Here is a 72,089-nt window from a genome sequence, read left to right on the forward strand (position 1 = left end):
CTCAAATATGCACAATGTCAACTCTTTAGAAAATGATATGGTAACTGCACGCGCAACATGCTGAACTAGAAGGCCTATAGCGCACCACGGGTCAAGGAGTGTCATTCAGGATCCCGATAGGCGATATAAGGGACTTTTTTTTTTTTTTAGAGCAAGCACTATAGTTTGGTTCCGCTGTTGTCTGGAGAGACAACCAGTCCCATGCCAGCGCCCCGCGTGCCAGGCTGCCCTAGGCTTCGGGGTTAGATGGTGCTGATCACGGACGACAGAGATGGAGGAGGCGTCTCGTCGGTCCGGGTTAAACAGCTCCATCAGCAGCACAAACTCGGGGGAAACATCACCCTGGTCCACCCGACTATAGTCGAGGAGCCGCTGTCCAACGCGGACGACGAGCACTATCTGGGCTCGTGCGAAGAGGACGACGACGACGACGAGGAGGAAGAAGAAGACGACAATGACTTCGAAGAAGTTGACTTTGAGGACTTGGAGGACTGTCGGAGTATCGCGTCGGACGACTCCTTCTACCCGCCGGATGATGTGTTCGCGGACTCGGAGCGCACTCCGTCTCCGGACAGCCCGCAGCCGCTGTCCTTTTTCCAGGCGTGCTGCACCAACAACGCCGCTATCGTCCGGATAATGATGCGGCATGGAGTGAAGGAGGAGGAGGTCACAGAGAAGGATAGGAATAACCGGGTATGGCACATATAGTCCGCTAGGATCACTTTGAGAACGCTAACTTCACACAAGTATGATTTAGCCACTGTAGTGGGCTACGTTTAGTCCGCTTCATCACTAAACAGACTGTGAGTTATTGTTGAAGTGTTTAGTTCAGTAAAGTTAGCTAAATTGGCTATGATTTAATGTAGTGGTTTTTTTTTTGGTTACATAATTTATGGACCAGTTATGCAGCAAGTAGGCGTATTAACTGGTCTTGCTCAGGGGCACTACATCTGTTTTGTCCAGTAGGATCAAACTGAAGCACATCTCCAGCAGGACAGCCTCCATCACCTTTAAGTCAACTTCAGTCAAAGAGCCTCAGATTCATTCAGGAGCCCTATTGCTGCAGTGTCTTAGGCATGCTCACTTCCCTGGGCCCATTCTGGCCTGTCTCACTGAACAATGATATTATGTATCCTAATTGCAACAATTAACTAACAATCATATGCATGAATCAAGCCGTTAACGATCAAATGTCCCTTCTGGCACTTCAAAAGAGAGGTGGGTTGAGTAGACTGTTTGTTACCAGGTTGCCCTTATTTTAAATTTTCCACATGTTTTCTTTATTTTCTTGGTTCGGTTCATTTTCACAAGCTCACAAGCTCACACCTTTATCCTGATTCACTTTTCATACCAAACTGGTACTTTCTGACAGGTCTTTGCATGTGTGTGTTGAGAGACCTGCAATTTTGCAAGAAGGCACAACCTCAAGCTCTATAGAAACAGTCTCACGCTTAGCAGAACACACAATCCTCTGTGTGAGAGAGAGAGAGAGAGAGAGAGAGAGAGAGAGAGAGAGAGAGAGAGAGAGTGTGTGTGTGTGTGGTCATGCAGGCCCATTCATATGTGTATGAGTGTGCATCTACATGTCTTACTCTGTAATTTGATTCCATTTGGGAGTCCGTTGGTAAACACAGTAGCTACCAGTGAGATGATGGCAACAACGTGTCTGAAAGCAATTCGAACCGTGTTAATATCACAGCCGAAGATGCATTTTAAAGCCACGATTTGCTCAATAAGAATAGTGCCTGTTCGTTGAATGATTTTGCAAACATTGATATCAATAGCAATGTGCAACCGTTTATGTGCAACTTCGATCCGTTGACTTTAAATTATATAAACTAATTAATATTTTTCACTAAAGGCAATTTATCAAAAGAGTTACTGCTTATTGGAAAATGATTGGACATCTTGTCTGCTGTGCAATCAAAGCATGTATCCCTTTATGTGTATCGCTCCACTCCTGCCAAAGCAGCCTAGGGCAAAGAGATGAATCCATAATAATGGAACGGCAGACTAGTTTTCATTCAACTGGACATTTTGCTAATAGTAATTGAATTAACTGGCAATAGACAATATGCTGAGGAGGGATCTTTGGCCTGTATTGTTGTGACTTAGAGTATTTGCTTTAATTTATTACCATTTTATTCAGAAAAGAGTTGACAACGCCCTTGTTCTCATTACCAGCAGTTTGTTTTATTCCTTCACATGTGGAGGATAACTGTAGTTTCCTCCCATTGACAACTAAAGAGCTCCAGCAGAGAAGTTCACAGTGCAATTAGTTGCTTAGGAGTCGTGCATGTTATTCACTTTCTCCTTCGAAAATGTCCCCACTCATCTGTGTATTCATATTACTGACCTTTCGACAATCGCTCACCATCTCGGCCCCTCCTTATTGCTCTGCATGTATGTAATAACCGATGAGGTCATGGGAAGGAAGAGTAGTTATGACCTCATTGGAATGTAACGATTTCTCTTCTCTTCTGTATCACATGCGCGATAGAGGGGATTCATTTGGTTGGCACACCAAAAATGCTTGGCTATAGCTTGTGTGTGTTTTGTGTGTGTGTGTGTGTGTGTGTGTGTGTGTGTGTGTGTGTGTGTGTGTGCGTGTGTGTGTGTGTGTGTGTGTGTGTGTGTGTGTGTAGCAGTGAGAACCAGTTATGTGTTTGCATACATAACCAGGATGTGCGCAAGCGCATTCACCATTTGCTTTGCGATGCCCCGTGACTTCAGGGATGTGCAAGAACCCAGACACAATGCAGTTTAGACAACCCTTCTATTAGAAACACGTGTTGGTATGAATCTGTTAAGCTCATTAGTGCTCGTGTGTATGTGTTCAACATCCTGACACAGACGTCAACATCCTAACACAGCAGAAAGCCGGACAATGTGATTTGAAGACAGAGGGGTGTTACATCCCAGACTTGAATTTGATATTTTGGAGAGCTAAAAAGGCTCTTGAGACACAGAAAAGGTCGTACATTTGCATGGTCCAGCCAAATTATTTGAGACACACATAATACTTTGTTGCCTCTGTTTTCCGTGGTTCTCTTCAACAAGGAAGTCAGAGGTCAGGTTCAGCTGCAGCATGGCAGCCGTGAACCCATATAAACTATACACTATAGTATGACTTTTTTGTGATATGTTTTATGACATATAATAATACCATGACTTTATTATGAGATCTTTATGACATAGATAAATCCACATTAAATGTTAATTTAAATGTATGACTATTACTTTTTTATCATACTATACTATGACTTTACTATGACATTTTATGTTACCTTTACCCATTTATTATGGCATACTATACATCATTTTTTGTGACATTTTAGAATACTATGTTATGACTTTGAAATCATTATTTTATGTCTTACTAAACAATGACTGTCAATGACATTTTTACTACACTTTGACTATATTATGACATTTGTATGCCTAACTACACAATTACTTTATTATGACATTTTTGAGTTACTTTCTTTTTCCGTCATAATTACTTTTTTAGGATATTTTATGGCATACTCTCTGTAAAGGCAGATCCTGGAGACATCTTCATTCTTTGTATCTAATATTGTCACATCGGACACATATAACATAATATAACATTTAATGGCACACTATGCTGCAACCTTTTACTATTTTTGATGTCATACTTTATTATGACTTCCTATGAAATTTTCATTAAAATACTTTGACTTTTTTATGCCACACTATACTATGATTTGTATGATGGCATACTAGTTTGCCCATAAGAGATTGACCTTTAGGCCGAGGTTAATGGTAGTATTACATTCACTGTCTGCTGCATAGAAAAACAAGTTAATGTTTAAGAGATGTGGGTAACATAAGATATGATATGTGTGTTTTGATATCACATGACAAACAGTAACGGTGGAATGTTTTTTCCAACGAAGCATTCGCAAAGGTCTGTTTGGCTCTTTGGTTTATAGCCAACACATAATTAAATCACATTAATATGATGTAACATGATGAAAAGTTAAGCGAACATCAACAATCCCTCCTGTTGACAAAATACCTGCATCATGGCAAGGATTAAGACAAGCTGACAGGGGTCAGATAGGCTCAAGCAACATTTTGCACAACGTGTGTCATAACAGAAAAGATAACAAATGTTTCAAAGGAATGCAAAGTCAATTTGATAACATGACCTATCGATCTACATTGAGCAGTACAACCCTACACTTTTTGTAAATGTTCCCTGGCAATTTAAGAATAAGTTTGAAATCTTATGAGAAGGCTTGTGCAGCTTAATATATATATATATATATATATGTATATACAAAATACTAAATAAATAAAACATTATTTCCACTGCCAAGCTTGCGTGGTGAAACTTGATTAACTGTAATCATGATCACAACATAATAAACCAGCAACAAACAAACAGTGTCCGTCCTCTGCACCCTCAGACGACTGAGAAACCATGTTTCAACTAACACAGCCTGAAGGCTAAATATAGCAAGGAACTTAATGCCATTATGTAGGTGATAAGTATGTGTGTTTGATTTTCATTCTATATGATTACGAGACAGTAATTATATGTTGTCAGTGTCAGAATCCCGAATCAGTGTTATGACTTTGATAGCGGATGTGTTGGATGACATTTACACAAACCATTGGTATTGTGTTTTCAAAAGTAAAAGATAAATGCAAGTCAGTAAACATCAGGATTATAGGTTAATATACGTATATTAATATATCAATATCATCAGGCAACTCTGACGTTGTTTAGGACAGTGTGTGTTGTCATGCTCGCATGAAAACTCAATAAATATGCAAGCACACACACACACACACACACACACACACACACACACACACACACACACACACACACACACACACACACACACACACACACACACACACACATAATTCAATCAATTTAAATGAGGCCACCCTGCTTGACTGTTATCCGCCCTCTCTCTCTCTCTCTCTCTCTCACACACACACACACACACACACACACACACACACACGCACACACACACTCACTCACATACTCCTCCTGTAGAACACAATCAAACTTTCCAAATAGGTTGAGATCTTTTGACAAACAAGGACAGATACACAGCAATTTAGGTGACAGGCAACAAAGTCAACCAAAGAGTGTTTCAGACAGGCAGACCAACACACATCAACTATCAGGGCAACAGAGAGAGAGAGAGGGAGAGGGAGAGAGAGAGAATTTGGCACTGCAGATGGTAGTGAGCATGATGCTGCTAGCAAATACAGATGAGTGGAAAAATCAAAGCGACAGTCATACACATCTGATTTGATACAGCCATGTGAACACAGTTAACAGGGAGGCTATTGACAGAAACAGGCCCAGTATGTCTGTGTAAGTGCTTCTGGTGTATGTGATTGAGTGCGGTCTAGAGTGTATTTGGCCGTGTGTGTGTGTTCTTGCAGACAAAAAATGGACTGTAAAATACCAAAAGAGTGTAGCGTTTTATCCTTGGTTTATGCCGGCTGCAGAGATATTGGTTGTCTGCCGGGTAGATGATTTGCAAAATTTAGCTTTGAGGCGTAGCTTCGAAAAAAATACAGTGTGGGTAAGTCCATTTTTAGCAAACAAGAAGGAAACAAGAAGGAAGTTTGATTAGGTTTATTGAAGACCCACAAGGGAAGCAGACTCTTGGTTGCTCTAGCGTGGAGGGCTAATCCTTGACATTATTAAACAGGTTTCTGCTTGGCGGTGGACACTATCCTCGTTGTTTCTGTGTTTGTGATAATGCTGCAACACTTTTCATGAAATGTTATTCGCCAATTTCCAGGGCATAAAGAGGCAGTTCATAATAAGGATAAGGACATAGCTAATATTGTATTAGTTACATCAATTTGAAAACCTACTCTAAGCAAAACATTGCAAATTGATTATTGGTTACAAACTACTTACAGTAAACAAAAACGTAATTATTCCGGATCCTCTTTTATTTCAGTGCCAGCTGAAGTCAATACATTCAACCATACTTTTCTGGAGATGCTATTGCAAACATGTACTTTGGTTACGCTTTACATGCTTTGATTAGGAAGTAATAACACAGTTGAGCTGGGAATAGCTGTAGGTATTGTGTCTATGAGGAACCTTAAGGGTTTCATTGGGTATCGTGTCATACTCACTGAAGCCAATTATTACAGCACTCTCACATCAACTGTAGATGCACAGTTACGACTCCCTCCCCCTCTCTCTGTGTCGCTGACTGATACGGCTAAGCCTTTCTATTCCAAGCTCTGGATATTCCCCAGATTACTTTGCGTGTGTGTGTGTGCGTGCATGCGTGTGCATGTTTGTTTGTGTTTGTGTGTGTGTGTGTGTGTGTGTGTGTGTGTGTGTGTGTGTGTGTGTGTGTGCGCGCTTGTGTCTTTGTCTGTGTATCTATATTGGCTAATAATAAGTTGACCAGGATTTGTGTGTCAGTGTTCAGACAGCATTAAAACCAACTGACCTTGATTGCAAATAGAAGCTTTTGTTAAATTCAACTCAACTTGGTTTGTTATGATATATGTACTTATTAGGACAAAATTGGCACTTGCAAAAATACATTTGAATTTTAAACTCAACAGAATGAAGAATCCTCCCAAATTGTTGAATGTTTTGAAGAGATAGACATCTTAAATTGCTAGTGTTTAGATAGCTATGTGAAAAAAGTATGCTTTGTGTCCACATACATGGCCCATATGAAGAAATGTCTACCATATATATATATATATATATATATATATATATATATATATATATATATATATATATATATATATATAATGTGTTAGTGTAAGTATCAAGAGATAAAATATCACTCAACACCACAGGCCATTTTGGCTTCAAACGTAACCTAATGCTACTTTGTACTTAACTTTACAAGCTATTCTAAAAGTAAATGTCAAGAAAAACTCCACTTTCATGAAAGGGAAGTTTTGGAGGTAAAAATAAACTCAATTTATTAGAGCAGCTACGATCCAGTGTAATGGGACAGAGGAGATTACAGTCAGGGAGGGCATATGTCTGCGTCCATCAGAATAAAGTAATGAAAGCTTTAACATTGCCATAGTGTGCATCTTCATTTGGCCTACATACAAAAGACATAATCCTCGCCAAAACCATCGGTGAGGATTTTGATCTCTGTCGTAATCAAAGGCTCACTTTACACTTTTCTGAATCTCACACACATGCATGCACTGCACACACACTCACCCATCCCTGGAAGTGCCTCTCTAGATTGTTTCAGGCTTGTTGAGCTCCCTGGTAGTGTTGTTATTTTTATCCCTTTAGCCTCACATTTAATCATTGAGTGGGTAATATTGTGTAGCACATGATTGCCTTTTCTCGATTCATGTGCATCTCTTCAATTGCATGTGTGTGTGTGTGTGTGTGTGTGTGTGTGTGTGTGTGTGTGTGTGTGTGTGTGTGTGTGTGTGTATATTTTGCTGGTGCTCTTCGCTCAAATCTTTCTGTCACCTACATTACCCGCAGCCTCTGGTTAAGTGCCTCAGAGCCCAATAGATGTAACCAATATTCCAGATAGGGATGTGTTGAGCAGAAAACTAAAGCCGGGGAGAAAAGGATGAAAAAAAAGAAGTTTAATGCTTATGTGTGATTGTGCGTGTTTGAGAAAAAGGTTCACAGAGAAAATAGGACATTGCCAGACAACTGAGATTGCTCCAGACATGCTGCAGGGTATGCTGCTAAAGTACAGCACAGCAAGGCATGAGGCTTGCCAAGAATGTGTGTGTGTGTGTGTGTGTGTGTGTGTGTGTGTGTGTGTGTGTGTGTGTGTGTGTGTGTGTGTGTGTGTGTGTGTGTGTGCGTGTGTGAGAGAGAGAGAGAGAGAGAGAGAGACAAGGTCAACATGCATGTGTCTAACCAGATAAAGCAATCTGGAGCTGTGCCAGTGTAAGGGAACTTCTTCCAGACAATCCATCAGTTACTCTGCAGGGCCTCTGTCCACCTCACCTCTCACTATACTACAGCACCAATCTGACTACATCTCCAGCCGGCTGACAGCCGGGCTTGTTTCAGCCAAAGGTGTAAATTCAGTTTGTCTTACAGGTGAAAAAAACATTTACTGCACAGCCTGTCCTGCAGACTAAACCTGTCTGATACAGATTAATGAAAATAAGGGCGGGAAATGTGACTGTTTGATTGGTCACATGTCAATGTGACATTAGCGACATAGTCTTGATCCTGGTTAATTAAGGATGATTGAAACATGCTGCAACTGGATCAAAAGATTGATGTAGGTGTTTTGCATGAGGTTTTTTATATTTTGACTTTGATGAGTGGCAATATTTCAGATCCAGTATGTGGAAATGCACATTTAACTCTATTGTACACCTTGTCAGTATAATGTCTGTGTGTTTATGTGTGTGTGTGTGTTTATGTGTGTGTGTTTATGTGTGTGTGTGTGTGTGTGTGTGTGTGTGTGTGTTGTAGGTACATATGGGGATGGTTGTCAATACACCTTCAGGCCCTCTCTGTACTAATCTTCAGTCATTATATGTATTCATTTCACGGTGACAGAACTTTTGATCACATTCACAGCAGAGTTTGAGAGAATAATTTGCGGGAGTAACACGGTGTGCTCGTGTCGAGAGGTGCAAGGCATCAAGTAGGTTTTATGAAGGGAACATCATGTCACAGAAGAAGGTTCACGAATTAAGTCTGCTCAAGGAATATCAAATGTGGAACAAATTGTAACAACTTACCTCAACATTATAATACTTGCCGCTTTCCAGCAAAGTTTAAATGGATTTACAAAGTCTGATTAATAACCCTTCATGGCAAAGGTGATAGTAGTTGCTGTAAAACTTTCACTATGCCACATGCTGTTATGTACAGTGTGACATGATACTTACTTTTATTTGAGCAAAGTTCATTAAATCTATAATTTACTGTTTTTAATGAAGATCTCATCAAATTCACAGTTTTTCAAGATGTCTAGAAACTGTTTTAACATCAAGAATATCATTTATTTTAGTTCCATTTGAAGGCACATTTAAATGTAGTACATGTGAGCTTCATGCCTTTGATGGAACAAAACAGAAGACACCTGGGATGACAAATATACAAATGTATGTCGCTACAGGTGTGTTTTCAAGATCTAAGTAATTTTCCTAGTCACATTTATCTCATCACATTCATCCTATCATTTACTGTGATCGACTTATCTGTGAATTCTGGCTTCCTGTATGAAAGCTTGGCATTTATCCACCTGTGCTGTGAGTGAACGTGAAAGACATCTCTTTCTAACAGAAATATTTGATGTATATATGTATAAACACACTGTGTGTACATGATATGTCAACTGAGCACTCTGTGTTCCAAAATGCAGCTTGCAGCTTCCCCTCTCCATGTCTCCTCTGGTGGTAAACGTGTTTGTCTTGGCTAGTGAAGTGTGCACCTTCCGGAAAGTACCAAAGTTTTCCAGGAGTTTTACAGAACTCCCGAAGACTCACACTCGCAGACTAACATTTACATAATATGTCCACACACATGAAAGGGTTCTTATTTCGGCATGAACGCACAAGAGCACACAACATCACGAGACGGGGAGTCAGCTTGTTTTTACACACAGTTCAAGACGGTTCAGTTCTCAAATTAAAAGACAACAGATGTCACATTTTGTTAAAGATATTAGTTTGGAAAGATGCACGGAGGTCTCCTGGTCTTGTGGGTTTCTACCAGTTAGCAACCTCCGGTTCTGAAAAGTGAAGCCAATGCAGAAATGCTTTAAACGTGCATTCTTTCTAATGGCCATGAAGGGGCGACTCCTCTGGTTACAAAGATAAGTCTGATTGTAGAAGTCAAAAAGAAAATTACTCTTATTTTTATTTCATATCAGTCTATACATTATTTTGCATATTATATATACCCTTAACTCCTCTCCTGTCACTTTTTGTCTCAGATAGGGCTGCTGGTCGCATGTTACCAAGGTTTTGTGGACGTCGTCATAGCGCTGTCTCAGTGTCCGTATCTGGATGTCAACTGGCAGGACAGCGAGGGAAACACAGCTCTCATCACAGCTGCTCAAGCAGGTAACACACACACACACACACACACACACACACACACACACACACACACACACACACACACAGAAGTAGTATATCAGTGAAATACACACAGGAGGCTCTGCAAGGCTGTTTCAGAGCACTGTTGTACACATGCGTGTACAGATACATGTTTTTTGAAACAGAAGCGATGAGCGTGTTGTGTGAGAGAACATCAGGACCAGCAGGTGGATCTCGCTTCTCCTAAATATGATAGACAAGTGCAAATGCTTTAGCAGCTCTCATCTACGTTGTGATTGCAGACTGTTATAATTTACGGTAACAACCTCTCTATTCTTCCAGGCCACATAACAATCACCAACTATCTGCTGAACTACTACTCTGGGTTGGACATCGAGAGGAGAAACTGCCACGGCTTCACCGCTCTGATGAAAGCTGCCATTCAGGGCCGGGTGGAATGTGTGCGCTCGCTCATGATGGCAGGTGAAGAGAAATGTGTCTGCTTACACTGCATTTACAAAACTCTTTAGCAATCAGAAAGGAGGCTATGTGTTGATGTCATACTCGCCTCTAGTTACAATTTCCAACATGTATTTCTTTGTCATTTGTTGCACTCATTACACATCTGTAAACAGGCTCTGTCTTTGGCATATTTAACCTTCTTTTTGTGTGTCACCCCCAGGAGCTACCCTGAATGCCAGGGACGTCGGCCGCCACTTCACTGCCAGGGAGTGGGCCTTCTTTACGGGCCGTTATGAAACTGCCTGGGTGATGACGCGCCTGATGGAACGGCCCTGCCCGCACCAGTACTGTGATACATATAGGTAAACTCATAGCTGGCTCACATTATTTCTCTGTATGCCTGTCGGTCACGGACAATATCATAAACCAATATCCGAAGAGGTGGTGTAGCGTTCTAGCTATACAGTTCCATAGTCATCTTTCACTTTCTTTTCTGACTAGATTATATTATATTACATTAGATATTCCTTTATTAGTCCTGCAGTGGGGACATTTGCAGGATTACAGCAGTAAATGTGTAAAGTGCACACAAGATATATAATAAAATAAAAATAAATTAAAAAAAGTAATATAAATAAACAGTAAAACAGTAATAAAAACAGTAAATAATGCACAATAACAATATTATATACAGAGACAGAATAAAATGTCCTTATATTGCAAAGTTGAGGTGGTTAAAGTGACCAAAGTGATTGAAGTGTTTACTTATCTGATGCAAGACACGGGTAACTTAGGAAAAAGGTCAACGGAAATAATTCTGTGTAAGATAGAAGGAGGCTCAGTGCAAGTGGCCAAAGTGGCAGGACTAACTGAATACAATACATACATACAATACTATACATCCAACAACTCAGACGTAGCCTTGAGAGAGTCTTTGACTTACTACATGATGGTCTTTGACTTATTTCATAATAGTCACTTCATGAGTAAACCCTACCTGCTGCTGTGCAGTGGATTTATATCCAATGTGTTCTCCCAGTCTAGAGTGGCCCCCACTGGCATCGCTGGCAGCCAAAGCCCAGGAGCCCCGCGGCTGTTTGAAGCGTCTGTCTGACACCGTGCGCAACATCTTCAACATCTCGAATGTCACCAACCCTGAGGACCAAGGGGTTATCGACCACATGGTTTCTATAACAACTGCCATGCGGAGCCCAGTCATTGCTGTGGCATGCCACACAGTAAGTCATTAGGCTCTAGATCATGTGTACTCTTCATTATCCAGGTATTCATTAATCAGCATTGAACAATCAGCATTGAACAGTGTCCCACCAGATCAATCAACCCCAACCCACATGTCCCTCACACCAACAAGCATTTTGCAAATGTAAGCAGAGATAAGGTTAGGCAGGAGACTACTCTTTGTGGTTAAGATTGTTTTTAAAGCCACTCTCCTCTGCATTGTTCCAGTGTTTGTACACACTCAGCATAGTTGGAGATAGCAGAGCTCCCTTTCTTATCTTCAGATGGAGCCAAATATTCTTGTACAAAGTGGAAATCACCTTCCACTGACTCAAACTGTGACTAAATAGTCAATATTTGTGTATTTCTTGTATCAGCAAACAAATTACTTCTCTTATTGTTCTTATTAAGTAGAAGAATAAAGTAGTAGTATCGCTGCTGTTTCATAGAATCAATGTGCAAATAAACTAAGGAAAATATTGTGGTAATGATGCTCTTAAAGGATAAATCTGGCGCTAATTTATCTTTGATTTAATCAACAGATTCTCTGCTTTTTCACGGGATTTGCACATAATAATTAAAGGATATAATTAACGGCAGCCTTATCAGATAAGCAGGTTATTCATGCAAGATTACCACAACTGCAACAGGGCAAACAAAAGAGAAACTGAGCACAGCATTTTGTTTTATAAAAAACAGAATTCCACAATTATCACTTCTACTATTGCTATGAATACTGATGTTATAATGAGTAATACGAGGCTGTTGATTTTTGCTTCAGGTGTGTCCAGACAGCCTCCCAAGTGTGGGGAAACGGCGTTACGCAGTCCCTGAGATCATCCGCCAGCAGCGCGCCAAGGAGCTCCGCTCCGTCAACCCCGACAGGGTGGACAGCCACCTCAAACTCTTCCAGAACTCCCGGGTCACTCTGGTGGCCAAGAACACAGCGGACCGCCGGGCCAGCCTTCAGCCCCAGAGCCTGGTGCCTCGACACAGGAGCTCCAGCCTGACCACGGTGGCTTATAACGAGGCCCTGGAGCTGCGGAGAACCAGCCTGTTGCCCGTGCACATGGTGCTGAGGAGGAGCAGCGTCAGGCCGGGGTTCAGCATTCCCAAAGTGAGGGTCTCCAAGGCCCCCGTGCCCACTTATGAACCAGAGAAGATACGGAGGAAGAGCAGCTGCAAAGATGGAGGGGGGCACCTGTTGCAGCTACCAAAGTGGCGGTACAAGGAGCTAAAAGAAGAAAGGAGGAAAGCGGAGGAGGCCGAGAGGAGGCGGCTGGAGGCTGTAACCAAGAGACACCTCGCTGGAAAGAGGAAATAATATTGCCTCAGAAAAATCCTACAAAAGACTATTACGTTTTAATATTTTTCTACAAGATGTGTTCCTAAAAGAGGACAAAAGACTGAAGGCTGCAAGGGGGATCCAAGTTGGACTAAATGTCTGCCGCAGCTTTGACAGCATTCAACGAAAAAATCAGGGGATTTGATACTTGAAATGTTTTTAATTAACTTATTTTTCATATTTATTGCTTTTTGATGGATGGCCTAGTTTATATTGGATCAAGCTTTGGATGTTCAAGAAAGCAGTGTTTGTTTTACAGTGAGTTTAACTGTGTTGGAGTAGAGGATACTTATTGACACCAATTCTCTCAAACTGTAACCACAGAAGAACTGTATTCATCTACCTGCCTAAACATTTCAAGCAAGTTATTAAAGATGTTATGGGATGTTTTTAAATTATTCAGTGGAGAATACCAATAGGTGTGTCATATTGATTTTGACTGAGAAAGCTAAACATAAGCTTCTATAAATGATAATGGCATTTGACAGCAATATTTAGATGTTTTTTGTTCTGCTTTATAATGACTAACCCATGAATGTATTTACATATACATTTTATATTTGAGATGTTCATGCTTTTTTGATGAGAAACCTTTTATTTTTTATTAAATATAGACATTTTCACATTCTGATATATAAAAATCTATGTTTTCTAGTCTTAACGCTCGAGACCAAGAATGAAATGTGAAGCACTAATGTGATGTGACACTTACATCTCAAATGTTTACATTGCAAAACCCCATTCATTACGCTGAATGCGACTCTGAGATTGAATTTGGTGTGTACAGAGTATGGATGACGTGTACAAAATAAATACTTCTGCTGACGATGGATGTAATTGTGATTGAGCCAAATATTGATGCTTTATTACAGTTATAATTTGAAATGCCTCCAATATGTTCTGTTGGAAAGTGAATAACAAAATGATGAGATTCATTTGTTTTACTCTCAAATATTTTAGCAACAGGTGCACGTGTTTAATCTATTAGCAATCGCAGAAGGGTGAGCCATGGCCAATGTGACAGTATAAGTAGGATTTGAATGATAATCCCAAACATATGGACCCATTATAGAGCCAGTTTTAACATTAGACCAGTGAAAATAATGGCTGAGTTTAAAACACACAGAGCCACGGGCACAGCAGAGATATTGTCAGGATTTTCAGAGCACAATTTCACGGCCCTAACTCCTCATGGCTATTCCACAAGTGTCATCCACAAGTGTGCGTCTAATATACATGGTGATGAGTTGCTAAGGGGTTACAAGGGCAGCAACATAATTTCTCCAAATAAACTTCATTGGCTTCAGCATGGCAAAGTGCTTAGATACTGCACAGAGGAAGTCATTTAAAGCTGACAAGCGATGACCAAACTGCAGTGAGTTATGCATTTAAACTGCAAGCGGTCGCTGGATTAACACATTAGCATCGACCTCAGAAAATGTTTCAGATGAAAATGGCTTTATGCTGGCAATGCAGTATCATGGCCAACAATGTCCACAGTTTTCAGTTTGTTATGAGGCCATGAATAAAAACTACATTAATTTGGAATGGACTTCTCTGTTAGTGCTTTGTGATTCGGCGTGGAGCATTTTCCCAAGGCTTCTGCAGGATTGCTGTAAACTGGAGATCATTTTCTGAAATGAGATACCTTCGAATGCATCACATACTTATATTTATGACAGGACATTGTATTCTGGCTTCTTTTTGTTTATGTTTTTATCATCTATCACAATTTCCCTCATACAGAGTGTGGAGGAATGCACATTAGTGGGTTGTGTGTGTGTGTGTGTGTGTGTGTGTGTGTGTGTGTGTGTGTGTGTGTGTGTGTGTGGGGGTGGGAGAGAGAGACAAAACCTATTAGCCCCGAATGCATCAGATAATATTTAGGTCATGGTTGTAGCTCAAACAGCTGTTGGCTTAGATTGTAACCTGAGATTATGAGGCGCTACAGGCTTGGTCAGCGATTCCCGTCCGGCCCTCCTCCCACACTCTGACCCACATCCCTCGTAGAAATTTAGCAGTGGTCAAATCAACAGGTCACTATCCACTAATAGTATGGCAGCTATTATGTCATGTCGGGATGCTACAGGCTGGGATTCAAACAGGATGTCCTGATTCCAGATCAGCGCTAAACAGTGCTTGTGTCAAACCCAAAAATTGTTGGGGGAATTCTTAGTTGGGGCCCTCTGCTGGTCGGTCTTAGTGAAACACTAAATAAACAATGATGTCATCATATCACATATAACTATTGCATTGTTATTAATTCATTACATGATTATTTTTTTATATGTCACCTTTATTGAACTAATAACTGGGTGCAATAATTGGGTGATTAAATTTGCAGGTGGCTTTTTAGATTATTATAATATTGCTGCCTCATAGGTTATGTGATCTGGGCGGTTATTACATTGTCACTACAGATAGTTGTCAAATCTTAAATATGATTATTTGAATAAAAATAAAAATAAAAAAAGATGTATAGATGTGCCATGAAATTATCAAGAAGTAGCATGAAGCAATCTGTGTGTAGCTGATTTTAAGTGCTACTAGGCAGCTGAAAAGAAAATTATAATTGATTTAATTATTTAATTTCTCTCAAGAAAATGTGATGCTATTCGTAAACAATGCATGCTCAAACATATTATCCTTCTGGTCACAATGACTTTGACTCTTATATTTTCTCAGGCTTAGCAAGAGTGTAATCTTCCCCGTGCTCAAGGTATGAGAGCCAGATCATTTGAATTTCTTTTTTTTAAGTATTCTGTGAAATGATACTCTGATGCAATCAAGGATAAAGTAGGCCCCTCTTAATGAATTCCATTTCTGAAAAGCTGAAAAAGTATGAATAAATGAAAATGTCTCACAATTAAATCAGCATCAAAATGATCTCCAATGTGTGAACTAAAAATGAACCGCAAGTGGCGGTGCGATCACTGATAACAAGTGAGGAAAACTTGGCAGAGAGCAGCTCTCTTACAGGAAAAAAAAATCTTCTCCCAAGAGTTTTGATGACACCAAACCTAATAAAAAGTACTGCATTTTTCTGTTAGACATGTCCAGGAACGACACTACAGAAAATAGGTTAGTTTTACATAAAATCCTGTCAATGCTGTTTGAAAAGTAACACCCATAGTATAATTTGATGCTTGGAATATAAAAAAGAAAGAAAATTGGAAGAGAAAGTAGTTTGGTTTTGGTGAATTTGTGCATTTGTAATTTCAATCTTGTTGCCTTACCAAAACGGTCCTGACCTAAATGACTGAAATACCCCTTTCTCCCACTGCTGCCTGTTGACTGATAAACCGTAGCATTGGTGAAAGGCTTTCAGGTGGCTTCGTCAGAGAAAGGACCCGTCTCAACTAGCTGAAGCCAGTTTTAATGTTCCTCAGGACCTCGGGCTAACAGCTGGTGGTGTGTACTCAGGGATAATAAAGTGGTTTGAAATGAGGACTTGGTGCTGAGGGTAAAGTGCCTTAAACTATAACCGTGGCTGGAAGAAAACAAACTATAAAAGCATGATTCTCTCCTAAATATATCCACAGAGAAGGCTGTGCCTTGCTCATGGGTAATTGTTTGCTGTTACTTGCCACCAGTACCAACCAGAACAGACCTCTTCAATGAGACGATCTACCTGCTTAACAAAGACTTTGTGTGAAAAGCTGAACCTACATTCCCATTATTTAGTATTTAATAGACGTCAATTAATAAGGTAAATTTAAATAGACAATTTAATTAAACTAAATGCGTACTCTAAAGCACTTTTGCAGTACCTTGATAGACAGCTTAGTTTCTACGGGTTTTACAGGTAAAGAATTCTTTACAGTGTCACTAATACCGACTTAATGTTAACTAGCTATACTAGCAATGACATGCTATACTTTTAAAATGCATTTTCTGAGTATTTAGGAATACATATTGATCCAATGTACCTTTGTCATATACTCATACAACCAGAGATGCCTGAGCACGGCAGTATAATAGTATAATGCATTTTTAGCAGTGAGTCGCTCCCGTTCTGTTCTCCCAGTCAGTCTAATGCGGCATGGCAGGGGATGAGAGTTATGCCACATTGAGAGAACTATATAAAACCATGGAGAGTCAAGGAGATTGTGTCTGCTTTAATGGGGTGTTACAGCCTGCTGACAGAGGCTCGTACCAACTAAGCCTGCACTGGCTGGTTTATTGGGCTAACATAAACTGACAGAACACCTGGTTGCAGATGCTTGTGTAAAGATGGATTACACGCACTAACACCTGGTGCACGCCGTCTGAGAGAGAGAGAGAGAGAGAGAGAGAGAGAGAGAGAGAGAGAGAGAGAGAGAGAGAGAGAGAGAGAGAGAGCTCTTGGAGAGATGCTTCTGTTTCATTTCAAAACACCACCTGAGCCTTAATCCCTCAGCGCTAATTTACCACGGGATGCTCAAACACTCTCTCTAAGGTACAGGACACAATCAGTCAAGTAGGACTACTTTGAACCCGAGAGCTCTGTCGGTCGCCTTCTCCAGCACTGATCTGGAAAATCATTTATACGTGACAAATTCTACAGATCCAGCCTCGAGACGAGTTTTCGTCAAGTCATTCCTCATTTTCATTCAAATAAAAAGGCAGGTTTTTTTTTTTGCAAGATAGTCTGTATCTTTATTTACTATGACAACCACACCTAATACCTAAGTCCACTCAATGGCTAAATATTTATACAATTTACTCAAAAAAAATTAAAATAAAATAAAACTCTTTTAAATTTTATTTCATTAATATAGGAAATATTTCCTTCTTGGCAAGATACATTTCTTTCTTTCTTTCCTGGAAACTTGAACATTAGTGTTGCAACAAATGACACTTGAGTGTAAGGGGACTGGTGATTAAGGATAAGGGTGGTGTGTGTCTGTGTGTATTGATATTTTGGATAGCTGATACAGATTTCTACACCTGCGGATATCTTGGCAAGTAGAAATCAATGTAAGATCCGTGAACACTGACAAACGGTCAAAGTCAACATATCTGTTCAAACACTTTTATCTGGAATGTTTTTGCCCAGCCTCCCTATCTTCTGAGCCGCTGCAATGCTTTGATCGGCATTGTGAGGTTCAGGCTCATGTTAATGCAAACACAAAGCATCCTGCAGCTGCTTCACAGTATCTTAAAATTTCATTACATTTTCATTCCAGTTGACACTGCGTGCGAAGCAAATAAAATGTAAATCCATGCGAGTCAAATGAGACAGAAAAATAATCCTGAGCAATGAGGCACTGATGGGATACTTTTACCGTGAAGCAGGTTGAGTTTGCATTTTAACATTGCCTGGGAAGGATAGCCATTATTACAGCTCCAACAAGGCAGGGCAAAATAGAGAGTAGATCAGTAAGACTCCTCTCTATTAAATAAAAAGGTAAGAACAATGACATAGGAGGAAACTGTAGCAAAGGCTGAACAGACTTTACTAAAGCCCAAAAGATATACAAGCGTTTGCTATGAGCGTTGCCTTCTTGAGTCACGACACTAACAGCATGCATCAAGTAGCTACTTAGGTAAGGACAACCAGCATAACAGAGAAGTGGGCAGTTTGCATTGCCGCTCATTGGTTCTCTCTATTGGGCATCTACAATATTGAAATGGCTAAACGAAATGCTTGTCAAGCTAGCCAGTGACCTCAGCGTTAGGGCTGATGATTGGTTAATGCTGTCATGTAATTAGCTTCTTTACCTCTCTGGTCCATGCTGTACAGTGCAATTTGGCAACAGTCTCAGTGATCCGCACATGGAACTGCATTTTGCATTTGAGAAGCTGTATCTTGTGTTCCTTTTGGTTTGTGTTGCGAATGTTAACCTCCGTTTGAATGGTTCTTTTGGTGTGTGATTATCATAGGTAGAAGGCTGGAGCATAGGCTGAGGCGATTGGTCGGCTAGTTGTTGTGAATGGCTGTTTGCTGTGATGTGGTAATGGTCGGCACGTCGCTGGGGTGAAAGTCTCCCCCCATCCCCCCCACACAGACTCAGATCTGATATTTCTTCATTAACGTTTAATCCTAGAATGCTAGCAATTATAGAAGACCACCCGCCCATGCATACCACCTTATGACTGCACAGCTGTCAAGACAATTTCTCTTAAGGAGAACTAATAGTGCAAAGCAGCAGGGGTGTAAAGATTGGGACTTCTACGATGGCTGGTGTCTGTCGCTGATAAATTTCTCATATATGTAATGCAAGAGGCTTACAAAAAAACCCACTCTGATTAATTAGAGGAGATCTGTGCCTGCTGGGGAAACATCTTCATCCTATCCGTTCCATGGAGAAGGCCGGCTGGTGGAGGAAGCGTAGCCATTGTAGCTTGCTGCCTCGTTCACTTGCGGGGCTGGTGGATGTGCTGGTTGATTTGCTGAGAGGCGGGCAGCTTGGGGACACCAGGCTGGGGCTTCTGATGAGCCACCTGGGCGGCTGCCGGGGTGAAGTCCTTATCGCCCTGAACAAAACACAGTCAGTCAGTCAAAAGTCTTTAAGTGCATAAGCACGAGCTGCATCGTACACAGCCTCAAGCTAAAACTTTCAGACGATACCGCGCATAAGACCTGTTGCACACATACAGTACAGCAAATATCCATAAAACGAAAGATGGCTATTAAACAGTCGGATCGGTATCGTTACCAGTAAGAGGCTCATGATCAAACACTGCAGACAAAATAAGTATTGCATCTAGTTGCGTAGTAGAATTTACAATAATTAGGAGGGAAGAAAGCAAAGGACACACCAGAAAACACAACAGGAATGCGTACAATAAGTGTGTGAAAGTATGTAATACAAAGTTTTGCAGTTTGTTTCCGAGCCCTTCATGCCCCATTTTTAAATCCTTTCCCTCTGATAATCATAACAATGAGGAAATCCCTAACAGTGAGGGGTAAAGTATGGCGCACTCATCTGTCCCCGCTCATGTGCTCTGCAACCTCAATCTCCTATTGCAGGAAAAGTACCATAAACAGACACTCGCTTCTAAATCGGGTCATAGCAGGAATTTGATCATTCACATGGGAATGCTGAATATTAATCAGAGACTTACTACAACCACGACTCCATTCCTCCCTTCTTTCTTGTTATCTTTACCTCGCAGCGCTCTTATCCGTCTTTCTCAAAGTTTCATTTTCTTTCCTTTCTTACACCTGTTCGGGACTGTGCTGGTTTCTACTGGTTATTTTCCTCACCTTAGTTTACCTGTATTTCTCATGCTGCACTTCTCTCTAACCCAACCCTCATTTATGAGAGAAAAACATTAGTTCAAGTGGGTAGATGAGATTCATAGGAAATGCATTGCACATTCACGTACAACACATAACATCCATTACACTGCAGCTTGCATGATTAAGTGGATTAACATTGAAGGTTTTACATTTTATAAGCAATTTAATCAAATTCTATAAAACACAAACACTGCCTGAACCACTAGCTGAACTTTTGTACCACACCATCCTTGCTTGATCCTCTGTGTGTTGGTTTTGTACTGTATGCGAGGCTGTGCACTAGTTCTCCTGCATGTATGCTAGTGTGTGTGTGTTTAGGTGGACACAAAACATTTACAGTGTGTGTGTGTGTGTGTGTGTGTGTGTGTGCACTTGTGTGCTTCTTTCATTTAAAGCCAATTCCACAGCTAACTGGATGAGATGTGGATGGATTTGACCTTCAATTGCCCTTCTTCTCTCTTTTGAAGCTCAAAGCTTCTCTTCCCTCTATCTCTGTCCTACTGCAGAGGGATGGGAGGGAATGCAACTAATTAACTGTATTATTGCGCCGAACTGTGAACAGAAGTCATGATGATTGGCACGCCATGCTTCCTACCTCCTTGTTTTTTTTAGTACACAGCTTAAATACCCATTTCTGTGGTGATCTTTACAACTTTGTTGCTTGAATCAAATACTAAAAAGAACACAAAACAGGCTCCAAAGGAAGAACTCGTAGAAAATGGAAGAATTAAACTAATTATTTTTACATCCATATATTGCTACCTTTGTTGAGTTGTTAACATTAACATAATGTTGCGAACCTACATTTTAAGACGTGCAGAAGAAAGTGGAAAAAAGACGTTGGAATATCATTCATTTATTTCCATGCATTTTAAGAGTGTGGTTGGAGCCAATATGTTTTTTTTAAATTAAACTGCCTCGTGCAACATGCATTTAGCATATACCTAATATGCTGACCAGCTAAAATGTACTCCTCAACAATGGATTTCTAGGTGGATTTTATTAATATAACCGTCAGTGTAAAAAAACAGCATTAACAAATGTTTCTCTTCTTGAGATATCCTGTCCCTGGTTTTTTGTTGAGGTATGATGCCTTGATTTGACACTAGGAAGATATCTGATCCCAGCAAGCAGGAGGACATGTGGTCTGAACCACAAAATCCAACTCTGGACAGGAGGATGGAATACATCTATTGACTCTAATAACTGTCTAGCATTAGATGCCCACCTTTGAGGCCTTTGGTGGAATACTTTTAACACCAACAGACTTCAGAGTCTGATTATGTCCTTCAAAGAGACAGAAAATATACAGCAGGGGAAGAAACGTCTTGTTTTCCCCCATAAAAAAATAAAATAAAAAAAGTCTCAGCAGGCCACAAACTCCACACACACTGAAGTGTTTCACTTAGCTCCTAAAAGGCTTTTCTGAGGCTTTGTGCAGTGCCAGCCTCAGGGTTTGATGGCAGTGATAGCGGGCGAATGGAAAGGCTAGAGGAGGATCGGGGGATAAATGGAATGCCTGCCACCTTGCTGATATCGCTGCAATCTTCCGCAAACAATCTGCCTGGTGTGACACACACACACACACACACACGCACACACTTTTCAAAGTGTCAGGTCAAGCCGACACAAACAGTCACATTTAAAGCAACACCTGTACTGTAATCTGACCCCTTTGAAGCTTAACTTAATACATGTTTTAATGAGACTGTGTCAGAGAGGTGTTGATTCAAAGTTTTAGTTTCAACACTTTCTCCACCTCCTCCTGTTGTGCCTTGAGATTCATTTTCTCTCTTGTTCAGTCTCTGCACTAAGCCTCCACCTCTCTCTGCAGAGCTCATGTCCCAGATATCAACCACCTTATCATGCTTATTTCAACACTACTGGTGGTCTTCGTGTGTGTGTGTGTGTGTGTGTGTGTGTGTGTGTGTGTGTGTCTCTCTCTCTTACCTTTGTCACCACTCCAGACACAATCACAGGGACCTTTGGTGGACTAAAAAGGAGAACAAAAGAAAAAGGAGAGAGAATATAAGATTGAAAATTATTTGGAGAATTCATAATATACAATTCAGTAAGCAGAGTGTGTGTCCAGTGCTTTATTCTGTGCCGATTGTTTTTGTAATTGAATCGTATTTTGAGCCGGCCAAGGGTGCATCTTGCTGTTTGGCCGCGTTTACAAGAAGTTGACCACTTCAAAACCTCCAAAGGTGACACTGTGTGCAAAAATGGGAAACCCAAGTTGTCAAAACACATAAAATCCTCAGTCTTACTCTCTCTGGCAACACACACACATGCGCACGCACGCACGCACACACACACACACACAACACACACAACACACACAACACACACAACACACACAACACACACAACACACACACACACACACACACACACACACACCGGATGGACCTGCCAGCAGCCTAAATAGCCCCCATTCATCCTGGCCAAACACTGGGGCTCAGAGCTTCTGGATGGAGGCTATGACAGGAGAAGAGAGTTAAAGGGGAGGATGATGATAAAGAAAAGGATTTGGAAAGGTAGAGATGAAAAAGAAGAAGAGGAGGAGGAACAAGGGGTGAAGGCAGGTTAGGGCAGACGGAGGGGAGTGGAAGAGGCGAGAGGGCAGGGAGGACAGGGGAACGAAATACCTATATAATAACAGACTGTTAGAGGAGAGGAGAAAAAGACGGAGGGGAGAGGGAGGCCAGCGCTCACTCAGACATAGACAAACGGAATGGATGGAGGCAGAGAAAAAAGATGAGGAGGAGGAATGCGGAACCCGAGGAAAGTATCGACCTTGACATGACAAACGAGCGCCGTCTAATTTTACGGCGTCGTCACCCCCCCGGCAAAAAAAAAAAAAAGTACAGTTGTGGTAGCCACCTTCAAAACTCCACTCAAAGACATTAGCTGTAGCGGCGAGCATGCCCAACTTAGGGCCTACCTCATTAACAGCATAAATATGTTGAAAAGATGAAAAGTTCCTCACATAGACTACAAACTGCAGCCTCAGCAGACAGAATCCAAGCACTTGGGAAACAATTTCAAACATCTGCTACTTCCTTATTTATTTTATGATCCATGCACAACTTTTTTTATTCGCCATCAATTAACAGTTATGGATTTTCAACACATCTGGCTAACCTCTCTCTCTGCAATCAACATCTTGGCATGGTATAGCCTTCTGCTACTTATCTTAATGAGAGCGTATACACCTTGCTATTACATTAATGCTTGGGTATGTCGAATTTCACTGATCATTTCCTCACTAGCTACTTGTCATAATAACATGGAGAGGTTCTCGATTAGCAAGTCAATTAACTAAAAAGGCATATTAGCGCCGCGAGTGTTCCACCTTCAAATTTATGCTTTTGCTAGCTTGCTGCTTAGTTCGGCTTGGCAGTAGAGTTTTAAACATTTTAAGGTTATCTGAGGAACAAGTGGGGGAATAAATGTGCAATATTGAAAGTGCCAGATGAAGAAGAAAATAAACTCAAGTATGTAAAATGCTAACAAGAGATTACGTACATGTGCGAGAATCTGTCGGCAAAATGTATGTTTCATCTTAAACACAACTGACGAAATGCCAGAGCAGTTTTATCTACTTTCATTACACACATTATAGTCAACTGGAAAATGGCATGCGAGCAATACAGGAGACCAGATTTCCCTCATGTATTCAAACAGGCATGTTTAGCGCTAAGCTGCTACAGCCTCGTAAAGCCGTTTTTTTTCTTCTGAAACGCGAATGTAGAAACTTGCATTGAATGACATCTTCTCGCTACTTTTTAATGCTCCAAATATTAATTTATACTTGGCGTTTTACACTGTGCCGCAGGGACATGTGGCTTCATTTTTTTCAATTCCAGTTGAAGCTACAGAGAGGTGAGAGTGGAGTGGATATATGTTGACATGCTGAGAGAGCGTGGGCCGATATTCCCCTCATGCCTGGTTGTCACATGTCTGTGTTCTATTGAGTGTTGATCTCCACTGTGCAATCTGAAGATGAATCCTGAAAACTGACTTCAAAGGGCGGTGTGGTATGTAGGAAACCAAGCATTTTGAAGCACGTTAGCAGTAAACTTAGCATGAAGGCTAGAGAGACAGAGGGCAGATATCAGAGACAAGACTAGGGAGACGGACAGTGAGGAGTGTAACTGTCAGAGGAACAGGCAGCTATAACAAGCATCGTTTAAAATAAAAATAATGTAATCACACAATGAGCAAGATGAGAGTATTAGCTTTTTACCAGATTGCTAGTTAGAGGATACGACACAAATTATATGCTACTGACACCTATTTTTCATCCGTTTTGAACGGAAAATGAAAAAAGAAACCAAGAGAAGCAGAGAAAGAAACCACAAGTGAGGGTATGGAGAGACAGAAGGAGCCTGTAGGGGGCAGTAGAGAGCTGCAAGGAATCTTTGGGAGGAGTCGCTTTGTGCCAGCCGAGTTAGAGTCAGAGAGATGGAGCGAAAGAGAAAAAGGGAGCGGTAGATCCAGAATGTAAATTCTAGCTAATAATTCAAAGAGTGAAATGCACATTAATGATAGAGTGTTTTCTTCCCCGTCTTTAGTTCCAAAGCCACACCTCACCACCTCACCGCCACTACCCCACCCATCTCTTTTTGCTTCAGCAGAGCAGGAAGTTTGTTGCCGTGGGCGAGGTGGTGGTTGCCATAGAGACTGATGCCTGTTGCCTGTCTCCTCCTCCTCTTCTTCTTTCCTACCCTGGCTCTCTTTCTTTCCTCTCAACTTTTTCACCATGAGCTGTCAGTTTACTGCACATTTCACGACAGTCCCCACATTCCTTATATGTGTGCAAGCGATTTAGTCAAGCGTGCACACGGCGCCGCCCGCTCCTTTTTCCTAGGCTCTGGAACATATCCAAACCAAAACATGTCGGCGAGGTGACAGTGCAACCGACATGAGGCCTATGATCGCCCTTTTAATGTTTTTATGTGAAGCAATTTGAATCGCCTCGTTGAAATGTGCTACACAAATAAACTTGCCTTGCCTTCTATGCAGTGTTGTTTTTTTTTGTACAAATGAAGCCAACACTCGACGTTGGAGCGGTTCATAAGCGTTGTGTTGACTTTTAAAAAGAACGCAGCAATATGTTAAGTGATGAAAAGAACATTTGTTCATCTGTCCACCTCCTTTTCTACGCATCCCTCTCTCCTGCTTCTCTCACAGCGACATCCCATTTTTTACACAACGGATGAAACACACGTTCCTCTGGATGTTGGGTAGATTTATTCCTTATGCGTTTAAAACCTCATTCAGCAGAGAGTCCGTGGGCAGAGAGCCTCTGCTGGGTCACCAGCTTGCTCCGGCTCACGCTCCTTTCTTTTCCCTGCAGCTCACCCCTACCGACTTGTCCAGCCACTACTCCCACCGAGTAAAAACCTTTCCTCTTTCGTATCTTCATAACTCCACGGATGGCATCCCCCGCTTTCCATACCATAATAATTCTACCCTCTCATCCTCCCCATAATCCCGGTCACCTATCTCTCCCCCTTTGCCCCATCTGTCCATCTCGGCTAGATTGGGTACGGCAGGTGTTCCCCTGACTACAACGCTTCACTGGATGCTGCTAATGCGAAATTTACCCAGTAGCCACCTGCTAGACGTCCATCAGCGTGACACGGACAGGGACGGACAGCATGTGTGTGTGTGTGTGTGTGAGAGTTTCACGGACTGCATTCACTGATTGAGTGCAGTTACTCAGCCTCTATTTTAGGATGGGCTGACAGGTCATTTTTTTAGTTAAAGATAAACATTTCACAGGCGAACGGTAAACCTGCATTTACACGGCCAGGCCAAGAGGAGTTTATCAAGCTAAAAAGGACTGAAATTGTTTTCCTCAGTGATTAAATGCCCTATTTGTCTAATATATTTCCACAGCCCAAGGAATGATTCCTCTTCTTTGACTGCAAGCACTACAAGGAAACATTTGGAGGAATAAATAATCTGGCAACTATTAAACCCTCTATGGCTCTGGTGAGACAACTGGTCAGTTTACACACGGGGGAAAGTATCAGAGATATTAAAACCCACAAAAATCCTATATTGGATTTTAAAAGCAGTCTTCCTCTACCAGATCGCAAAAATAGTAGAAAGCCATTTCTTTGCAGACTCTTTGGTAATATCGTTACTGCCCTCAGGATGATTACCTTTTATAATTAAACAAAGAATAAAGTATTTATTGCATTTAGAGCTGAATCAAGTAGGTTGATCGACTGAAAATGTGATCATAAATTATTTAGTATTTAAAACAAAAATACAAGCGTGAGGCTTTTGTGTTCCATAATATAGTCAACTAAATATCTTTTTGGGGGTTTTGGACTGTCAAACAATAGTCTCTATAAATGTATAGTCAAGCACCAATCACCGAGCTAAACTCCTTGAATGAGTAACTTGAATTTGAGTGTAAAACGGTGAACATTAAACAGGCTGGACCAGTGGACACACCCTGACTAGTGTCTGCAACAGCCGGAGTGTTCCTCTTATTGGCTGGAAGATTAGCGGCCGCTAAGGCGCCAGCTAAAGGGGATCCAGTTACTAAACTAAACAAACTTTACCCATGAGAAGTAGAAGCCAAGCTTGCATCATTTAATCGTATTTTGAGCCGGCCAAGGGTGCAGCCTCCTGTATGGCCACGTTTACAAAAAGTTGACCAATCCACTTCAAAACCTCCAAAAGTGACACTGTGCAAAAATGGGAAACCCCCAAGTTGTGACCACACACACACACACGAACGAGAGAGAGAGAAGACGTATGTGGGTATAGAAGCGGACACACACACGCACACTATTACACTGAAAATAAGCAACAATTTGCACCACCTTGCAGAACAGAGTGACCTCAGTAGAAATGACGCATTCAAGCAGTGAAAACAAAAACATGCTTGTATGGAAACGCAATTGTCGCTCGGAAATAGAGCCGAGGTGATATAAAACACGCAAACCCAGGTTGCTTAGAGCAAACAATAGCGACTGCTGAATGGGCGGCTCAAGTTAATGCTGTAATTATGCAGTAATTATGTTGTTTACCAAATTAGCTGGCAACAGCACCCAACAAGTCTGCTGCAAAACGGCCCACAGCAGAGCCTTATAGAAAAGGGGAAGTGGCGAAATTGCAGAGTTGACAAAATGCAGGGTGCGTGTTTGTGTGCGACTGTAATTTACAACATACAAATCACCACACAATCAGACTCAGTCTAACTGCAGAGACTACTGAACCAGTTTTACCTTCGCAGTAAATGCATGTGGCTGCTTTGTGGTCATGTTGTCTCTCTTTGTGGTCATTTTGCTTATCTTTATGGTCCTTCTGTACCTCTTTGTAGTCATTTTGTGTCTCTTCGTAATCTTTGTGTGACTCTTTTCAGTCATTTGATTGACTCTCTCCAACCAGAAGTGGTACGGCCACTCCTCCCCCCGGGCCCCTGCATCATAGGCCTTTGCATTAATCGTTCCGTGACTGTGGCGGTGCGCTACCTGCTGCTGGCGTACTCCTCCTCGTCCTCCTCGTCCTCCTCATCTTTCTGTGGTGGGTCTGGAGCAGCAGCTGCCGGCTGGTGCTTCTGCACTATCCTCATACCTCCTGCTTTTACTGCAACACACACCGAGGGACACACATGCACACTGTTTACCAGATGAACTGAAACAATTAGTAGAGTGCACAAATAATCAATGTATAAAACAGCTTCTCAAAATAGTGCAACTAAGTTACATTGATATGAAACAAAACACTTCAAGCCATAATGTGGTTGGATAGTTAATACTTTGCACTTTAGTGGTCATAGAACCGTTAAGGACTTCCTCTTCCTAATGAACTTCAAGGTACATTGTTTACAGACCTATCAAACATTAAGTAGCATGGTTAACATAGTGAATTTGAAGTCTGTCTCTCAACTGAAAGATCAAGGTGAGAGAGTCTGTGAGGTGGCAAGCAGCCAACCGGCCAAAGTGTCCTTGAGCAAGGCCTGGAATTGTGAGCAGCTGCAGGACAGCTGTTCTGCTGCTGGCCGTGACCTCTGACCTCAATGCAGAGGGGCTGGTTATATGATCGATATTATCAATGCAGTGGTCTTCCACCTACATCGATACACCTGCAGGCCGAGTCACGTGCGCTAGGGACCTCCCACGTATCGCAGGTCGGGTGCAAAGGGGCAGTTGTTATCTCACTGCGCCAACACAGTCCTGCAGGCGCGAAGGCCCCGTGGCTCCGTCCTGCTCATGTCCACGTACACCTTAACTGCTGCTCCTCAGCCCACGTCCACAGACCGGAGCCTACGACCCACGCGCCTGTCTCCAAACAACACTAAACCCCTTTACGGTAGTAGAGCACGGCGAACCGATTGCCGATCGCTACAATAACACCAGGTTTGATGATGTTGCAAGATCCAACCAGGAAGTAGGGAAACGTGAAGAAATTGAGAAATATGGCAGATTAGACTGCGTGCTAATCACGTTGTCAATTCGCTGGCATCTGCGAGTGCAGTGATTGCGATGAGTATTCATTATCATTATGTGCGTTTTGGTATGAGACGCTGCAGAAACAGAGGCCTGTAGGTTAAAAGTAAGCTTTTCAAAAGGAACACATCAGCAGCACAACAAGCTATACCTGCAGGGAGATGTCCTCCTTTGGTTTTCACTTCGTCCTTCGGCGGCGATGACATGTCTGCACTGATGTGGGGTCTGCAGCGAGAAGAATCCGCAGCGTCTGACTAACACAATTCCTGCTTTATTCTTCCTCAGAATGTGGACTACACTTCACTGTGTAACGTCAACGTGGCTTTTTTTCTTTTTCCCCCGAATCATTGTTTAGAAACGATGCGTGATGACGTGCAGATTCGTCAGAAGCGGAAGGACGTAAGGGGCGTGCTGACGTCTGCAGTAGCCAGCGTGTATGTGTATTGCGATTGTCTTTTTGAATTGATGAAAAATGACAATAACACACAGCAGTCGAGTAATTCAGATAGTAGCTGGAAAAAAAAGGAAAATCTTCTGATTTGAAATTGTATTATTATTATTATTACTATGATTATTGTTGTTATTTTTTATCCTCATCATTATTGTAATTACGATTGCTATCTTGTGAACATTTTATTATTGTATTTAGTTATGTCTCGTCTCCATGTATGTAGACGCACACACACACACACACACACACACACACATATATATATATATATATATATATATATATATATATATATATATATATATATATGTGTGTGTGTGTGTGTGTGTGTGTGTGTGTGTGTGTGTGTGTGTGTGTGTGTGTGTGTGTGTGTGTGTCCACAAAGGAGCTGTCAACAAAGTCTGTTTCAGGGCATTAAGTGCTTTGTGACAGAAAATGACACATTTAGTTGAGCTCACAAAGTAATGCCTGATCAGATATTATGCAAATTATGTTAATTGTGGGAATAAATACTGTTGTGCTCCTATTGATGAATTATTTAAATAAAAGCAGAATTACAAAAGTTGAAAGACACAATTTGAAGTGCCTATAGCTGTCCACCTAAACAGCATCAAAGACTAAAGCACATACAGCCGAGACCTCTTCTAATGAAGCAGCTAGTTTCCCTCTCTCACCTTTAAGCCCACTGCCGTGCCAAAGCAGCTGCAGCAGAAGCATCAGCAGAATGAGTAATAAAAGGCAAAAACGACAATCCAAGAGAGAGAAAAAGAAAACTGCACTGTGTGTGACAGTGGTGACCTCTCTGACCACCCACCGTGGTTCATTAGCTGGCTAACGTGACACTGTCCTTGGTCGGAGCTGAGCATTGCAGCAAAAGAGCCACAGGCAACTGAGAAAAGAAAAAAAATAAGGATAGTAGTTTCAAATTATGCATCTGCATCTGACTATTTATACATTAGAAGATTAAGAGCATATACGGCCCGTGCAGACTAAAATATGGCCAAATATATGTGTTTGTGGTGGTGGAGCAGCCTTAATGTATCGTTGTTTATACTGCACTGTACATTATGTGATAGGATTTAGGAATAAGTGTGCATACATCAACATCTAAGCTCATGTGATTGTGTGAGTGTGTAGTTAAAGTGGCAGCTGCGTGCTTCACTTGGACCATCAGCAGAAGCGATGTTCGATGCACTTACAGTCCACACACACATAGACATCCCCCCACACACACACTCAGATACCCACAAAGTAATTTGGGCTGCACAAACACCATTTTTAATTGACGATATTAACATTTTTTATTGACATATATACAAGAAAAATATGAAGAATACAGATGCATTCACACACACACACACACACACACACACACACACACACACACACACACACACACACACACACACACACACACACACACACACACACACACACACTGCTGATGAACAATTGGATTTGGGAGAGGAGAGGTGGTCCGTGCATCACATTTGGTCGTCAAAGTGCAGAAATCTGTTACCAGGGCATTAGTGTCCCCGAGGAGAGTGTTGACAACCAATCAAAAAGGCCAGGAGTTCACTCCCAGGTCAGGCAGCAGTCTGCTGATAAAAGGATGAATTGTGATGTCTAATTAAAATGTTTGGGCTTTGTTAACTCTTATTTAACAAGACAAGTCGAGATGCCATTATTTCTGACAACAGTAGCCTAGGGGGAGTATTTCTGGCACAGAGGGACATCTGTCACAATTACACAGACAGAGTTTCTTTATTAATTTTGTGTTTTATTGGCACTAAGCCTCAGTGGCCACTGCTGTGGCAGCCTGGGCTTCAGTCTTGTCTGAAATGTACCACAAATGTCACAGAAGACCTGGATTACTCTTCATATTTTTTTTTTTTAATCCCGTTAAAAACTCCCATCTGCACATGAAGCAGGTATTACAAATGAAAGCATTTTGTAGTTTTACTTACCTGTTTGCAATACATTTTGCAAGAGGCCATTTATAACTTTGGATGCAATGTACTTCAATTGTTGAACTTGTGATAGAGACTTAAAAAAATAAAAAATAAATGAAAGCAGCAGAGGCAAAGTTATTCAGACTTTTAGTCTGTATATGGTCATGATCCTACATTTCCCATGATGCATCTCGACAGAATCTTTTGTTAAACTCCCCATGTCTGTTAAATGCTCACATCTTTCAAACTCTATACCTCAAGTTTGTAACTCTGGCTTTGTATGAGACGTGTGGGTGCTCCAATCCCACACTGGGATAACCCTGATGGTATTACAGTTGTATGTTATTGTATTTCATATTATGATATTGATTACTAGAATATCAACCAGCCCTTGAAGTGCAACCCTGTCACCATTGGGTATGTGCTTTTGTGGATCTGCTTAAAAAATGCATACATCTATGAATGCGTGCACGCGAGTGTGTGTGCACATGTGGCCACTAGATGGGAGAATGCAGCTTTACTCCACCAGAGAAGCATCTCCAGTTGTGTAAGTGCAGGAGTTTGTGTCCTGCAGGACATCACTGTCTCTCCAACAAAGCTTGGCTATGATGTCCCAGAGAAGCTGAAGAGTCACTGATAGAAACTGCACAACTCAAAACCAAAAGATACAGAGCTCCACATTCAGCTCATATTTTCCTCCCTCTAACACTATCTTTCTTTTTTTCTGTCACTCTCCTTCCACCCTTTTTTCCTATTCCTCGCTTTTTGCTCTCTCTGATATACACACACATGCAAGACTGAGAGAGAGAGGGAGAGCATTCATTACTCAGGGTGAAAATACATGGCACACATTCAAACTGCCATAGGTGAAATCCTCTTCAGAAGTCAGTGATCTCAACACCTGCCCGTGGCTGATATGAATGTGCATGTGTGTGTGTGTGTGTGTGTGATGCCTGGGCCTTTGAGAGGAGCACTCTCAATGACGGCTTACAGGGAGACAGAATGAGGACGTCACAGGTGAGTGAATTTGCTCAAACTGACAGGTGTGTGTGTGTACACGCACATGCACACACATTTGTTCTCACACACACATGCGATCATGCCTATGACATAAACACACTCTCTCTTTCTCTTTCTCTCTCTCTCACACACACACACACACACAGCTCTGTGGGAGCCAGCTGGGTCCTCTGCAGCAGCACTATCACACATGAATAACCAGGGCTTCTTCTCTGCTCTGCAGCATTGACTATTCAATACCTGACAGGACGCCTTATGGTGCGTTAGTGTGTGCACGTGTGTGCATGTGACAGAGAACCATCCACATGAGCGTACACTTAGTTGCATGTGTCCATGTCAATCACTGTGAAACTGAAACAGGGTGCAAAGTGAGGACAGGAAAGAGAGAGGAAGCGGTGCAACAAGCAGATTGATTAGCAATGAGGCAAGGCATTATTGATCACCATAAGTTTACTACCTTTGCTCCAGTTCTCCTCCACAAGGAGGCCGAGGTCAAGTTCAGTAAGGAAACACTAAATCTAGAGCGGATTTTTTACACAAGCACTTAGAAAAGCCGGATACTTACCGTGAGGGCAGTCTTCCAGCTGCCTCTAGACAGGGTGCACCCGAGGTAGCCATCATTTTAATGGCAGCAGAGAGACATCGGAGTGCAAAATACACACTCATCTCTGTATGGTTGTGGTGTTATTGATGCAGTCTGCCACGTGGTAGAATTCTTGGTAAGGCTCAAATTGAAATATCCTCAATTTTTTCCCGCAAGGTGTAAATGAACCATGACAACACTCATGTCAAAGAGCAGTGAACATCTCGCTGTGGGCAGGCTCCCTGGCATTTTTTTTTCTTCTTTTGTTGCTTAGCCCGTAAATGCAGCAGAAATTATGACAGCAGAGGAAATGAGAAATGATCGTAACATAGAGGCTGCTACTGCTCTGGAGTCCTGTATGTCTGCAATAGCCTGCTTTTATTCCTTCTCCATTCTTCTACGTTAACTCTCCAATCATCTCTCGTCGTCTGTAATTGTGCAACCATAATCACACCCCATCCTTCTCCTTACCTCCTTACCACAGTTCCTCAGTCATCTCTATAATGAGTTAAAGCTCAGCACACACCTATAAACCAGTAAAACACAAACCCAACATTTCAATTTTAGCAGTCCAACCACACGTGCACTTCGTATTTAACAGAGAATGCAATATGCAATAGGTTGATTGTAAAAACATAATTCATCAGTGCTTTTCCACTCTGCTTTGGAATTGTAATTTATGAACCCACAGTTGTTTCTGACACAGCCAGTAGTAGTTTGCTAAAAAATCCACTGTGTGCAACCTGTCCAGCACTGACAACAGACAGTCAGAGACAGTTAGCCATTAGCTGGTGCATGTGAAGCATTTAGCAGCAATAGCACCACATAATTTTTACTGTGGATTGTCCCTGAACAGGGCCTTCATTTCAGCTGCCAGCTGTTGCAGGCCCATTTGACATACTCCTTTTCTTCATTATTCTTTCTTATTGTATTACAATTTAATAAACTAATCCAAAGTTTTCTAATTTCTTAGTTTCCAAGTCCTGGACTTCTTTTGCTCATGATACTCACATTGTTTACTATATTATAAGAGATACGATAAGATAATCCTTTATTAGTCCCGCAGTGGGGAAATTGCAGGATTACAGCAGCAGTGCACATAAAAGAACTTGAAGAGAACTTGAAAGTTCTTCATCTTATCAAAGTCTCCTGTCTTCTCTAACCTTCATTTCCACCCTTTCCATCTTATTTTCCCTCATTCATGCTACTTTTCCTCCTTCTACCTTCGTTCACCTTCAGGCTCCGCCCTTCCCTTTCAGATGAGAGCATTAATTTCCCAAGGTCTATCAGTGGCACGCAGTGGCTCCATGGAGCCTCACTTCTTCTTAAACACAAATTGATTTTACGCTCAAATCTTCAGAGTATAAATCACAGACCCTCCACCTGCTCCCCACTACATCCCTGTCTCCCTTTTCCCCTACATCTCACTGTGACCCCCCCCCCCCCCCCCCCCCATTTCACAGCCTCCCCGACTTTCTGCTGACATGCACCTGCGCGCACATACATATGTACACACACATCCACACACCTTTGAGTCTCGCCTGCGGTGTGTGACGGCTGAATGGGCAGGGAGGCTATGAGACTTAAAGGGCGAGAAAGCTGTGAGAGAGGGAGTGAAACAGTGAAGGCCGGAGGCATCTGCAGGGTGGAACAAGGCAGTTTCTAGAGAGGTTGTGCGTAGGAAAAGTGAGGATTTATATTTTCATGCCACATTAAGTTACACCAGCCTTCCACTATGGGACTGTGCTCAGACAGAGGATAAATGCCTCTATTGTGAAGGCTAATAATCAACGCAATGGTGTTATTACGGAACACTGCGTTTCACAGGCCTAACCTAGACAGCATCAAACAAGAAAAGAGGAGGGGGAGATAAGGGGGAGACATGAATTCCAATGGATTGTAACAAATGCTGCTCCGCCTCATTCATATAACATGTTTCAAGTTCAGTTCAATTTCAGGATGAAATATCTGGATGAATAGAATGAAAGTCAGAAGGGGCGACATTAAAAGGGAACAAAACGATGGGAAAAATACAAAATTGGACTTTCCATTACTGCATCTTTGATGTCTGCCCACTGTCAATAACGTGACAATAGAGGCTGGTGGATGGATGAGCCCTTGAATTGGCTTTACATCTCTGTATTATACTACTAACACCACTCTAACCTCACCTCTCTCAGGCAACATCACAGCCCTGTCATGTTTATATCTGCTTATCACTGCTGCACTGTGCAAGGTATAAGTTCATTACCTGTGCGGCATCAGGAAGGGCTCACTCTTGGTAGAAGTGTGAATAGGAACAATATAAAAAGCATTATCTTACAACATGTTCCCAGACGCCTGTCAGTCAAGATGTTAACAGCGCTCCTTGTCAGCCAGAGGAGACAACAGTGTTAAATTGTCTACCTTAAAACAGAATTGTTTGACATTGGGTTCCATCTCTGATGTGCACAATACACAATACTACTGTATATATTGTAGGCCTATATTATTATTATTATTATTATTATATCAAATGTGACGGTATTTTTTATGATATTAGTATTGTATGTTCTCCAGCTCATACCTGGAGTGCATACAGTCAAATGTGTCAAATCTGTGCCCCTTAGAATTATTGTGGTGTTTCATTAGACTTTAGAAAAAAAAAGACTGAAAAAGCGAGCACCAATGTGAATTCATCTAAAACTCATCAAAGTGTGATTAATCCAAATGATGATTTTTTCTTTGTGAGAAAAACACTCAACGTACATGTGAAGAAAACATCTGACAGCCTCTAATTAAGGAAAGAACTGGACATCCCTGTCTAAAACAGCAGTGGAGACCATGGTGTTTGATTGCAAAGAGTCTTTTTTATTTTTCCTCGTGTTCAAGTACGGTACGGTCCTCTCTCAGCAGGGTCATCTAAGAAGCATGGACACACAATAAACACACAACTCGCACCAGAGCCTGAGCATCTTCAGGTGGGATTTCTCTTTTGTCTCGATTGGGGGGGGGGCCGATCAGCAGCTTCCATGTTTAGGTCAAGTGAACAAGAGTCCTGTTGTACACCACATAATCATTTTTTCTCTGCGAACATATGTTGCATTTAGTGACACTGACATCTGCACATAAAAATTATATATATTTATATTTATATTTATATTCATATATTCATAGATTTGTCATTCTATATCAACAATTCATTCTAGTGATTTTTACCTTTTCATGTTGTAAAACTGGACAAACTGTCGGTAGGAATGCCTTGTTTGGACATTGATTTATACAGGAACGCACACGCACATACACGCAACAGAGGCACACGCACACACTACTACACACATGCATGCATAGATACGCTCGCTCAGGTTTACGTGTACGCACACGGGCCACACATTCGGTCACATACATGCACACGTACACAAACGCACGCACACAGATGTTCCAACACACGCACGCCCACACATGCTCAGCCAACACAGAGAGGCAGGTCTGTACATCTATGGGAGGGAGATGTTACCCATGATCCCCAGCAATAAGTACGGCTTTACCTGATCAAAACACAAGAAAAGTTACGAACAGCAGAGGGAGTCGCCCATCCATCGTCGGAAAACTTCGACAGAATGTCCCTTTAAAGTCCTTGAAGACTGGTCCATGAGGTGTCAAAGTTTGGCACAATGTCATGTCGCTCTCTTACTCTATCTCTACTGTACACGGAAATGTACAATAGCCACGGTGGCTCATGTCAGACGGACCAGTTTTTATGCACGAGTGATGATGAGAAGCCACGGAAAGTTGACATGGTCAAACATATCAGCTCCCCAAAAGGAAAAGACAACCCTTTCCCAAAGACAGAGAGTGTGTGCTTTATACATACACATGTATTCTTTAGGCAGTGAAAAAGCACTTTTGTTGACAGGGGCTCGGGAGCGATACTGCTCTGCCAATCTGATGCTCTGGCAGCCTTGAACTGCTGCTCCTGCCGTTTGAGCATGTCCACAATGAAATCCATTTGATGGAGGGAGAAAAACACGAACACCGCAGGGTTTCCTCTCCGGCTTGGAAAAGGGCAAAACAAAGGTGTCCACTGACATCCATCATGACAGTGTCTGTCCTTTATGCTTATTGTGTTCGCATTTCACGTATTTTTGTTGCTTTTGTTGTTTCAGTCAGTATGTCAGTCACGAGAAGAAAAACTAAAAATCACATTTTCACAAGTGGCCCCATCAAAAACATGTGTAATATACACACTTTATCACCTTTAAACTGTACACAAAATAAAAATGCTTTTGTGAAAGTGAAAATTTAGAAAAGTACAAATAAAAAAAGCTGCGAAAGAATGATGACAAAAAAGAAGTCTATTGAAGATGACATTCCTTGAAAACAAATTCAGAAGCCTCCGTAGCCGGCGGCAAAGCCATAGAAACAAAAAAAGGAAAAGGGGGAGGGGGATAAAGCAGTGCTACGTTTGTCACACATCCACTTCTCGCCTTGTGCCTGATGTGATTTCTTTTTTTTCTGTGCTTTTATTCCTCTTGACCTCCTTAAGGACCCTCATACCTCTCCTCTCTGTTTTCAACAAAAGGTCAGGTCACTTCCTGCTCCGACAGAGTAAGAGCTCACCCTCGTCTGTTCCCCATTATGTCTTGATCCCATCTCTCTCCACTTCTCTAGGTCTCTGCGTACTCTCTCCACTTGGTCATTTTCTCTCTTGCTATATATTCTCCTGCCCACTTCTCTCTGAACCCCTTTTGAAACACACTTCTTCATATCTACTCCCCTTATCCACTCAAGGGTGCAATGGAGCTGGAGAAATAAAGTTGTCTGGGAAAAAAAAAAAGGCCCGGAAAATGTCTGCATGCACATGCACAGTGTCTCTTTGTCACTTGACCTGACTTACTTTCTTAACCCTTGACACACTCTAGCTCTGTCTTCCCCCTTATTTTAGAGAACACACATTTACTGCCACTGGCCACAAGATCTCGTTTCAACATGCCACTTACTGTCATCTTGTGTTAATCTGCTTTTGATCGCTTGCAAAAAATAATTCCTTTCACACTCGCACACACAGACTCCCCCCCCCCCATCATCATAGTCTAACTATCTAGACCCAGGAGTCAGGCGAGGCCGGGTAGTGGCTGGTCTCGTAGTTCAGTTCACTGTACGGCCGAGAGGCCGAGTAGAAGTCTACGTAGTTGCCGGTGGATTTGAGGCCCAGATGCATGCGCAGGTCCTCCCGTGGGTCACGGGGCGGTCCGGTGGCGCTTGGAGGCTGCTGGGGTTGGGCCTGAGGCTGGGCCTGCGCCTGGACTTGAGGCTGTGGCTGGGATGGAGGAGGTGGAGGTCCCTGGTCCTCGTAGTAGACCTCACTGAAGCTCCGGCTCTGGCTGTGGGGTGGAGGCTGCGGCGGCTGAGGCTGGGGGAAGGACGGAGGGGGAGGGTAGGGGTCGTAGTCCTTTAGCACGGCTGCTGACGGGCTGTCCTGCTGGGGCATGGGGGGCATGACGCAGGGCTGGGCCGGAGCCTGGTGGGGGAGCAGTGAAAGTAGGGTAAAAGTGGTAGGTGGTGGTTAGGTGCAGCAAGCAAGAATGAAGAGTCGTCAGGGTGGGAGATAAAGGTGGGGAGATAGAGAGGAGGGTGGTAGGTAGAGAGTTCATGGGGGAGAAGGTTTTGAAAAGGTGGGTAGTACGGTTAAAAAAGCTGAGATAGGAATCAATTGGGAAGGGACTCATGCTGTGAATTCTCTATTACATGCTGGTACTGAAGGAGGCAATTCTTTTTGAACACTGTAACTCTCACAGGCTAGTCGTTTGTGCGTTTGTGCGTTTGTGAGTGTGTGTGTGTGTGTGTGAGTGTGTGTGTGTGTGTGTGTGCGCGTGTATATATACGTATAAAAATGAAGTCCTACTTCCACCCATTTTGTTTATTTAGTAGAGTTTAACTGCCAGGTGAGTTTCTTTCCCGACAAGGGGACGGTAACTATACTTTACATTTTGTAATACATTCATCAATACATATTCATAAAAACAACAAACTCCCCTCCTCCTAGTCAAAGACTATGCTGCTTTCTGTTACTACTCCCCCTTCACCAGCACAGTAATTAAACAGAGGCAAATAATTTGCGCAATCAACCGAACTAAGCATTTTAATTGGAGGTCGGGTGTGGTTTTAGGTTGCAGTGGTTTGACGCCGAATTCGCTGAGGGCGTGTCGCCGTAGCGCGCTCTGCCAGCGCGTCTCTTATCCCAGCGAGACACCTTCTGTGTGCATGTGTCTGTGTGGTCTGTGTGTGTGTCTGTGTGCACCTCTTCCATCCTGCTGCCTAATAACCAGCTTGTCATGGCAGCATATGCCCATTTATGAGACCCGTGACGACAGGCACGCATTGCTAGAACCTGCTGTGCTGATGTGTACGTATAAACGTGTAAGAGTGTCATACATTTATAGACTTATTACTCACCTGGTTTTGCTTGATGTCGTCACTGGCGGTCAGGTAAGAGTTCCGGAACAATGTAGATGTTCCACAGGATACTTGAACTGGAAAGAAAGGAAGATAGAAAGACAACACCATATGTGAAAGATAACTAGCTCCACTACTACTGCTAATAATAATAATAATTAATAGACCAACACATTTGTGGGAAACTGCACAGTTGGCTTTGTCAAAAATCAGCTAATTAGAGCCCAAAACTTCCTACAGTTTGTCTAAAAGTCTGACAATTAGTCTGTCCCTCGTGCCCTCAAGAGAACATTGTGAGAGAAAGACAAAAGAACCGAGCATGAAAGAATAGAGAAGAGACCAATAGATAGAGGGGAAGCAATGGAAGGGAGAGAGGAAGAAAAAGACAGAAAAAGTGAGTGGAGAGATGGTAAGAAAGCAGTGCAGAAAGATACTGGAAAGAAAGACTGGCAAAGACAAAGAACAATCTAAGTGTGTGAGTTGGAGAAGAGAAATAGTGCGGGGTCAAAAAAAAGAGACAGATAAGTGGAGAAAGCAAGAGATGAAATAGGGAATGAAAATGGACGAGAATAAAAGATAAAGAGGGGGGGTAAAATACAATTATTTAATTCTTCTGTGTCTCTATCACACACACGCACCTGCCATGCCGTCTTTCCGGGATGTGTGCTCTCCTTTGTTGCTATGGAAACCAGCGTTGGTTGCCGTGGAATCATAGTCCATCTTGCGTTCCTTCAGACTCATCATCTCTCTGGGGGAGGCTGGAGCGCTCGCTAGACACACACACACACACACACACACACACACACACACACACACACACACACACACAGAGAAGAATAATGAGCAATAAACCCTGAACAGCATGTACCTTCACACTCTGCGTGCTTGTATTCATGTGTGTGCGTCTCAGTCTTTCAAAGGTGCACAGTCATTATTCCTCATTTAGCTTGTCAGCGTAAAGGGTCACCTCCAGCATGTTAAAGGACTCCTGGGAATTCACACATACACACATTATTTGAAAATCAAATTATTTCAATCTGTGATGCGTTTTTTCTCAATTCAGACAGTGTGTTCCCTTTTTTTGTACCATCACACAAACAGACCTTATTTCCTTGTCCAAAAAGATGACTGGCAACATAATCCCCAATTCTTGCATGGAGGCAGGCCATCGTGATGCTGTAAATTCTATGCCATGTTAAAAATAATTGAGATGGTGATCATATTCCAAAGATTCAGGTTCTTTACCTGACAGAACATTCAGTACAAAAGTATAGTCCAGTTTACAGCAGTGGTTCCAATCCTTTTCTGTCAGACTCATGCCGATCACTCTATCAAATAAATCCAACGCGTCATCAACGCCACGCATCATGTTCCCAATGTGCTCTTTTGAATAGAAACTGGATGTATCATTTTGTATTCCTCCGCTTGTTTGCTGACTAGTTTTAATGCAATCTCAATCTCAGCAGGCAGAGGCAGAACTGAGGTGTGCAGTTGGCCCACACACACACACACACACACACACACACACACACACACACACACACACACACACACACAGGCAGCACGTCACAATGTAATCCTGCCTACGTGTGCATCAGCTTCTAAACATCCATGTAACTACCCATCAGACTTACTATATATATATATATATATATATATGAAACATCAACATAGGCTCTTTGGACCTACTCAACCTAATTTTGAGAATTGCAGATGATTGTAGGACTGTAGCTACTAGAGACAAACATGTGCCTCACTACTCATACAATTTATGTGTGAATACTCTACAGAAACATTTCCAACATTTCTGGAGAAAAAAAGCCACAAATCTATATAAAAAAGCCTTTGTTATTTGGCTGTTCTCCTATACCCTGATAGTAGCAGCTAAGCAAAACACATTTTTTCCAATTTGACTAGCCATAGAAAAAAGGCTTTTAAAGGGATTTTCAAGAGTGTTGGAATCTCACTTTATCTATTAAAATACAGATAATTTGAATCCATCTCTTCAATACTTGACATTGACAGCAAGGACACATTCTGACCTCCTATCGGTTCCGCTTTCATGCGTCTGACTAAGATATTTGGTCACGCGCACACGGAAATGCCGATAAAGAAAGGCACACACACATGATTGTCGACTACCTGGTTGTGGTGAATTAAATTACAAACATTTAGTAGAGCAAGATAAACAGGAGGAGACAGGAGCTACAGGCTATTATAATGTTTTGACACATTTGATGTTTAATTTTTAGAATTGTCACCTCCGCAGGTGTATGCTCCAACCCGTCACAGGCTCCCTCAGAGGCAGTGCCATCACTACTGGTTACGGGTACCGTGGGGACCTGGCTTTTAACTGCTGGATATGAGCGGCTGAGAAACTCGTTCTATCAGCGCAAGACACAGCAGGACCCTGTGGGGGCCATGACGGATGCAAAGGTATGTACCTCCCTTTGTCTCCCTCTGTCATTCTTGAAGCCTGCATCCTCCCCTACTCCTCTCTATCTCTTTCACAGCTTTTTTTTTTAACTCTCTCCTCACACTAACTCTTTCACTCCTCTCCCAGTGTGCCTGCACGCCATCATTACTCCTTCTGCTTTGATCCATCTCTAAGGGCCGGATTGCGATCTGGAGCGCATGCAATGAGGAGATACAGATGCATGTGGGTGTGTGTGTATGTGAGAGAGAGAGAGAGAGAGTGTGTGTGTGTGTGTGTGTGTGTGTGCGCAATGAGGCAGCCTGTAAAGAGTGAGAGATCAGAGAGGTGAGAAGAAAGTCGGATTACTGCAGAGGAGGAGGAGAAGAATGAAACGGGTGAACGAGAAGGGGCGGAAGACTGGAAAGGCAAATGGGGAGACGAGGAGTGCATAGAGGGGTGGAGCGGGAGAGAAGATGGGACTCATTTCCTGCCGTTTCACATTTCTCCCCACCCCCTCCAATATATAGACATCCACAAATTTCTCTACGCACTATGATCTCAAAACTGCTTATTTTCAATGTCGCTGGCCAAAGTCAAATCCTCATCCTTCACTTCCTCCTCACTGCATTAACCATCCCTCAATCCCTAATTCTTCTTGCCTCCTTGCTTTTTCTCTTTATCTCCCTCTCTGTTTATCTCACCCCTCCCTCTTTCTCTGTCTCGCTCACACACACACACACACACACACACACACACACACACACACACACACACACACACACACACACACACACACACACACACACACACACACACACAAATAAACACTTTTTCTCCCCTTCCCTCTCCCTCTCTCTCTCTCTCTCTCTCTCTCTCTCTCTCTCTCTCTCTCTCAGCTGGGTCCTTGAAGACCTCTCTAAGCCGAGAGGAAGGAAAAGTACTTTTCTGCCTCATCAGCTTGCTAAGCCCAGTGTGGAGAAAGCACAGCTAAAGGCTCTTCAACTACTGATGCTAACAGCTAATGCTAATGCACCCTTTGCTAAGCATGAAGGCCATTGGGCTCAAGCTAAAGGCTAATGATAATCATACTTTACAGCACTGACGCTAACAGCCACTTAGCCCCGATGTAAAGACTGATGGACTGGTAAATGTTGATGCTAATCTTTAATGTCTAAATTATAGCGCATTAGAATCCATGTGTGACCTGTACCTTCTGGTCGTACTCATGTCCCACATACATGTGCACATAAAGTACAGTTAGTTCTATCCTCGTGCTTTCTGCTGGACTAAATCCATTCCCTAACATGAGAACAATAATTTATAACTGAACCAAATCTAGAATGAAATACAACCTTAAACCTTAGATGTATTTTGAATACCGGCTTTGACAAGTTCAATTTGGTCCTGTTTTGATAATCATCCTAACACTTGCAGGAACAGTTTAACATCTTGGTAAATACACTAATATGCTTTCTCACCGAGAGTTTGTTGAACACGATACAACTCTCTTTTCATGGCAGTACGATAAACATGAAGCGATAGGATCAACAGGTGATTGGTTAAGTTTAGCATAAATACTCACCAAATCTCCTGCTTGAGTCTTGCATCTTATCAACAGCAATGACACGACCTTGAAACTCTCAAGGAGGCAGCTGATTGGCTGTGAGAAAACATCTGGCATGGAAACGGGCTTTGACTACTTATCTGTTTGAGTAGAAAAAGCTCTGGTCTCATTTCTTCCTGGTGTTTGTGTTCCAATATGTTTCTGCCCCCTTTTAACCAACTTTTGCATTTTAACTTCTGAAGCCTAAATTTAGGCACAATTTAGACTCAACATTTTGAAACACTTCTTGAAATCTCACTTTGCAAAACCGTCCTTAGTTGGAAGGCGTTAAACTGAAAGTGTTTTTTTACGAGAGCCAAGGTACAAGAAGGATTTCTCACACACACACACACACACACACACGCACACACGCACACACACGCACACACACACACACACACACACACACACACACACACACAATCTCTATATTGTAAGTGTCATGTTCCTCACCAGAGCGGTTATTTGGGGACGTCCTAACAGGGGAGACGGAGGGAGTTCGTGAGGAGGAGTAGGGCCTCTGTCTGTCTCTCTCTATCGTTGAGGCAGAGCCCACAAAGTGATACTGGGAGTAACCATCCTGCAAAGAGAACACAGAAAAATAAAGTTGAATTACTGCACAAACTCAAAATCCAATATTCACTTGGTGAATTTTTTCTGTGACATTGTTTTACTGTAAAGAAAATCAACCATTATACAGAGATGTGTACAGAGGTCCACAGAAGCATACACATTTCTGCACTGAGTCAGCATTGATGCAGCACATAACTAAGGAGCATTTGGGAGCTGAATCTTACTTAACACACGCAAGTTCAACATACACCCACACAAATGTGTACAAAAGGATGAATGAAATGTTTGGAATTTAGTTTGACGTCAGTGAAAGAAGTTTCCCAACTCAAAAATGTATTCTGGACAGTGAAGGACACTGACAAACACCCACACATGTACTTTCAAATGTCCACATTCTTCAAGCCTGAGCATCGTCAATATCCCACTGTCCTTGTAGAGAATGAAAATGAATACAACTAACAACTCCACAAGAATAATTACTGCCAAACCAATCTGCATTAGTATAGCAGTGATTGGAGCAAAGCCCTTTTCATAAAAATGGATTATGAAAGCCAACAACAATCACAGAGCTGGAACCAAATTCAATTTAGCATTAAGATAATTGGGTACCTCTGAAAGCAAAGCATAAGCATGTGATAAAAGCTAATGCAGACATGTTTCATCATGGGTTTACTGCCCGAGGGCCTCGGCTCAGGAGTAGGGAAACTGGTTGGACTGCGAGGAGAGGTGAAGCACTTCGGTACAGTTAGACAGGAGAGGAGGAGACGGAGGGGAGGAGAACGAGACGACTGAGAGATGGAGGAGATGAGGCAGAGAGGGTAGACAGGGTAGAAGCTGAGGGAGACAAAAGATGACGGAAAGTAATGAGAGCGAGGAGGAGCAGGGAGATGGAGGGAGAGTAATGACGGGAGAGTACGGATAGCAGGAGGAGGAGAGAGGTAACGAGAAGGAGAGGCGCAGGTGGAGAGCCAGGGAGAGAGAGAGAGAGAAGAGAGAGAGAGGCTGGACTGAGCAAAGTCCCATTTCCTACCCCTGACTCCTATTTCCTGGCACAGTACTGATGACTAATAGAAAGCTGGATCCTCTGACACACAGGGGTTCAACTATGTAGCTCACTTCTAGTCTCTGCCATGCCTTCTTTCCTCCTTTCCCCCTCATCTATTTATCCCCCACTCCTTCAGTCTTCTGTCTCACCTTGTTTTACACCCCCGCCCCCCACCAACACATCTCATTATAAACCATGTAACCTCCTTATGGAACACCGGGCCGCTGTGCAATTGGACACTGTCAAACTGTCATGCTTCTCAAATGAACACAGTTACTGAATATTGAATGATGAATGTATTTTGCAGAGCGATGTGTGCAGTCTGCTGTCTATACATGTGACTCACAAATGGGGTCCAAGAAGGATTTTAAGCCCCCACCCCACCAAGCTAAAAGAGGACTACGGTAAACTTTACAATAATTTAATTCGCAAGAATGGTCATAATCAGAGAAGAACGCATAGAAGAGAATATATAAAAATATATTCAAATGTCTGTCATAACCATATATTTCACACTTATTTTCTCTCCACATATATTAATGAACCTTACACCTTAATCTTAATGTGGTAAGTAGCATTAAGATTGGAAACATCATCATATTCCACACCATCTGACAGTATGCTGTATATTCTTCATCAGCTTGCAAGACTCTGAAATATAGAGAAACAAATAACAGGTGGAGAGTGACTTTCAAAATAAAACAGGAAAATACTAACAAAATCCCAAGTATCCTGACACTGACTAGTTTCTTTTGCATCATTTTGCACCATATCCAAGATGCAATGCTTGTTCAGAGGAAGTGTGTACATTGCAGGTAAGTGTGTACGTTGTAAGCTAACAATATGTCTCCACCTCTAACCTCATCAGCTCCATCATCTGCTCGCTCTGATTCTCACCTATTGCCTTGTCTTAACATTTCTTTCCTTCTCTTTCCACCCACCTCCTCTATCTCTCTCACACTTAGTCTCTCACACTCCTTTTAGCCCCAACTGTAAAAATGAGAGAGAGAGAGAGAGAAAAAAAAAGAGATTGGGTTGCTAGGCAACTCACCATCACTAGTTGAAGGTCGTGGGACTGCGAGGTAAAAAGCGATTACTGCCCCAACAAATGAGCTGTGTGTGTGAGAGAGTCTGTCAGCTCATGCCAGACAGCAATTATGGCAAAAATTGTAAAAGGTTACCTGTGATGAGTGGTGGCTCCCCGCTGGGCCTTCACCACTGAACATTGTCATTTCTTACAGTCCTTCAATCTGTTTCTCTCTCTCACTCATTTCACACACATTTTCTGATTTACAGTAGCGTGCCGTAAATGATCCATTTATCCTCACTGGAATAATGTGCGTCTGACCTTTGCATTCTTTATTTAGGCTGCTTGTGGTTCTGCGGATTAAGGACTTGCCCTTTATTCCACTGTTGCATTACTGTAAGAGCCTCGGTCTTCCTGAAATACTGTTATTAGCCTCTATACTGAGACAGGCCATCTCTACACACCCCATCTCTCTCTCTCTCTCTCTCTCTTACAGGTGAACATCAGAGGGAAACCAGGCTGAACACAGAAGCAGCTTCAGAGGCCTGAGGTTGGTTTGATGTCTACTGAAGTTTTTCAAACACTCATCTTCTGCTCGCTGACTTTTCCTGTTTACGCTGTGTGGCAGTGGAGGATGGATTCATTTTAGCTGTCTGTCTAGATGAAGAGTATCTCATCGTTTCATTCTTGCAATGCATCTTTGAAAGCATTGTGTGTTTAAGCTATTTTCAGAAACGCTTACATCTATGAGAATAAATAATAAGACGCTCGGACTCAAATTGACAATCACCTTTTAATAGACCAATTTAAACCAAATATTGGAAAGAATATATATATATATATATATATGCATATATATATATATATATATATATATATATATATATATATATAATTATATCTAACTAAGCATTTCATAATTCACTTGGAGCTCTATTTAACAATATTTGTTTTGTTACATTGTTTCAGTCACACAACAGTTTTACTAACTTAATCAGTAGCAAATTAGGTCGCTGTTTATTGTAAATATTAATTATATTTTACAGGAACAGCCTGAGCTTTTTGTGTGCAACGATCTAGGTTGTGCAATCAGTGACCTCGCACACAAATGTCTCACTGAGTCACATCACGCATATGGAATTACACATCCCTGGAACATATTGTAAATCTGTCACACGTGACAAACACAGCATCTCTCTGACCCTGAACCCCATCTGTCATACGTGTGTGTGTGTGTGTGTGTGTGTGTGTGTCTGTTTTTGTGATTTGTGTGATCCAAGTGTGTGATATGAGGATGATTCGTGTGTGTGTGTGTGTGTGTGTGTGTGTGTGTGTGTGTGTGTGTGTGTGTGTGTGTGTGTGTGTGTGTGTGTGTGTGTGCGTGCGTTAGAGAGAGTGTGTCTGATCAAGTCCCCAAGCAAGATCATTTGTCAAGAAATGAGGCACGGCAGCCCAAGATAAATTACGCATTGAACAGGTTTAGGACGAAGTGTAATTGTGTGAATATACAGTATGAAATTCAGTGTGTAGCTGGTGTGTGAGTGAGAGAGAGAGAGCATATGTTTGTGTGAGTGAGAGAGAGAGCATATGTTTGTGTGAGTGAGAGAGAGAGAGCATATGTTTGTGTAAGTGAGACAGAGAATTTGGTCCTTCTGGTCTTATTAAGAATAGGTTTATTTAAAAAGTGACCATGTTTCAAGTCCTTGTTTTCTCTAGAAATCCCCCGTTGAACAGTACGGCACATTTGTTGTTTACTTAAAAGATGACCTGTGGCTTCTCTCACAGGAACTGTAGATGAAACACTATACGGACGCACACACGCACACGCACACACACACACACACACACACACACACACACACACACACACACACACACAGAACATCTTGTCAAATAATCCAAGCAAACTTGGGTAAAAGTTCTACTGCACCCTGGATACTATTATAAATGATGTATCCTAAAGTCAGTGCTAGTGTTGCTACAAACAGATTTTGGCTTTGGTTTATTAATGACTGCTGCACTACTGATCTTTCAAGTAATCTCAGATGCTATTTTTATACCAAGTTACTGTTTATTTATGGGCCCTCAACTTTTCATATTAGAGCGTTCAACAACTGCTGGGCAGCCCCGTTCTGTGTACTCCTCTTTTCTTTCTCCCTCTCTCTCAGCCTAGACTGCTCCCATGGCACTGCTGTAGGAAGCGATTAACTCCTCTTACTGCAGTTTGACAAAAAAAACAAACATTTTCAAAGACACACTCGCACAGACACAAACACGCATGTGTACCCATGACTTTGGAAATGTATGCTTCAAAATGCTCTCATTACTTCAAAACTTCAAAGCAGACAATGATTTGCTAACGCAGCTCAAACTGAATCCCTATTGACCCAAGACTTTTCTCCGCCCGCAACCCCCACACACACAAATACATACATACAACTCAAACATGCTCATTTTTTAACAAATATTTCAAGAAATCACCTCACTTTCTTTCCTCACTTTTTCCTCCTTTGCCGCTCTCTCTCTCTCTCTCTCTCTCTCTCTCGCTCTCTCTCTCTTTCTCCTCCTTTGCTTTTGCTCACAAACATTTCGCAGAGACATCCAACTCCACTCACGTCTAAATTGTATGCTAATCCATGTTTGGATTGGAGACTAACAGGATTTTTGCTGCAACTAACACCCATGACCTAATACGCCATGCAGGGATACGAGCAGTAAAGTCACTTACTGCGCACTCTGGACTTGGGTGATAAAGTCAAAGTCTGGATCCTCTAACGCAACAATTTCCACAGTTATAAAATTAGGCTGGATTGTCACTCACCGGTCTGTGTTCACGCAATTTAGGAAGTAAATAGTCAGGTATGGTGTCTATCAGCCTTTAAAAGTCATTTTTAGAGTGAGTGTATAAAGCATTAAGAGCAGCTTGACGAACCAAACCACTTAAAAAGTGTTGAAAAAGTGTGTTCGAGAATTTGAATTGTTTGTGCTGCATTTAATAAAAGTTGTTTTAACTACAGCAAGATCTTGATCAATCAAAGATTACGATGATGTACAGATGGATAATACGGAGGATGTTACAACAGGCCAGACTGCAGATGATATATTGTTTCAATTCAAGGATGAGTTTTTTTATCTGCTTGGTGTGGAAAATTATTGTCTTTCAATAATCTTTTTTGTTTCTTCCCCCTTTGAATTAATATTCACATCATATCTGATCAAATGCGACAGATGCAAAACAAATTTTGTTGTTTTAAAATGTGCATCCATCAATCTTAAGCAGGTTGTTTCTTTCCTTTAATAACTCTCTTTATCAAATCATAGTCTGGCAAATAAAAAAAGGCCACTTGAGGCAAAGAGGGGTGGGCTCATAAATAAACAAATAAATAAATAATCCTCCGAAAAATAAAGCAATGTTTGTCGGACAGGCTGCCGTGTAAAGCCAATGTCCTTCATGTCTGATCACTGGAGTGTTATGCCATCCAGCCGAGTGTAATGCTATCCAGTGGCAATGATTAGAGAAGTGTGAAGCAGATGAGGCTCCAAGGGGCCACATGGGGATACTGTTCAGTGTAATACTGGGAATGAGAGGATGGCGGATGAAGAGAGCGACACAGTCGTCAGGAGGAGGCGAGGACACACTGATGCCGTGGGGCGGCCTGTCCTGAAGTGACTGCTGCCACAGTCAGAAGTCTTGGACTTGGACAGGGAGCCATGCAACCAAGTCACTGGGATAGATTCTGTTTAGAATGATGTTTGACTCAATAAACAGGTGGGAGCGTTTTTATTTTTTTTTAACTCATTTCTAATGCATCAAAACATCAAAAAAAATATTTCTTTATAATATTGTTTTCATTAGAACGACAGTTCACTCTTGTTGTTTCAGGTTTGACAACATCTTTGAAAACTGAAGTGCAAGGTACTTGAAATTCATGTCGGAAATCCATCACTTTATCTTCTGAGGGAAGGAACACAAGATGAAATGACTTTTTGAAGTGCCTCATGTTGTAGTTCTTAAATATCTTTCTCTGTGTTCCTCTGAATGTCCTCCAACAAAGATTTCACATTAACAGCTGAATATGGGACAATACTGAATAAGACTGACAATTCGCCGCAACACTTCCACAAACTAGGGCTTCAGAAGGAAGTTAACTACAACTGTTCATTAGAAGCGTCACAAAGGTGTCATTTGTCAAAGGTCTGTGGCATTGTATTGCATTTGATTACACAAGTGTAAGCGGTGCACTATTGTTCACACAAACACATCTCAGATAAATCTACAAATCAGCTTCATTCTTTTATTTTCTCTCCACGCAGATGCAAAAGACACATTTAAAGCCAAGGACGGAATGTGTTACCTATTATCTCATTGAGACTCGTTGATTACTGCATCTAAAGTTTTAGTGGCAGATAACCTTGGCAGGTATTCAATCAACAGCACTCATTACTGACGAGTGAAAGGAACAGAACATCTGCCATTGCTCTGACTCAAGTTGGTTGCAGGAGTGTACGGGTATTTGTCATTTGAAAAGAAACAAAGAGGAGAAAGTGGGTTTCAACGGTGTTTGTGTGCGTGTGTGTGTGTGTGTGTGTGTGTGTGTGTGTGTGTGTGAGTGTGAGAGAGGGAAAGAGAGAGATAAGAGTGTGTCAGAGTTGGAGCATCATGTATCTACACTTTGTGCGGTTTCCTCACTTGTTACTTGTTTGTGTCATTCTTCGCAAGCTCCAAGTTTGCTGCTCCATTAATGAGCTACAGAATCCTGGTAGCCAGCAGCATTACAATTGTTTTTGTCATCATAATGGTCTAAATAACCATTAGCACCATGTTAGCTTGTGTGTGTGTGTGTGTGTGTGTGTGTGTTGAATAAAAAAAAGAAAGCTAGAGACTAACACAACACTATTGATCCACCTGCTTCTGTAAACACTGTTGCTCAGTTGTGATGGTGCCCGGCAGAACTCCATTATTCTTTTGTTTGGAGGTGGGTATGAGAGACCTCAGGGCCAAAGCACGCATGTGCGCACACACACACACACACACACACACACACACACACACACACACACACACACACACACACGCATTTGTGAAAACACTCCTACGTAGTGCCATAAACCACACAGACTACATACAAATAGGACACTGCGGTTGTTTAGAGGGAGATCTACTTTGGTCTTCTCAGGAATCTGTCTTTTTGTCTTTCTGTGTGTTTTTCGCATATCTCGAGAACCGCTCAGCCGATCTACTTCACACTCGGTGGGTGTATTGTTGGGGAACCCATGCTTTTTTCTTATTTGGTGCAATTTGAACATGACATTGCTGGATCATGGACAGAGCCTTCCAGTGCTAACGCTACATGGATGCTGAATAACGTTGCAGCCAAACCTTTTCTTCTTCCCTGGAGTCAACGAGCACCAGCGAACAGCCTACACAGGAACAGCACCACCCGGCCATTGAAACTCAATTTGCCGAAGTTTTTGCCGTACTAAAACACAACACTAATAACATTACTGCCAGCAAAATAACTCTGCTGAGCCTGACAGGCCGCCTGTGCATGTGAGTCCCTCGGCGTGTGTTCTAAATATTAAGTATGATTTTACCAGCAGACGGTTCACACCATGGCTTCACTGAAGTATGCAAAGCCACGGCCGGGCTGGAGCGGCTCTCACGCACATCAGTTGCAGCAAATTTACAAACGGCAATAATTGGATACACTGACAACATGTTGGGAATCTAAATGGTTACTGTCTCACATGAAAATATATGAAACTTAGTAAAGTGAAATACGAACAGCTATTATTCACATCAATTTAAAATGTATTAATGGTAAAAAAATATATATTAATACCACACGGTAAAAGTCCTGCTTTAAATGTATTTATTTTGACGTGAAAGAGAGGTGTTTTCAGCACGATGTGCTTCATTTACTTAACGGCAAATCTGTTATGTAACTCGTCTCTCTGTCGAGTAATGTAGCACTGCAATGTTTCCTTCCTAATTAGAAGTAAACAGTACACAACTTTTACTTTTTAAGTGCTTCATTTTAAGATATAATGAGTTAAAATATCAACATAATAATTATGTTTGGGGTCTTTATAGGAGCCAGACCCCAGGCCCAGGTGGCTAAACATGTCTAACATTAAGGTTAGCAACCTGGTGTTATTTCCCATTGTACCCCACTGTACTGTCGGTCTATTTCACTGGTCATTCTGACTGTATCCAAATTGGGTGGGTGGCACAACTACTGTTATGGCGGTGGTGTGCTGAAGACCCAAGGAAGCACAATGTGGATTTTGAAGCTGTTTGTATGAACTGTATAAATGCATCTCACAGTAATACAAAATATAGTTTCATTGCCATTTGTCTCCCAGTTGTACATTGTGTGAACATCAAATCAATACACTAGAAAAACTGCTGACTGATAGTGGTAGCTTGTGGCAAGCATTAGGGATGTCGATTGCAGGATGGAATTAGCTTTAAGACAGCTTTGCTACACACTGAGTCTGGGACACAACAGCACATCCTGACAAGTACTAGTCCTGACCAGGAAACAAGACATACTTTATCTTGTGAGGTTTCAAAAGGGTATGCAAGATAGAAGAGGTCGAACCAAAATCTTCAGTTTACATCCAGATAGATGATAACTTAAACTGTGTACCAGGATTTCTTTTGAAATTGCTTCAATAAAGACTTTCAGCAGAGAATCATGCTCAACACCTGCTTCGGTGAAAGTGAAATGCCCTCATCCTAAAATAGTTAATTCTCAGATAGTTCAAGGCCAATATGCCACATACTGTAATAATTTGTTTTAACTATACAGATGCTCTGTGGAAAAAAAACTAGCCAGACAATTTAACATCATGCTCTGTTTTCCACCCAAAACTTCATCCAGACATAATATGCTTTAAACTCTTTTATAATTTATTCAAATTGCACATCAATGTTGGTATATCAAAGCCCTTTATCAGTGGATATTTGCAAAGCAATAATTAATACATGGATGATGTCAATTTTATGACAGCATTATGGTCTATTAAGATGTCTGATACTGTGAGGATGGATTTAATTGCACTCTTTTAGAATAATGTTTTAGATGTAAAATGAGTTAATCCACAACCTACTGTATTGTGATAAATCCATTATGAAATATGATGTATATCTATGCATATGTAGACGTCCCATTAATTTTCAGAAACTGTAGAACTCATTCCTTCAACGAGTAGCCACACGTATGTACATGCTATTGGTAAGTACAAGATTAATGATAACGTTACTGTATATGACAATAGGAAGCACGGTTCAAAATCATTTAAAATAGTGGCTGGTATGCAAAAATGATATATTGTGCAATAACGCAGTGGAGAGCGACAGGACATATAACAGGTAAACAGGACACAAAGAGTTTGAGATGGATTGAGGACATGGTTGGTGAGACATCCTACCTTCTTGTAGAGGGAGCGCAGGTCTCTGTACTGCCACATACTGCTGAGGACCTGAGAGGCTGCCTTTACCACCTTTGCTGAGTGTCTGGAGATAGTCAGAGAAAAGAGAGAGAGAGAGAGAGGGAGAGAGAGAGAGAGATGTTTCTCCTGGACCACATTCCTTTGGATAATGCTGCTATGTTATTCTGCCCGCTGTGTTTCCCAGCTGCACAAGATGCGTGCCAGTGGCACGTGCGACGGCTCGAAGAGTAAGAAGGCCATTGCTCATTTCAGCAGAGAATGATTTTCTATGCACAAAAACTGAGAGTTTCCAGATGAGTTTAAAATGACCCTCTCTGCCTTGCTAATGGTACTATCCCTGCCACTTAGCTGAAAAATGACTAGTAGGAGTCGGTTCAGAAGCCCTGCCCCTCTTACAGCTAAAGAGGGGAGCAGAAGGGATGCTCATTTGCCATTTGTCCACCAAAATTAACAAAAGTCTTCCTGAAAACAGCGTTTACTTTTTCCCAGTAAGAAGAACTGAGCGTTTTAAAGATTAAAACATGGCGTAATGCTATCAACAGAACACTATTTTACCAGCCTGCTACAAACACAATGCACTGTAACGTATCGTAACATGTTATTCTCTACTGTTAGATGAAAAACAAAAATCACACACTGAGACAAGTCAATGATTTTAATAGTCTAATAGTGACTTCACCACCTTAAACGTCATGAAGGCTGATGATTATTCATTGCATGTGACTGAAGCATGAACTGCAGCTTGTGGAAAAGGAGACAACATTTTGGGAGTGCTAAGTTGTGTTCTTGTTTGCATGACAGGGGGAAACGGTTAGGCTCTGACTGTTTCTAAGGCATAAGTCATACACCAACATCTATATTATTCTTTTTGTGTGTAAAGTGTGTAACTATGTGAATGGAGCATGGCACTTCTGATAAGGAGTATTTATCCTCAGTCTACCAATCATGGGAAAATGAAGACGTGTGGGCCATTAGCAGCCAAGTACACTCACAGTAAAAATGTGCACTTATGAAGGTTCTTCCAGCACCTCATCTCACTCTGTAATGGTGCCCTTGAGCACTGGTCCCTAAATAGATTGAGTGTCTCTCCATAACAATAAAGGAGCGGTTGATCTCTGTCCGATAAACGTCTACCTCTGACCTGACAGTTGCCATAGCAGCTTGCAAAATACCCTGCTTGGTCACGTGCGATGACACAAGTTATATTCCGGATGCGTCTTCCTTGATCTGCAGATGTCGTTTGTGGACGAATGGTCACGGGGAAGGCAGGTGCAGCTTTGATAGATAGATGTATGGCCACATAAAAGCCCTGGTCACCACTGACAGTCCAGGGTGAGCTGAATGTTAACTTTACAGGTATAGCACAAAACAACAATGGCCTTTACATTAGGATTTAAGCTACGACAGTTATTCAGGGCTGGTTGTCCTTGAGCATGTGGAAAGCCACTGCAGGAGAATGATCCCTGCTGAAATCTGGACATACTGTATATAACCATTATGATTTAAAAACACTTCGCAGTAGCACGGGTAAATCTGTTCTGTGGTTCTAAATACATCTGACATACCTTTCCGTAAACTGTTGTAATATATCATTATCCTCAGATTGTAATAGCATCCTTTGAGGATTTCTGCTGAACCCAATCTGGGACTCCTGCGAATGCATTTCAAGTGGTTGTTAAATTCTAGGGTTGGACTCTGTGTTGCTACTGTGGCTCGGTGGCATGGCAGTAACACTGTGCTGCAGGTTTTATTCTCACTGGGACAATCCACTTAATAGAGCCTCTCGTTGTACTGTCAGGCATTTTGGGTAAAGGAATCTATCAAAACATGTTGTCAAAATCAAAGGAGAATACAGTTCAGATTTTTCAAAAACTGTCCAAGATATTTCACTTCTGTGTGAAATATCTTGGACAGTTTTTGAAAAATCTGAACTGTATTCTCCTTTGATGTAATGATGCAGACACACAATATATTGGGCCTTCAGGGGCAAACAAAAAAAAAACATGTCTGGAAAAATGTTTTTCTCTAACTTTAAAACTATCGCACAAATCTCATATGTTATTGGTATGGATGACGAGAACCCAGTTTTGTGTCAGGGCCTCAAAAGGTTGGCCTACTCACTTGTCTCCTTTGCTGCGGGCAATGCCGATGAGTTTTTCTATGCCACCAGCATCACGCAGGGCTTTGGCGTTCTCCATGTTCTTGGTAATGACTTCGTGCAGTGCACAGCAGATGGCAGTGACCGTATCGTCCGACATGGCCTTGCTGGGAGGGCCGGTGGTCCCGGAGGTCCCACTGCTGGTGGCATTATTGTTGGTGCTGCTACTGCATCCAGGTAACCGGTGGATCAAATCTCTCATGGCATATTTACCTGGGATAAAAAACATTGGTCCAATGTTATTCTCTGCACACCCTTCCGTACTGTATGGAGATAATTCAAACATCATGGAAGGTTGTTCTAAAAATAACCCCTGAATATTTGTTTGTGAACAATCGAAGAAACACATATAGAGGCAACTGGACTGAGTTTATTTTGAAAAACCATAATGGATAATTCATATATCAACGCAAAGGGATTGTTTTAGACAAGCATTTAAGTTGAGTTTGGTTATGGATGACTGGTACAGTATACACATGTATACAACTACCTCAACAACATACTTAAGTATACTTAACTAGTTCAAAGCCTCGATGAAATTAAAGTCAAATTGCTCTCACTATTTTTCAAAGCAAATGTGTCATCCAGCTAGTGAGGGAGTTTGGATAACTCCACAAATCTTTAGTTTGAGGGGACACACTGAAATCCTCTGACGCACACACAATAATGCAGACATGCTGAGAATCCAATAAAAGGGGACGACTCCTGCTATTTCTCTAAAAGGCTGGCATATGAAGAGAATGAAAAAATAAATTGACATTCAAAGAATGGTTCTTGTTGAGATCGAAGCAGCAAGAGAGTGGGAGTAATTAAGAAGTGCAGGAGATGCTGGCAGATAGGAAGCTGGGTAGAGCAGATGGAAGCAATAACATTTGGAGTGAAGGAGACTTTAAGACAAAGTGGTGTTAGTATGGATTTTAAAGAGGAGATGACGGAAGTTGAGGACAAAACCACCTTCATGTAACCTGAACGCAACCACACAGGAAGGTCGTCTACCATGACGAACAGGGTTAAGACGAGACAATAAATTAATACCATCTCCAAAATGTATATTGTTTTAGATGAGAGCAGTTTGTCGGCATATATTTGGCATATACTCCCATGAGAGAGTTTCCGATGAGACTGAAGATGACTGAGGACAGGGGCCCAATAAAGGAGCGATCAGGGCAAATAGGTGATGAGGGGAGGAATGGAAGAGATGAGAGGAGAGAGGAGTGCTGACTGAGGTGCTGTGTGGAGATTCATCAAACACAAGCAGCAGTCAAGGGGTAAGAAATGCCCTGGTCGTCATAAAACCTGTCAATTAAACTTGAATCATCTTGAGCCCTCTGGGACGAAACCCACAGGGAATGTTCCAGGTAAAGAACCAGCATTTTGGATGCAGATGTGATTGTTGAATAATAAGCCAACAAAATCCTCTCAATAGTCCCACTAGGACGAGCCCTCTTACCCTGATGCACATCAAGAAGGTACACTTCAATCAACTGAGCCTCTTCACACAAATCAGTCATGAGGCATGTTGAAGCATGCCATTTAAAACAGTGTGAATGCATGCTAGTTGGAGTGTGTACAAAACACTGAAGAACTGTCCACTGACATTTTACAAATGTTTACGAAGGTCCGCCACAGTGCTGGATCGGATAAAGTAGATAAAAAACAGAGTGTTGTGTCCATTGTCGTATCAACTTAAAGTGGACCATTACATGTATTATTACAAAATCTGAGCATTCACACATTTTCTCACTGTTTTTCAGTATTTCCCCAATTCTTCCTCTAATACCACTAATATGTCTAGTGATCTGTTCTGAGAACCTGCAAAGCAATACACAGACAGCAACATTGGATGACACAATCAACCTTCATCGAGTAAGGGTACACACACACACACACACACACACACACACACACACACACACACACACACACACACACACACACACACACGCACACACAGAAGAATTATGCACATACATATGCCAGACACGTTTGAAATGACCAAAGGCACACATATGAAGACACGTGGAGGTTTCAACAAACATGCATGCACATACAGACATGCACAACATCACACACACACACACACACACACACACACACACACACACACACACACACACACACACACACACACACACACGCTAACTCTTTCCATAAGTATAGAGTTGGGAGTTAATTGGCCAAGTGTTATCTCCGGCTGGCAAGCTGAACAGAGGTTAAGCGGTCATTGTCTTTTGGCTGAGAGAACAAAATTAAGCTGCATCCTAGGAGGGAGACTCATTATTTGACTGACTATTTTCCTGACTGATTTACTGGCTGATGACTGACTGATTAATTTACCTTCTTTCTTGATTTAATGATCAGACTAATTTCCCAGTGAGTGACTGAATTATTTACTGACTTGCTGCATGACTAATTTACCGACTGGCTTATTTTCTGACTGACTGCCAGACAATTTACTGTGTGAATGATTGAGTGACTAACTGATAAAGTGTTTAACTGACTGTAGGGAATGAAGTAATAATACGAGGTGGGTGAAGAAGAGTATATACAAAAAATTTAAAACTGTTGGAGGCATCCTATTTGTACTATTTTCTGCTTACAGGCAGATGCTCTGATAAACTTCTGTCAGCATTTCCCTGGAATATGCTTGCATGCGCCTGTGTGTGTGCGTGTGTGTGTGTGTGTGTGTGTGTGTGTGTGTGTGTGTGAGTGTGTGTATGTGTGTGTGTGTGTGTGTGTGTGTGTGTGTGTGTGTGTGTGTGTGTGTGTGTGTGTGTGTGTGTCCACACAGGTGTGTGCATGCATATCCCTATCAGTCTCTGCAACGTCATCACATTCTTCCCACAGGGGGCAAGTGCTTAACAGAGAAGATGATATGGCAGCAGAGAGAGGAAGCGAGGTTGAAGGAGGAAACAGCAGAGTAGTCAGCCATGTTTGAGAGATTGGAAAGAGGGAGATGAGGAACAAAAGGGATGACTGAAGGACACAGAAACCAAGTAAAGTAAGAGAGGAATTAGCCTGCAAAGACATTAGCGTACGCTGAGACGAATGCAATGTGAAACGCCTTGATAGCTGAAGAATGAAACGACGAGGCCTTTGTTATTTCCAACGCTTTTAATAACACACCTTGTTAGAGGAAGACTGATAATCACTGAGTGCTAAGAAGCATGACTGAAAGCCTCACACACACACACACACACACACACACACACACACACACACACACACACACACACACACACACACACACACACACACACACCCCAACACATGTCTCACGCGAACACACACATTGCTCATTATCTAACTTCCTGGTTGTTTGTTTTGTTTTTGGGACATGTTTTGGGGGTTTCCCTTGATGTGAGATGTTTTTGTAAAACATTTGAGAATTGTTTCTAATCTTCACTTCGCAACGTAATTTTTTGTCTCTTGGGGTTTTAGAGTTATATCATAGAAGAAATATTAATACTGTACACAAAAATAAAAAGCAAAGGCCAAACTTAAGTAAACTGAAGCATAGCTGTGTGCAGACACCACTTAAGTCAAATAAAATCTGGCCTCTTTCCTACATCTACGATACCAGAGCCTGCAAGAAGCGTATTGATAAATTATAGATTCATATAAATGAGAGGGAGTTGCTGCACTTTCCTAATGTCAATGCAAAATTTAACACATCTTAAAAGCAACATCTTTTGATGTTCTCATTTCCCTGATGAAGACATTTTTTAAATATATTTTTTATTTTAATTACTACTAAATATACATTTTTTTTCTCTCAAGGCCACATTCAAGTTTTCGGTATTTAGGTATTTGACGACTAATCTGAATTTGTTAGGATGAGTACATCATACAACCAGAAGCTAAGCTAGGAGGAACCTCATGTAAGAACTATTCCTGTAACCTCACAGTGATCATAGGTAGTGATGCAGGAAGGAAAGGAATAAAAGAGTCGTGGAGCAAATTCAAATGGATTTTTTATGACAGGGTGGCGACTCCTTCTCCTCTAAAGTCTTACTGTGACACAGCGGCACCTCCACATGCTGGAGGGCAATCTCCCCTCATCTTCTTTTCTCTGTCACTGAAATGTGAGCTACACCTGGAACAAGTCCTCAAGGAGAGAAACAAGCCTTGTGCTGATCACCGCACAGTCTAATAAACCTGTATTACACAGCTCCTCCAATATAGCCATCTTCACCTGGGAGGCAGAGATGGTAATGTATTCCTGTGCTGCATTCCCTCATGTGTAGCTAACTTCTGCTGAGCAGGCCATGCTTCATCAGGGCCATAATGGCTGATTTGATTTAAAGAGATCCAATTACCCTCAACAATCGAGTGATTTGATTGTTTACTGACGGAGAAGGGAGAGTGTTATCAAAGTAAAATTGGAGGTAATTGTCTCAGGAAGATGGGGGGAAAGATGAAACAGCTTGATTGGTTGTGGCGTCCAACCATCTGAGAATAACGGTTATCAGTGACTGGGTTGAGGTCTCATGTCGGTCTCTAAAGCCTTTCTGGGTTAAATGAGTATGTTCTAGGATGAATAAAAGCCAAGGTAAAATGGAAAAATGCATGACAAATATGTACACTGCAGCTGTGAAATCTGTTTCAAGTTGTGAGAAAATAAATTGAGAACGTGACAACTGCTTTGTTAATGGACTAATCTGATCATATTTAGAATCATACACATTAGAGATATATTCAGGTGAATATCCTGTGCGCAAACTACATTTGTCTTAACAGGGAAAGCACTTAAAATATTGTTGGAACAATGTGCTGATTTGATATGTGCTAAATATGAATTGTTTAATACCAGCTACCATTAACATATTCAGTGTTTCAGTGCCTTTGTGTGATCAGAGTGAGTTTCCTGGGGGTAATTTAATCAGTAGTACATCACACCATCGACAGGGGGCACCAGATTCACAGCAACAGGGTATGGATGCTGTTCTGTGGGAATATTTCTTTATTGAAAACATGACAATTATGGTCCTTGTATGTCAGCCTCTGAGTGAGCTCAACGAGTTTAAGACTATACACCAGAATTATATCAACACACAAAGTCAGTATTATAATGAGTTCTGGATCATGGACTCATTTGGAGAGCAGCCACAAAGAAGTAGGAATATTACTAACATACTGCACACACACACACACACACACACACACACACACACACACACACACACACACACACACAGTTATCACTTATCAACATCCTCACATTCTCATAAAGCTAAAATAGATACTATATGAATGACCTGCGAAGGCAGTCGGGTTCCCCACTGCAATGTGAGTTGTATTCCTTTTAACTTATGAATAAATAAATATATAAATTAATAAATAATGCAGAGGAGAGTATAAACAGATGAAACACAGCAGGTTTAAGCAGGCCAGAAATGGAGGTAAATTGGAAGCGGCATGCAGTCGCTTACCCGTCATAAAATATTCTGCCTTCTTGTGTTTGGTGCTTTTCACAGCAGTTATATCTCGCCCTCTGTTTCCCTCTTTGATGTTGATGGGTGACAGGTTTACAGCAAGAAAGAGAGAGAGGAAGGAAAGGCGGGGACCCCCAGCACCCTCCATGTGAGAGAACTTGTGGCTTCATTAAAGACATGTTACTGTCATGGAGGAGAAGATGCCGGCTTGGGAATACACAAACTTCCTCTATCCATGCACAAACTCACTGGGACAATTAATAGAGCATGAGGCTGGGTACAGTTACACTGTACAGCTTCTCAATGATGACTAGTTTGGTCCTTACAAGTGGATACACTTTCTTGAATAAAATCACACAGGCACAATTTTGAATATGTCAAAGACTTTTGGAAGAAAAAAAACCCAGACACATTGCATGCATCCGTTTACTTTCCAAGATCACCTGAACTAGAGCCAGATCCTGGGGGGCAGCTGTAAGAGCTCACAGCTCTTTCTTTCTCTCTCTCTATTTCTCTTCACTGCTCTCAATTTCTATTTCTATGTCTGTCGCGCTCCCAGTCTGGCACAGTGGAGGACGGAGGATGCCATGAGAGAACAAAGTGTGCTGATAAAAGACATGCCAGACCCTCACACACACAAGAGATTCGTTCTGAAGGCGACACAGAACTGCAACAGGGACCGAGAAGTGTGTCAACTTTGCGTGAGTCAGTGGACTAGGCCACTCTGTCTTTCCACCCGCTAGCCTTCCAAAGTTTTAGCCCACCACAGTGCAATCTGTTTTCAGGGACTGCAAAATGTGTAACAATTGGCGCCGGTGAGGAAAAAACCCACAAAATGGACATTCTCTGGTGCTCTGATAATATTTGGTGCGGCCAGGAATCCACAAAGTAAGCACGTACGTGCAACCTTTAAAATGGACTAGAATGTATGTGTGTGTGTGTGTGTGTGTGTGTGTGTGTGTGTGTGTGTGTGTGTGTGTGTGAACACAATGTTTAAATTGAAGCTTTGGAAGCAGGGAGTTTTCCTGTGTACAACACGTTTGGAGTGTAAACATGCATGCGTCCCCGACACATGCACATAACAGGAAAATGCGCCATCAAAACCGCGGCTCTACTTGTTGTGACACCATTTTATCATCTCCTGTTGGTTCTCAAATCAAGTAAATTGGCTTAAGCCTCGGTTCAATTTTGTGGGCTTCTCCTCACGGCAAACAGACATTCTCAAACCGCCTCAAAGTTCTCCCTTAAAAAAATACAACTGATTTGGTCTTTGCAAAAATAATTGATGTACGTGATTATTTGTACGTGATAATTTGTCCACCTGCGATCGGATAATCCCACCCCAGGTGTTAACAGGGCCAACCTCACACATACACACCCATTTGCAATCATGCAATTAGAAACATCCCTGTGGCGCAGTAGTTCAGTTTCCACAGTAACGCTCTCCAGCACTGATGTCATCAATGCGAGACACAAAGAGCGAGAGACGGCGTGAGAGGGAAGGAGAGGAAGTATGAGCTCATGTCTGAAACGACACAGAGAGGAGACGGAGAGGGAGGGGTGGGTGTGGGATAAAGGGATGGAGAAGGAGGAAGGAAAAGAAACAAAGAAGCAGAATGAGATGGAGAACAAAGGGGGATAATATTCATGTCGTGGACAAGAAGGTGGGCACAACATTGTAAAGTGAAAATGAGAAGAGTGGGAGGGGAGGCTTAATCCAATAGGAGGTGAATTGTGACCAGAGAGAAGAAGACAAAGAAAGAGGTGACAGAAGGAGAAAGAGAAGAAGAAAGGAGAAATGAAGAGATGGTTGAAGTGGAGGAGTCCTTTTCACATTTTGCTTTTGATTTCATCATTATTCATCATTTCAGATAAGTGATCACAAGTACTGATTTTGTCACTACAGTCAAATAAGAGTCTTCTGCAACCAGGAAGTAATCAGAATAACAGTGTTAACCGTGCTCTGAAGGCTTTTTTCATTTGATGTGCTGCAAACAGAACTGGGGAGCTTCTACATATATCACACAAGGGAACATCCTGATCAAAGTTAGGTATGCATCCTAACGAACACCCCAGGTTTCACATGAAAGAGTCAGTCTTGAGACACTTTCTAGTAAACCATTGGGCGAGCTTTGTTTGATGTCGGAGGTTAATTGCTGTCGTCCAAATGCAAGAAGATAGCCAGCAGATCTGGTATTTAGAAGGTGACGAGTTCGATTTTCTGGATGTTTCTGTGTCAAGCTCAAACGTTTTTCTGTGATTCTTCTTGAGTGAATATCACTAATGCTTAAAGGTCTCAATCCTTTGTTTCCCGAATCATTGATTTGTCGATTGATACATAATCAAATGTTGAGACACTTCGCTTTCACATCCAACAATTACTAAATGTATATATTGCATACTCAATACAATCCCCAGAATACTGTCGGACTTCCCATTAGGATTACATGTTTGGAATTTAAATTAAACTCTAACTGCAGAATCCAGAAACTCAATTATATGGAGTAGTTGGAGCCAGTCACATCATACAAAACATTACATTAATTCATTAACTGTCTTCAATTAATATAGTTTTTAATTAATCACTTTTTCATTAAACAGTAATTTTGTCTTGGATTTGCGCATGTGCTTATGGGAGCCTTTAGTAAATGGGTGCTGTGTTTCAAAAAATACAGCGTCTTTTTGTCATTCCAGTGCTGTTCCCAATTCATGTGTGTCAAATTACCATCTGTAAGTAAATGGGGAAGAATTGCGCTGACAGCAGTGAATGGGACTCATTTATTGCTACACAGGCATACAGTACATTATGCAAATCAAAAACTATGAAGGAGGTGAAATCAGGGGACAGACAAAAATGTTGGCAGATGAGAGGAATGATTCTCAGTGACATCAATATGCCACTAAATCCCATTACAGAGGGTTTGGAATATAAGCACACATATGTGGTTACAGTAGGTCTTCAGCTCACTCTTCAGTTTCATCTTCCACTCTTATTCAGTCTGCCGAGCCTGACTTGGCCTCTCTTTTCCTCTCTTGCTCCTTCCCTCTTCCCTGTCTCGCTGCCATCCGGTGCTTTTCCAGAGGATTTGACACTCTGAGTTTATTGTGTGCGAAAGATGATTCTCATCTCCGCTCACTCTGCTGAGCAATCTACCATTCCCCCACGCTGATGCTGCCAAACTCACCGACACTAACGGCTTATGACACACTACAGCATGAAGATTTTTCATTTTTAGAAAGAGGTGATTTACTCTAGATTAGCCATGCAAAATGGTATTACAATTAGGTGGAACTTGGATCTGACAAAGAGCCACAATCTGCATTGTGAAATTGCTTTGTTTCTCATGGTTAAACGGTTGTTTTGCAGAAGTGCATGGTGTAAAGAAAAATGTGTTTGACTCAGAGTCAGTGTGGGGAATAAAGCTTGTGAACATGGGCCAAATGGGGCTTGTCTCTTAGGAGTGCCTGGCCTCCACCTCCTTTCTGTCGACATGTATCAAATCACACCTTGCCAAGAGCAAAGGCTCAACCCTGACTGATCCCTCTCACTTTTCTCCTCCTCTCTCCATTTTACCTCTTCATCTCTGAGGCTTTCGGTGACATTGTGTGTCATTAACTCTGACTGCTGCTTTCTGGCTCATTTACCATGTGGATGTCTCGACAGTTAGGAAGAGAAGTTGATGTGCCAGCTGTTTTTGATTGTAAACTGATGATTTATTCCAATGATACTAATCAATTTTATGAGATCTTAATAATGTCTGATAGCTACACAGAGCAAGGTTGCCATCACTGTCTTATTCCCTGAATCAACAACCCATCCTGCAGCTCTGTGTAGTTTCCATCTGCTTTATTTACCTAATCATTTATCCTCACCAGGCAGTGAAAACCACAACAGTGTTGGTTCATATGAAATCTTAGCCAAAAATAGACATACATTAACATAGTGTATGGTGAAACATCTAGCAATAAAAAACAATATTTTTTTCATTTGTTGGGAGATCAAACCAGGGCTGCAATTTTGAATTTGAAGAAGTAGAGGCATGGGACGCACCGTACACAGTGTCTCAGACTGGATTGATGGGAAGGCAGCAGGGAAAGTTCAGTGACTTATTGTTGAAAACAGCTAACAAACTGAAAGTCCAAGGGAAAGCAGGTTATGGCAGACAGGTAGCAGGAAGCAGTTGGCAGATAGCAGGTGCATCCAAAACACAGGGCACGCTAAAACAAAAACAACTCGAAAAAACAGGCTGGAACTCTAAGCAAAAGATATGAAGAGGAACTGGCAACGAAACAGGGAAAACACACAAACTAAATACACAAGGGAAGTGTAAATGAGAAACTAATCAGGGCGGGGCAGACGATCAAAAAGGCTGGGAAACACACAAAGAGAGGAATGAAAACCAAACATTTCACATGAGGAGTGTTTGGCAAAAGAAAGAATGTGACGAATGATTGACCAGTTTAAGTCTTGCTGCCACTCCATGCTCACACGGTTTAAGGAAGCTTTAGCATCTCTTTTAGAATATTTGAACCAAACTGAACTGAGAACTTTCTGTGTCACAGTAACCTATTAACTACATTAGACAGTTAATAATGTTTTATGTTAACTGCATGACTGTCAAAATCACAACAATCTCTCACAATCTCAGTTTTTTTGCAGCAGTGTATCTATTTTTAATCAAATCTGTCAGCACGTCCCTGAGTGCTATAAATGATGATCTGCAATGCCCCCAATTATTTCTCGCTCTCTATTATATATGGTATCTTAATTTGCCTCCATCACCTTATCGCTGTCATATTTTTTGTGTCTTGAGTTTCAGAAATAACACTGCGAGAGCTAATCACGCAGGCCTAAAACAAAGTTATTCTGCAGCTGAATAAGTCAAGTGTGTATTCAAATGAAAATGCCAAAAACATTTGAATTGATTTTCCCCGTGAATTTGTTTGTAATTACATTACTAAATCATGCCAGTGTGTTTTGCTTGCCTTTCTCTTTATAAGGCACAGATGCATTACAGTGTCTAACTCTCTTCCCATAACTCTCATATTCATAATGACAATTAAGCACTTTAAAATTTCAAATTGACTAACTACCTCTCATATTTTAATCAAAACAAGGTACTGATTTTCAGAGCAAGGCATACATAAAGGTCAAATGAAAGAATTGATCACATTATGTCAGTATTTTGACTTTAATTATATTCAAATAAGTAATTCATAACAATGTAAGAGCAAATGACTCAGTCAAACTTAATATAAAGGCAGCTGAAACAGCATTTTGCCCAAATAATACATCACACATTTCACATTCATAAACTCTACCTGGTTGATGGCAGGGGAATCACTAATACACTGCAGTGACAATTCTGTTTGAGTTCATTTAAAAGATTCCTGACTCCATATGTTATCATCTAATATCTGTAAATTGCATGTTACATTAAGAGTACATATGCAAAGCAATCCGAGGGACGACATGCAAAAGTTCTTGCCAATCTTTTTAAGAGAACTAGAATCACTGCCTTGCAGTTGCATGCCTCTGCAAACTAGCCAAGTTTCAGTTTACATCCATGTGTGTCCAAATATCATCACTTATTATTCTATTAGATATTTGTGTGATATTGTCAGAACATAGCATTGTCAAAGCATATACATTATTGAGTTATGTAAATATGTCTTAGGTGAGGCCTTAGGTGTGCCATTGACCTTTGACTACTAAAATCAAAAGAAATCTTGAGTCCAGGTGGACATTTGAGCCAAATTTGAAGAATTTGCATCAGGGTTCTTGAGATGTTACGTTTCATGAGAATAGACCAGAAGGACGGACGTACAACCCACACAAAAAAAAGCCTCTGGCCACGGCAGCCGCCAGCGTGGGGCTTAAGAAAATAAATGAATGCACCTGTGAGGATTTCTCAACCACCTAACTTTATATTAAACAGAAGGTGCATTCGAGAAAAACAAACAAACAGACAGACAGACAAACAAGAATCAAAAACCCAAAGCCAATCAAATCCAACTGATAAATAAATGTCTTTCAGCAAAGACCTCAATTATCCTGTAATCTGCTGCTTGCGCCAGACAGACCATCCACTGTATGGGCGTATCGAGCTTCGCCGGCAGCATTCCTCGTTGTCCTTACAACACTCTGGCACCGACCCAGAGACGCCCCAGAAGCCCTTTGCCGGAGACTGAGGGTAGCAGGGTTGCTATAGAAACCACTGAGCCCACTAGGAAGCCGAGAAACTCAGAGAAACCACAGACAAAAAGGGTGCTGCAACACGCACCCATGCTGTACACACACAAACTCAAACACAGACAGATACACTCCACCGCACACAAACACACACTATACACGTGTCTTGTTGTGTTAACCAGTGATCCCTGGTCCCTGGATGTGGCGATGCTGCCAGTCAGTTAGCCCCACACTTGCTTTTCAAAGCCCAATGCAAGCCTTTGATTTGATCAAATCTTCTGCTGCAATATCAATTTCCTCACAACAACCACAACTTGGCTCTTTCATTAAATTCAATTATAACACATGGCTTCATCCAATAGTCACACAAGAATAAAAGAGACCTATATTGCAGTAGTCCCTGCAACTATCACACTTCTACCATCATGGCTTAGTAATGTTGGACATCTGTTGAGCCCTTTAATTTTAGATCACATATAAAGCCTCATTTGGAGTTTCAGATCATTGTATAGACTTGATCCTAGTTTGTGATTCATTAATGGTCTAAATCAGTGGTAATGGATTTAATGTGTGAAAATCCTTCAGCTGCAAAGTTGTCCACCTGGCTAGCATGGTGGAAGAAGCCAGGTGAGCCGCCATGCTATGTTGTTGTGAGGTGACTACAGGCTGGCATTAGTGTTGCATTACTTCTGATTGGAGCAACCGGCTAGAGGCTCTGTACTCTTGTCTTACATCACTTGAACACAAGCTTGCATACCCTAAACAAGAGCAATGCGTTAGAAACGGACCAGAGTGGAACCGCTACGAGGAAATGCAATTAGAAAAGTAAATGGGCTTCAGGTTGTTTTTTATAAACCTACAACAGAGACCACAACAGAGCAATACAGGGCAGCAGTCCAAATCCATGTAACTTTTTCGAGATTAAAAATGACAGCGATCCATGCAATGATTTCATGTAACAGTTGGGGGGTTCACCAACAAATGTAATCATTATTGGAAAAGTGTTTATTAATACTCACCAATGAGCTCCTTGTTCCTGATGTCCAGGGCCATATTTCTGAGAGCGGTGGCCACGGCACACACCACCTTGTCATTGTCTATCCTCAGTAACTCCACCAGGATGGGAAGGCCTTTCTCCTTACGCACAGCAGCCCGGATGTACACCGACCACTGATAGGGAGAAATCAGGAGGAAGGCTGTTAGATAGCAAACATCGTAATGCATGAAGAGTAGCCTGGCAATAGCATAAAAAAACAATCCAATTGTGTATTTGTGGAGGAAATGAAACAGGATGTGGATTGTGGATGTTTTGTGACAATTTGCAGTATTGGTAGAATCCAGAAAGTAAATACACTTTCTATTTTTAAAACCTAGGGTTTACACCAGCGGTTACAATTATATCCAGAGAGCATGGTAAACAAAAGACAGAGAGCATGGAAACAATACAAAAACTGTCTTCTACTTCGCTTGTGACAATTGTTTGGTTACCTTGAACTCACCATGCCTGTGCGTTGTGTAATCGTTTATTTGCAATACACACATTTTCATTCCTCCACTGTCTTATTATCACTATGCTTACTAGTTCTTTATTTCTTTCTTTTTACCAGGCAGACAGACCTAACAGATTGGGGATAAAGTGGTTGCGGTAGGAGAAAAGGAAAAAAGACAGACGAAGCACGGTGGTTGAGCGGGTGATGTTATATCCAGGGTCAATATGAGAGGGGCCGAGGCATTACACTGACGCACAAGTGATATACTGTAAAAGGGACAATTACATGAACGATAGAGAAGAGGTTTGAGCTTGGAGACCACTCTGTCCTCCCTCAATAACTATCAAGGTACGCTTAAATGGACTCCTCAACCCGAAACAGCTAAAGTGGTGCCGCCTTGTCGGTCAACTGTCGAAGACTGAGATGTGCCAAACAGCACCCAAGAATAGATATCAGTGAGTGAAGTGTGAAGCGAAGAGAATATCCAAGGTATGTTAAGGTTAAAACACAGAATAGTGTTTCTTAAACCAAAAGGGGCAAACTATGGTTCAAATAATCACTTTAGGAAATAATTCACCCTTGGAGGGAAATGATCATCGTGTGTTAACCACAGATTGTATGGTCTTAACCGAGAGCTTAGAGAGCAGCACGGAGAGGGAGCCAGCTGTACGCAAACACAGCTTCTTTGGAAACTGTTACCAGCACCATCACAGTCAGGAGAGGAGACACAGCAAAGCACACACATCCATGCAGTAGGACCCCAAAATAGGAAATGGGATTTCCTGAAGACCACCTGCCTCCTTCTCCCTTGGCTTTATATAGCCTCCTCTTCCATTTCCGCCTTACTTGTTTGTTTCTGTCCATTACACCAGCAACAGAAACTCACAAAACCAAAACCCGATAAACATAACTCCCACATGTATTTTCAGAACCAGAGAGACATCCCTCTCAACTACAGTGCACTCCCTCATCTGTAACTGAATCAGTGTAGGCTTTCATGTACAGTAAAAGGAAGATAACCTCTTCCCTCAGCATACATAGCCTATTTACGACCAACTAAGTCTGACGCAGTTTCCCAAGGTCATTCCCAGATTACGCCCTCACACTTTCTACCTTTTAGCCTCATACACTCCTCCCTCAAGGCTAAAGCTGCCTTCACCAATTTCTATAATATTGCCGCATGATTCATACATTATGAGCATCTAGCAGTTTCCATCAGTCAGCTGCTGTTGAACCCTGGCTCCATTCCCTGGTGTGTTCAGGCTTGGAGCCTTTCACATTTTTACAGTAATTGCATTGCTGCTAAACAATATTATATACTATCGAACACGTAAAACATGGGTTTGTGTTTGAAATATTTCAATGTCAGCAGGATGGTGTAGTGAGCAAATAGAACATTATTCCAACTGGTTGAGTTTTCAAGTTGTTTATTCTCTGTACTGCAACCGAATCAGCCTTTGCCTTTGTATGAAGCCTGAACTGAAAAGTAACCAGTGTCCTTGTTGATATTTAACTCTTCGTTAACTTTTTGATGGATATATTCCTGCCATGGAAATAATGTAATTTACTCAGCAAGGTCATTCTGATTTATATTCGCCCATCCTGCAAAATGCCATCCCTCTCTAAGAATCTATCTATGCCACATTACTTTTCAATAAACAGAAGCCAAGCCAGAGCTCTGTACTGGACTACATCATTGTGTGTGAAAGGACGGTTTTCCAATGGCACAGAGGCTGGGTGCAGAGCAGTTGTTGGTCACAGGCTGTGAGAGTTTCTAAAAAGGTAGCCTACACAAAATCACACAGTTGCACACACACACATTCATGTACACACACACAGTTAGTGGTGAATATGAATAAAATGCTTTATCTGTGGTTTATCCATACATATAATTTGTGTACAATTATCGGACCTTGCATTCAATGCAGGGTGGAGAAAGGATACACCCCTGAATAATCCCTTTCTTTCATACTAATGGTCAATTAAATGGGTATATAAACACATTTACAGATTCCTGTTTACCCACAACACCAGTGCCTGAATGTGTTTTTCAGTATATTTACCTGACTATACTCTTGGGCTCTGATGATATTCATGTGTGATGAAAAAAAGTGAATAGAACAAATATGAGGGCAAAGAGTTTGAGAAACATTTTAAACCTCGCCGTTACCTTCCAGCTGCCTGCGGCCAGGTTCTGCAGAGCCCCGGCTGCTCCCTCCAGGGTGTCGGGGTTGGAGCATTCAGACAGCAGGGTGAGGTAGGGTTTGACGATGGTGGGGTGCCACAGCATCTGCACCCCTTTGGGAGGCTCTGCTGTGTCTGGAAAAGGGCCCACACCATCCCACTGTGAAAGAGGAGGCACAGTTCATATTTCTTTATGTTCAGCAAGGTGAGATGCAAACCACTGGTGGTCTAATCTCTATATACTGATTCTGCCTTCAAATGCAGAATTTCATCGAAATTCTTTGAATGGCGGTAAATGGTAAAAGAGGCAGAAGGCACTGGCCAAAATGCAATCAGGTAACCTGCCGGTTATCATCTGACGATGCTTCAGCTTTTTTTTGTGGTTTAACATTGAAAATCGGTTACTTGAGGTCTCGCATTAAGTTACTAATTCTTGGCCTGGACCTCAGCTAACTACACTAGAACACACATGTAATCCAGTGTTAGTGGAGATCAGCTAACACACTGTTTTGGGGTTGTTCTACTAAAACATAGACTGTCACCCATTGATTTGTGGACTATCATTTTGAGGCTGCCATCTTGGTTAGTTGCAACCAGAAGTGACACAAGAAGGACAACTGATTTTAGAGCAACCAAAAAGGTTAATTAACTGAAACACACAGGGAAACGGTTAAAGTTGCAAGACGAAAACACGGCCAACTCCAAAATTGGACAACGTTGTGGTAGCAACCTGTCAATCACAAGGTGGCCACACCCTAAAGTATACCTTGCTTTATCATCTATTTTACTCTAAATGGGACCATCATTTACAAACATCAATTATGTGTTGAAGAAGGCTTGAAACTACTGATTGAGACTATAAACTCATTACCCTACTCGCCCCCCTTTGCTTTTGGAAATCCATCTGATTCCATATCTGCAATATTCATGAAAGAAAGATATCTGTGGAGGAGTATTCTCCTGTGTCTAAGTGCATGCATTACTACAGCTCCATTCAGTACCCTCTGACCTATTAAAAAGTCAAAGAGACACTGAATAAATCGCTCCTTGTCGACCTGCTTTGTATGAAAGATTGGTGATGGAGGGGAGAGGTGGGAAAGGAAAGAGATGCATGTGAAAACAGAGACTATGAGAGAATGTTTCACTCCTACATTTGCTTTGAAAAATAAACCTAAAGCTCCATTCCCCTTTACCTCATCCTCCTCCTCTCCTCCACTACAATGGAGCCTCTTGATGTTTGAACCTCTTTGTTGAGTGGCATGCCCACACCCTTT

At 41.8% G+C, this 72,089-nt stretch overlaps 3 protein-coding genes across 3 annotated transcripts in view; 1 reads left to right on the forward strand and 2 right to left on the reverse strand.

Annotated features, from left to right (window-relative positions):
- Positions 1-246: 246 nt before the first annotated feature.
- Positions 247-13,063, forward strand: ankrd33ba (ankyrin repeat domain 33ba; the record flags this gene model as incomplete). The annotated part of the gene is made up of 6 exons (XM_079233983.1): positions 247-693; positions 9,933-10,062; positions 10,381-10,521; positions 10,721-10,862; positions 11,540-11,738; positions 12,521-13,063. The coding sequence occupies 6 exons, from the start codon at positions 247-249 to the stop codon at positions 13,061-13,063; spliced, it is 1,602 nt and encodes a 533-aa protein (XP_079090109.1).
- Positions 13,064-17,703: 4,640 nt separating this feature from the next.
- Positions 17,704-29,086, reverse strand: dap (death-associated protein). Its single transcript, XM_079234018.1, has 4 exons — positions 28,944-29,086; positions 27,815-27,929; positions 22,263-22,305; positions 17,704-19,543 (listed from the first exon to the last, which is right to left on the reverse strand). Exons 1-4 carry the CDS (start codon positions 28,996-28,998, stop codon positions 19,424-19,426), a joined length of 333 nt encoding a protein of 110 aa, XP_079090144.1. The 5' UTR covers positions 28,999-29,086; the 3' UTR covers positions 17,704-19,423.
- An 8,792-nt stretch (positions 29,087-37,878) lies between these two features.
- ctnnd2a (catenin (cadherin-associated protein), delta 2a) overlaps positions 37,879-72,089 on the reverse strand; it is a gene marked incomplete at both ends in the record, with an annotated part of 191,130 nt that continues 156,919 nt past the window's right edge. Inside the window, 8 exons of the mRNA XM_079233923.1 lie at positions 37,879-38,298; positions 39,234-39,310; positions 39,872-40,003; positions 43,706-43,832; positions 53,335-53,419; positions 55,477-55,726; positions 68,161-68,311; positions 70,802-70,975. Coding sequence (XP_079090049.1) covers positions 37,879-38,298; positions 39,234-39,310; positions 39,872-40,003; positions 43,706-43,832; positions 53,335-53,419; positions 55,477-55,726; positions 68,161-68,311; positions 70,802-70,975 — 1,416 coding nt within the window. The remainder of the gene's footprint in view (positions 38,299-39,233; positions 39,311-39,871; positions 40,004-43,705; positions 43,833-53,334; positions 53,420-55,476; positions 55,727-68,160; positions 68,312-70,801; positions 70,976-72,089) is intronic.

The sequence above is a fragment of the Taurulus bubalis genome (genome assembly GCF_910589615.1).
Source record: "Taurulus bubalis genome assembly, chromosome: 18".
NCBI lineage: Eukaryota > Metazoa > Chordata > Actinopteri > Perciformes > Cottidae > Taurulus > Taurulus bubalis.

Excerpts from the sequence above, each read along its gene's own strand:
- dap (XM_079234018.1), bottom strand. The coding sequence starts at position 28,998 with ATGTCATCGCCGCCGAAGGACGAAGTGAAAACCAAAGGAGGACATCTC. Across the intron at positions 27,930-28,943 it reads AGGAGGACATCTCCCTGCAG|TAAAAGCAGGAGGTATGAGG; the intron begins GTATAGCTTGTT and ends TGTGTGTTGCAG. Across the intron at positions 22,306-27,814 it reads GAGGAGTACGCCAGCAGCAG|TCCACCAAAGGTCCCTGTGA; the intron begins GTAGCGCACCGC and ends TCTCCTTTTTAG.